This window comes from Carcharodon carcharias, chromosome 4 (genome assembly GCF_017639515.1).
Source record: "Carcharodon carcharias isolate sCarCar2 chromosome 4, sCarCar2.pri, whole genome shotgun sequence".
NCBI lineage: Eukaryota > Metazoa > Chordata > Chondrichthyes > Lamniformes > Lamnidae > Carcharodon > Carcharodon carcharias.
Window position 1 is genome coordinate 157,307,444 of NC_054470.1, and position 60,948 is coordinate 157,368,391.

Below are 60,948 nucleotides of genomic sequence, written 5' to 3' on the forward strand. Positions count from 1 at the left end.
GAAATAGTGCCTCAGAAATTCTGATACTCAGTTTGGGTTGGGGGGCGGGAGTGCAGGTGAAAGTGTGAGTCACAGCGGGCGACCCTGGAAAGAGTTTGAAGACTGTCAGGTGTGGAGGGGGGCTGGGCAGAAGGCCTGTCCCAGCACTCTGGTACTTTGTTGAAAATATCAAAAAATATTTTTAAAAATCACCCCCTCACAACCACACCCTCCCCCCAACAAACTCCCCATGTCTCATCCATGCCAACTCATGCCGCCTCATGTCACCAACCCCCCCCATGGTCCTTCATACCCTCCATGTCAACCTATGCCCTCCACCCACCCGCAATCAGGAAATGGAAGGGAGGGAGGAACTCAGGAAACTTATAATCACCAGGGAGGCGGTACTTAGCAAATTGTTGGATCTGCGGGCTGAGAAATCCCGGGTCTTGGTGGACTTCATCTTAGGGCCTTGAAAGAAGTGGCTAGTGACAGTGTTGATGCATAGGTATTCATTTTCCAAAATTCCCTAGATTCGGGGAAGGTTCCATTAGATTGGAAAATAGCAAAGATAACTCCTTTATTCAAAAAGGAAGGGAAACAGAAAGCAGGAAACTACAGCCCAGTGAGCTTAACATCTGCCATAGGGAATATGTTAGAAGCTAATATTAAAGATGTTATAGCAGGGAACTTAAAAATGTTTAAGTCAACCAGGCAGAGTCAACATGATTTTGTGAAACAGAAATCATGTTTAACTAATTCATTAGAGTTCTTTGAAGGAGTCACTTCTTTAAAAATTCATTCATGGGACGTGGGCTTTGCTGGCTGGGCTAGCATTTATAGTTGCCCTTGAGAAGGTGGTGACCTGACTTCTTGAACCACTGCAGTCCATGTGGTGTAGGTACACCCACAGTGCTGTTAGGAAGGGAGTTCCAGTACCTTCACTCATTGCCAGTTCAAGGGACATCACCATTCACTCTCTCACACACACCTTCATTGTCCTCATCCCATCCATGAGACCACTCACCACCCACACAGGCCTGGTATACTTATCACCTGGCCTAGCAGGCATCCTGCTTACACTGTCTCCATCTCTATTCATGCAGGACAAGTTGGTACACAACAAGAGGAAGAGGTCACAGACCGGTGGAGGAATGCCTGAAATCAAGGTCCTCACGGACTTTGAAAACAGAGCCATCCAGCTGACCGGCGAGGATCTGGATGGGTCCTGTGCTGACGGTGAAGTCAACACTGCTCTACCAAATGAGGCTGCAGCAGTGCAACAGCCATCAGACAACCATGCTGTCAGTGATGTGTCCTCTTTCACAGGCCACTGCCATGCACTGATTATCTCTCCTTGATTTCGCAGGTACATCTGGTAAACAGGCAATGGAGTCCACAACCCAGGGTCTCCAATCAAGCCCCGAAGAAAACTCTGAACAGGAATCTGGAGGCACCCTCCATGAAGTCTCATCACAGTGCTCACCCACACCCTTCACCAGCACAGAGACACACACCTTGGTGGATCCTAGTCTTGGGGCTGCAACCTGGTGAGCACATTGCACTGTCTGATCCACAGCAGGCAGTGGCAGGGACTTCCCAGGTTTCCAGCACTTGGAGGGCTGCTGGAGGCCAGGAATTTGCTGAGTCTGAGTCAGGTGATGAGCCTCTGGACTCAGTCATGTCACAGTTGCTGGAGCTGCAAAGGCAAGCTCAGGAACATCAGGAAAGGATGTCCGCTGCGCTCCTCAGATTGCAAGGCACGATGGAGGAGTCCATCTGCCATCATGCTCAGGTGACAGTACCGGCATGCCAACGCATCGAGGCCAGCACTGGTAGGATGGTGGCCGCCATGAAGACCTTGGTCCAGGACATCACTCCTGCACTGCTGCGCAGGCTTAATTCCATTGCTGATGCCATATTTGGCTTCTAAATGTGTGTACACCAGAGGGGTGTGGGGCATCTCGATCTCACTCCAGCTACCCCTTCTCCTCAAGGAATCAGCCTTTGGCATCCATAAGGAGGAGGATCAGCAGGCCTACACCACCACGACCAACGCCACACCGCACCCCCCCCCCCCCCCCCCCCCCCCCCCCCGGTCATCTATCCAGATGCCTCAGGAGTGTCCAGCCCATCTGAATCACCTTTTCCTGTGGCCTCAGCCGCTCCAGCTCCACAGGCTGAGGAAGTTGCCACCGCCACAGAGCAGGATCCTGAAAGCAGGCCGGGGCCATCCAGGTCTCAGCCCTCCAGAGGACTCCCACCAAGGTCATCACATACACAGGTGTAGCAGTCAGCAGGCTGCCTCTGCTGTGAATGTCCGGGTGGCACCAAGGCAGGGTTAGGAAAGTGAAGAAGATGTACTTGCAGAGCCTGGGCTGTGTTACAAATGTAAATCACATGTACATTCTGTTCAGTTTTGTTAATAAACTCCGAAGAATGTCTCCCTGCCTATGGTTCCTTGTTCTGATGAGCAGTGTTCGTGTCACTCAGATGTGAAACCTTTCTGCACAAGATAAAGGCAGGTGTCTCAGTCCAGGGCTTCTTCCCTGTGCTCAGTGCAGTCTTCAGACCAAAGTGATGGTCCGACCTCACTCCCTGGACACAATACCGATGCCTGAACCTTGGCGGTGCGGGTCATTGCTGCCAGAATGTCCTGGGCAGGCATCGTAGAGTTCCATCATTCTCTCTTTGTGCTTTCAGCACTTTTAATATGGGGCTGGCCCCCATCTCTTCAGCATCTGTGACCAGTGATACTGTGCTCCTGAAGTGCTCAGGTGTTAAAGGCTGACAAAGAATCAAATGCTCCTGAAGTTTCATGGCTGCGTTTCTATGACATTACCCTGATCACAGAGTGCACGTGAGCTGCCCTTAGCCAGACAGCAGTCAGACATTCTCAGACGTTATATGAAGATCAATGGAGTGTCCTCACTGCAGGTCGTCATCATGCTCCTGCAATCGAGTGACTATTAGGGCCTCCACTGCATCTCCATGACAGGAATGTTATCAAAGGGGCTATGCAATAAGCCACACTGGAGTCAAACATTCACAGATGCAATGTGAGGATCTATGGTGTCGTCTCACTGCAAGTCGTTATCATCCTCCACAAGTCTAGCAGCTATGAGAGCCTCCCAAGCACGCCAGCCTCATCTAGCCAGTGCAAGGGCCTCAACGCCATCATTGTCACCTTCAAGGACCTCCTCACCCTCATCCCCGTCGACATCCTGCTCATCGGAGGGGACCTCCAACTTCTGCATCTCCTCCTCAGCCAGCTCCTCTTCCCCTTTGAGTGCAAGGCTGTAAAGGGCACAGCAGATGACGATGTGTGACACCCTGTGCGGGCTATATTGCAGGGCTGCACCAGACCAGTCCAGTCACTGAAAGCAAGCATGCAGGTGCAGCAAACGGTTAAGAAGGCAAATGATATGTTGGCCTTCATTGTGAAAGGACTTGAGTACAGGAGCAAGAATGTCTTACTGCAGCTGTACAGGGCCTTGGTGAGGCCACTATTGTGTGCAGCTTTAGTCTCCTTACCTAAGAAAAGATATACTTACCATACAGAGAGTGCAGCCAAGGTTTACCAGGCTGATTCCTGGGATGGCAGGATTGTCATATGAGGAGAGATTGGGTCGACTTGGCCTGTATTCACTGGAGTTTAGAACAATGAGAGGGGATTTCGTTGAAACGTGTAAAATTCTGAGAGGGCTGGATGGACTGGAAGCAGTGATGATGTTTCCTCTGGCTGAGGGGCCTAGAACAAGGGGTCACACTCTCAGGATAGGGGGTAGACCATTCAGGACTGAGATGAGGAGAAACTTCTTCACTCAGTGGGTGGTGAACCTATGGAATTCTCTACCACAGAAGATTGTGGAGGCCAAGTCACTGAATATACATCGGAAAGAAACGGATAGAATTCTAGACTCTAAAGGCATCAAGGGCTATGAGGAGAGAGCTGGAGTACGGTGTTGAGATAGAGGATCAGTCATGATCATATTGAATAGCAGAGCAGGCTCAAAGGACCAAGTGACCTACTCCTGCTCCTATTTTCTATGTTTCTATGGGCACATAACCACTTGGAACAAAACCAAAGTTGCCCAACCTCTTCTTATGCAAGACTGTTACAGATGTCACACAAGAGACTTTCATTTCATTAGACTGAGCTGGATTACTGTCCCATCTAGTCCTAGCACTACTCTCAGTAACAAAAGTAATTATTAGAAACAAATAAAAAAATTTAAAGGACAATAGGCAGCCCCATAGGTGTCATGTTCACAATGTGTATATATAATTTTTCCCTTAATATTTACAGTCCACTCACACATTTACTTTGTAAATATGGCAACCGCTGCAATGCATCTGATCTTCTATTACTAGTTTTTATGTACATTTGTAATGTGCACAAAGTGGACATGATAGCCCTTTACCCAGTCAGTTTTCATCTGCAAACTATGTGCAAAATATAAAATGCTTGAGTTGCCCATATTTGTAGTCCATTCAAAGATTGCTCAACATGTTCAAATCCATTCATTTTTCAAATCATTTGAAAGACTAGATGACACCGCCAAGTTTGAAAAGAGCAAAAAGGAGAGGAGGTAATGATTTGATTTACCCATTGTGAAGCGCTGACGTATTGAGGGGAGTAAGCAGTTCTGCCATTTTGAGGCCACCAGAAAAAAAATGGGTTGGAGTAAGAGTGAGGATGTAAGAAAGTCGAAGATTCTCTCCCTTTGAAATCTCTTGACTACGGCACAAAACTTCAGAGGAAGAATAGAATTTTAAATTTATTAAAACTAACATTTTTCATTTATTATTGGAAGGAATGATGAAGTATGGCTTTTGTAAATAGGTTGAGGAAGTATAATTAAATTTTAATGTAAATATAAATGCAATGCTATGCAGAACAAAAGAAGGGGGGAAACATATAAACATGCTTGTTATTTGTCAATAAAAGAAATTGGGTGTGATTATTGACCATTGACTGAAAGCATCCAGTCAGTGTAGAGCTGACATTGGAAAGGATAATCATGTAGTTACTTGTTAGGATCCATGCAGTGGTAATGTTGTAGAATATATCTTTGTTAATAAGTGGTCTGCAAGCACATCTGTATCACATTTTCTGCATGTTACAATAAAAGCTCAAGTTCTCAACACACTGCAACAATGTTTAGCTTCAAGCATCTTAACACTTATAGGCCAGAAAATTGGGCTTTGTGGCATGGGTAATTATGATGGTACAGCAGCTAGTTCAGGACAAAATGGCAGAGGCCCTGCCCCGGTCACTGCTGGTGTGGCCCACACCAATCACCATTTTTGAAAGGGAATAGCACAGGCGTCTCACCCCTTCCACCATGCAATCTACAAGAAGAGCCATGCTATAACTAGGAAAGTCATGGAGGAGACCACTGGCCTCTTGAAGCAATGGTCCAACTGCCTGGATTGCATGAGGAGGAGCCCTCCAGTATTCACTGGAGCAAGTCACCTAATTTGTGGTGGTCTGCTGCAGGCTCCACTACCTAGCCATCATAAGGGCATAGCCCTTCCCACAGGGCTTTGATGACCATCTCAGGAGGATGAGGAAGAGAAAGAGAGGAGGCAGCTGGCATATCATCACTCCAGATGGGCTCTGGTGAGTGGCTCATTAGATTTGTTCCCCTGTAGAAAATCTTTAGATCATCATTGCTCCACACATCCTCACCTTACCATCCCTGTTACAAACTATCACCATGTGCTCTTGGCAAAAATCCAGAAATAGAAAACACCACAGAACAGTCATTCCATTCATGTAACAACACTTCCAATAATTCATACAAAACCCAACGATTCACTATTGGGCTTTCGCAGTGCTTGTCTCCTGTTTGTGCCATTACCTTTTCCAGTGCTGCTACAGAGTGCTATCCCAGGGGTTGTAGTGTGGCTGGTGGAAGGCTGCTGACTTATGCTGCGGCAGACTGCACATGACCTTGCAGGGTAACCCTTGATCAGCTCTGGGTTTTGAAGGACACTGGTGATATGGCAGTGGTGAAAGCACAAATGTTGTAATTCTGAGAAAGGGCAGCAGGTTTGTGCACCATGTAGCCCTGGGGCATCACTTTATCAATGTTAGTAATGAATTGGAGTGCGAATTGCTGATCTACTGTGACACTGTGGAAGCTCCCTTGGCCACTAGTGTCTTCATTCATGATGGTAGCAGTTTGGGCTTGCATGACAATAAGTAACTCCTCAGATACTGAAGCAGCTCATGCCAATATGTAGCAAGACCTGGACAACATTCAAGCTTGGGCTGACAAGTGGCAAGTAACATTCGCACCACACAAGTGTCAGGCAATGACCATCTCCAATAAGAGAGAACCCAACCATCTCCTCTTGACATTCAATGGCATTACCATCACTGAATCCCCACTATCAACATCCTGGGGTTACCATTGACCAGAAACTGAATTGGATCAGCCATATAAGTACTATGGCTACAAAGGCAGGTCAGTGTCTTAAAATTCTGAGGCGTGTAACTCACCTCCTGACTCCACAAAGACTGTCCACCATCTTCAAGGCACAAGTCACGTGGTGGAATACTTTCCGCTTGCCTGAGTGAGTGCAGCTCCATCAACACTCAAGAAACCTGACACCATCCAAGACAAAGAAGCCTGTTTGATTGGCAACCTGGAGGGCAGGACTTTTATGATCCCAGCAAAATTCAGCCCCATATCCCATTAACAGTACCAGTAATGTCACAATAGCATTCCTACAGCCATTCAGGACTATGATATGTTCCTGCCTTACGCACCTTCTGAAATCATACTTCATCCTCATCTTGCAGTCTATTATGAGGTACAAATTGGAGATGGTGCAATCATTCACCTCTTGCTTTCACCATCGTCCCCCCCGCTGCCGTCAACTTCCCTACCGCAACCCTTCCCTTGTGCATTACTGTTTTCAGAAACCCAAGAACGGTCCCTTAGCCAGCTAGTGGTGCCTGAGGCTGAAGGTCCAGTGCAAGAACAGACCACCGAGGAAGAAACACTGTCACCAGCTCAGAGACTTGCACTATGCTCATTTTAGAGGGTTGTATAGAGGCAGGATCTGCATGTGGTGAGTCACTGGGTAAGAGTGGGCAGCCACCAAGCCAGGGAGAAACAATAGTGCATGTGCCAGGGTTCTGCTGCAAAAGACTCAAGCAGGGTTCAAAGGACATCAACAGGGTCAGAAGCCGCCCAACATCTCAGTGCTACAATGGATGCTCAGACGCAGATCATGAGATCTCTTTCTTTTAATTATTTCACGGGATGCCAATTTTTATTGCCCTTCCTTAATTGCCCTTGAGAAGGTGGTGGTGAGCCACCTTCTTGAACCGCTGCAGTCCATGTGGTGTAAGTACACCCACAGTGCTGTTAGGGAGGAATTCCAGGACTTTGACCCCGCGACAGTGAAGGAACGGTGATATATTTCCAAGTCAGGATGGGTGAGTGACTTGGAGGGGAATTTCCAGGCGGTGGTATTCCCCTCTATCTTCTTCCCTTGTCCTTCTAGATGGTAGAGGTCCTGGGTTTGGAAGGTGCTGTCACAGGAACTTGGGCAAATTGCTGCTGTGAATCTTGTGTTTGGTACACATTGCTGCTACCGTGCATTGGTGGTGGAGGGAGTGAAAGTTTAAGGTGGGGTGCCAATCAAACAGGCTGCTTTGTCTTGGACAGTTTGAAGCTTCTTGAGTGTTGTGGGAACTGCACTCATCCAGGCAAGTGGAGAGTATTCCATCACACTCCTGATTTATGCCTTGTAGATTTTAGACAGGCTTTGTGGAGCCAGGAGGTGAGTTACATGCCTCAGAATTTTAAGATACTGACCTGTCTTTGTAGCCATAGCGTTTATATGGCTGATCCAGTTCTGTTAGGTTAATGGTAACCCCCAGGATGTTGATAGTGAGGGATTCAGTATGGTAATGCCCTTGAATTAAGGGGCAGATGTTTGGATTCTCTCTTGTTGGAGATGGTCATTGCTGGTACTTGTGTGGCGCAAATGTTACTTGCCACTTGTCATTCCAAGCCTGGATATTGTCCAGGTCTTACTAACATTGATCAGGCAATGCCCCAGGGCTACATGGTGCACAAACCTGCTGCCCTTTCGCAAAATGACAATTAAGGATGACAACACCCCCACCACCCGTCCCCAAGATCTACTTCAGCTCAGCAGCCTTGGCAACGCTACATCTAGAGGTGGCCATTGCTGGAAATCTATGACGGTAGAGAGCACTTCAATGGCTGGGTACCCTCAAAGAGGGGTAAGTAGAATTGGGCAATGCCAGGACCAGGCAGGCAGGCCCCGGCAATTGGGAGGTGGACGGGGGTCGCAGTGCACTGGCAGCATAATTGCCTCCAGGGGCTCCCTCAATGTTCCAGTGAGTGCCCAAAAACAAGTCCCCCCTTCCCTCATCCTGGACCCATTGGGTGACTGCCATCTCAAACATTAAATGCTGGTATCTGTCCCGGTTTGGATTGACTAGCCTCTGCTCGTTGTTTTTCACTCCCTTTGTTTTGCTGCAACCACATTTTGTTTAATATCTTCGTTCCTTTCCCACACTTTTTCCTAGAGTCTCTGGTTCCTATGATTTCCAAAGTCACTCAGATGCATAGGTTCCATCCCCCGCTCAGATAATTCCAGCATCAAATCAGACATTTAAAGCTTTCCCAAACTGTTATCAGATTTTGTCACTCAGCTATTGACCATTCTACTGAGCATCCTGTTTCTGTGTTTCCATTCGCTTCAGTCCGACCATTAAAACATGATCTGGGTTTTGAAAAAGCTGAGGGGAATGGACATTGTAGATGTAAGTGAATTAGCAGAGAAGAATTGAGGGTATTGGCCATAAAATTACCAAAATCCAAGCAAAAATACAGATAAAAAATTGAAAGTAGTTGTCATATGGCCAACATGTGGAATAAAAAACCAGCTAAAGCCATTAATGCTACATCAGTTAGAAACTTTGAGAAAAAGACTGAATGAATATCTGGTTAAGGATGGATTTAATATTATAAGCATAAGTGTCAATAGGGATCATCACACACCATGTGTAACATAATGACTTCTGAACTCATGTTACAACAGATGTCATACAAAGAGAGGAAACCATTCAAGGATAAATAATCTAATGTGCACGGTTAGGTAAGTATTCTGGAATTTTATTCAATTTACATTTGCTGGCAGGGTGAAACTTTGCAGAGCTGTTCCCCACAAGATTAAGTGGGGTTGGTACAGTCTGTGACACAAGGCATTAAAGAAAGTCTACTAAAGAAATAAGTTCTAACAAGAGGCCAATCAACCTGAAACATGGCCTTGATAGTTAGTGGAGTGGAATTTCCAAGTAGGGGAGGCAGTCTTCTGGTTGGAAAACCTGGAATTCCAAATGTTCCCAAACACCATGAAGTTTTAAATCCATGGTGTGTGCACTGTATGGTTTGGGGGGTGTCAGTGGGTGTTTGTGGGGTGTCAGAGGCAGATGGGGGTAGAGATACCATTACCGAGAAGAGATCAGTAGGGCTGTCAGAGAGAGATTGGAGGGAAAGTTGGGGGAAGTGAGGGGAAAGGCAGTGACTGTGGGCGGGGAGGGGGAGGTTGGGGAGTCCATGATTAAGATGGGGAGCCAGTGATTGCAGGGGTGTTAATGAGTTGGTGATCGTCAGCAGGGTCAATGATCACAATGGTGGTGAGGTGATTGGGGGAGTCAGTTATCTTGGAGTTGGTAATCACAGGCCTTGGCTGAGGGAAACCTGGTCGACCAGCATTAAAGTTGGAACAGAGAATAAGGCCGGAATTTTCCGGCCCCTCCATCCAGTGGGATCTTCCGGTCATGCTGAATGGCTTGCCACATCCGCCAGGGTGGGGCCAGAAAATTCCAGCCTAAATCTGAAGATATTTAAATGAGCACCCAGCCCCCTGAGAACAGGTTGGCTATCTATTTCTTGCTCCCATACTCCCTACCCCCACTTCCATTAAAACCGGAAGTCAGTGGGTTTGAGGAGGCTTGGGTTCCAGCTGAGATTTATTATTAGCTTTTAGCTTCCCACCTTACCCAAACCAACCTATTTTTTGGAGGTTAATATCCTCCTGTTAACTCGCTGTTTCTCTCTCCACAGATACTGCCTGGCCTGCCGAGTATTTCCAGCATTTTCACTTTTGATTTTAAATTTCCAGCATCTGCAGTGTTGTGCTTTTGTAAAGGAATAAGACTGATGGCTTGAGTGGCTTTTCTCTTTCTATATGTTCTTGTTTGTTGCGTTCACGCATATTGCTGACTAACCCACATGGCTGGATAATGTTACTTTACCTGCCTCAGGTGCCTTGCCTAGATGCTGTTTCTTTCATGCAGGAGTATAAATATCCAAGACTTTTTTCCAGAGTTTCCTCAGGTTCACTTCCAATCTGCCATCTTAACTTCACCAGAAGTGGAGTGCAGATTCCATTTAGGTGCATAAGGAGGGTTTACAGTGAAGTTATGGGACCGGTACCAAGGAAATTCCAGGTATATTTTTTGTTTGCATTTGTCCAGAAGACAAAAATTCCACGATTAGCCACTTCACCTAACGAACATTAAATTTGAGTTTTAAAGTCTGCCTTTCTGTAGGTCAAAAACCCAACCCATTTCTGCCCTACATCAAAAGCAGCAGGCGAAATAAAACAGCCACCTAGGAGGACCACACCCAAATGTGCTTTGCCTGTGATAATTGGGGTAGTCATCAGTACCTGGCACAAGACAAGGATAAATTTCTCCCCCACTGTCTTCATAAAAAAGTATTTATCAGTCCTTTTGAGTTCATCAAGGAAGAAAAGCCAAAATAGTTATGTATTGTTCCCCAAGTGGAGGAGGATGTGTTTCAATGCGATTGAAATTATGTCATATATTTGTAAGCAAATAAAGTTTATCAAACACTTCACAATGGTGATGCTGTCCTTTATTATTTTAATTGGAAAGCTGTAAGAGAAAATGCTTAGATCAAGTTCTGATAATAGGCAGGAAATAAAGGCAGATTTATTGCCACAGCTTCATGTTGTTATGCCCCATACCACTTCTCCACCAGAGCAAAAATGAGCTTAAATGGTTTTTAACCAGGAAGCCTTGGTAATCCACTGTGACGGTTCTGCATTATGCGCTTTATTTTCTATCTCAATATGACTCGTGTCATTGCAGTAATGCAAACACCTACCGACATATCACTTGGTTATGAAACTAAATCTTGAGTTGAATTTTAACTTGTCTTATGTACTTTTACGTAATTATGTAGGCAATGATTATGTAAATTTCTCTTGGTGCATATTATTATTTACCCTGTTTAGAAATAAGGGACTGGGACAGTTGGTGGATCAAATTGCCTCAACATTCCTAGAGCAGGCAATGGAGGGCTAATCAGCCAGGATTCCCACCACTGGAATATGGGCATGAGGCTAAGTCCAGTTATGATACCTTTGCAGTGGGATAGCCTATGAAAATTCCCTGTGTGTATTGAATATATGGTCACATGAGGGAAGTGCCTGAGGACTGCTGGCATCTATGGAGCATGCCCAGCAACAGCCAATATCAACATCATTAGGGGAGAATGGCAAAATTGGCATAAAATATTTAAAGATATCTTATTTCATCCATATACTTTTTAAAAGATAACAGGGCTCTTCCCTGAAAGCAAAGCTATTTCCCTTCCCCCACAGATTATCATCACTCCTGAGGTAAAGATTTTGGTTGCTAAGGCAACAACAGAGTAAAGGAAACTTTGTCCATCTTTGGTTCTGGAGCACGAGCAGTTACTTGCACCACTAGCGTAGGGAAGCTTGACAAAGATTTCTAATTATATAACACAATCAATACACCTTTTACATTTCAAATTCTCATAAAGCTGGAAAATAACTGTTTATTTTAAGTAAAATAATCAACAAAAGCGACAATATCTTCCCTTCCAGATAAGTCGCTGAACCATAGGACTGTCTAAATAACTCAATTCAGACCACATAGAAGAAATGGCAACACAATTTAATGTCTTGAGTTCACATTGTGAAAAAAACTTACATTTACCAAAATGTTACATTCCTGCAGTTAAAAAAAAGGAAATGCTTACAGTAAATCTTACACTGACAATTTTGCATCACACACATGTACTCTTGTTGGTGCAGACATTATTCATTTCTAATCACTCTCATTCAGACAGGTGTCAGCTCTCATGAAAAGGCCTTTATACAATTACATTGGAAATAGAAGAGTGCGCTTTGTTATGTGTTGCTATGGTGATGAGTGGACAAAATAGGAAGAACCTCCTTGTCTTACGCCAACTTAGTGTGTGCACTCTGCTGTGAATTGCATTCTGTTCAAACTGTGCGGTGTTTTTGCAGATCTGCAATAGTCAAACAGCAAGCAAAATTTCCACATCAATTCAAAAAGCGGGAGCCCAGAAAATTCCCTGCAGGGCCAGAGGCCCACCCTGCTTTCAGTTACCTTCTCTTCGCTATTATTCAAGGGCCTATAGTCTTCAAGAAATGTTACTAAAAATGGCTGCTATTCCTGCCTCAGTGGTTGAAAAGATGCATAATGTATTTCTTCCAACTGCACCATTAGTCAGATTTGGAAAAATGTTGCTTTTGCATATTTATAAGGAAATAGGAGTTTGAAAATACCCAGGTTTTTAGACAAATAATGTACACCTAAACATTAGACACCCACCACTATATTACCATTCCACTTCACAACAAAACATCCATATTACTCCATTACTTAATCGTTATATTAATTTTATTGTCCCCCCCCCCACCCCCCACCCCCCCGCCACCCACCCACGCCATCTAATTTTCTCCAGTCCTCTCCTAAAAGCCTTGACTCATGTTGATACATATTCACTGGATACACCTAGTCCCTGGCCAAAAATGACTATTCTTCATGTGTGAACTTCAATCATGCAGTGCATGCATCATTACTGACCCTATTCTGGTCATCACCCAATGAACACATTAAAACTTTGCAACAGGGGTCTCTGCCCAATGATCGCAGGAATCATGAGTGCTTGTCCACTCCCTAGCCCAAGATAGTTGAAAGCTATTCTAAAACTTATTTTAGCAGCCTTTACATTATCTCCTCCCCTCCCCCCATTACCCCCCTACCCTCTTGATACCCCTCCACCACTAGCCTGAAGATAAACTAACTCCACACAGACCAGGAATTTAATCTAAACTCTTTTTGGTTTGGCTCAATTCCAAAATGGGCAATGCATTTACCAACTGATAGGAACACCCACTTGTTTAATTGATCTCCAATGTAGAGACAAGGTAGTGGAGCACTGAAGCTCCATTTTAGAGCTAGATTAAGTAGCAATGCATGTATTGAGTTTGAGAACTTCTGTGTTCATGTGTGCTGACCATTTCTATAATTATTTCATCACAATAACTTTGTTCAAAAAAAGTTACTCAAACAACACCATAATAACCAAATAGATAGAATCACTTATAAACAAAGACATTGCTGAATGTTTCGATCTGATTTTCAGATACTAAGCTTAAATTGTGCAAGTTACCAAAAAAGAATGGGGTAGAAATTCTGCTTGCTGAAGTTCACATGTGAAGGGTTAACAGGTTCATACTGCATTTTGTGCCATTCTACTGTTAGGCAGGCATTGACCTGTTTATTTTAAATGGATTAACATCTGCCTAAAAGTAGTGCACAATGGAATGTAGCATAGTGTGTTAATCCTTCAAAAGTAAACTACGCCAATCAGAAATCCTTAACTACATTCTACAAAATTCCGATTTTCCAACTTGAATCTTGCTCCTCTTTATCATCTATCCTGTACGTACGAGGAAAGATTGACCCTTGGATCATAACAAAAACTGTCTGCAGCTGTGACCATCTTCACTCATAGTGATTCGAGATAATTGTGTGTAATAAGGGACCGTGTGAAGAAAGACCGGGGCTGGGTTGAGTTGACTAGAAGGCTGTACACAAGTATACATGTACATGCTCAAAGATTAATTAGCATACACTAAATAGTGTTTATATCAGAGTGCTGGAAGCACTGGGAAGTTTAATGATATATGGGCATATGTTAAAACGTACAACATGCAACCTAGTCAGTTACAGGCCTGAGAACGTGACCTCACTGCCTTCGTCCAGTGTCTGTGTAATTTAAGTACTGGCTTCTGTACCCATCTCATTTCCGATTGGAAATTTCCCCTCCCCTTCACTGTAGCTTTGCACTTGCTAGCTCAATGTGACAGAGAATGGATATGGTATGCACGCAAGTGGGCAGCCCTCCCCAACTCCTTACTCTTGCTAAACAAGTGTGCAAGTAACTCTCTTTACTCTCTTTAACAAAGAATATGCATATATGAATACTTGTCATTTCAACGTGCAAGTAACCTCACTGAACAATAAATATCCTACAATCATATCAAAAAAAGAGCAAACATAAATAACAAATTCATATAAAAGCAGTATCTCCGACTCTCAGGTCATTTTTTTCTCCTCTCTTTTTTAATAAAGTTGACCTTTAAGGATTCAGTTGTTTCTTTGCAGCTGACTCCCCTCTCCACAGCCTGGAGGATTTTGCCTGCCTGACAGCATGGGCTCCTGAAGCAGGGTAATTGCTGCCCCAGGCTCTGCCGGCAACAATGTCCAGAGCCCTGGCCCCATTAGTGAAGAGTTAGGGAGGCACAGCTGTATCTGTATTCAGCCTGGTGTCCACATCCTTCACGATCTGCCCGCTTCCTCGCAGCTGGCGCCAGTATTTCAAATGTCATGCTACGAGGTGACAGCCATTTAAAATTTCATACACAAATGTTGGGAGTAAATGAAAACTGAGAACAATGTGGCAGCACGGTGATAAGTCTTAATTTTTGGAGGAGCTGATTAATATTACTGTTGGTTCACAATTTATCACTACTGCCAATCATCATTCAGAAATTGCTTCATAATCACAAGATATGCAATATGCATATATGGAAACAAAATGTTTTCTTCATGTCAGTATTAGGTGCTGGGTTGCTGAAACCATGTCATTTTACGTCAATCGGGTAAGGAGGACTTATTTTTCCTTCATTTAAGTTGTGTTTCTTCATAGTAGACAAAATCTTCACATTGGGAGTCCTGGAATTGTTCAAAAAGAGAAACAGGGTCGTGTTATAAATACTGTTCACATTTGACTTCAACAGTTCATCCATTCCAATAAATTAACAGTTTCATAGCCAAGTGCACTAGCGGCGGAGTAATGACTGTAATTTTGCTATACTAAATCCTTTATTCTTTAGCATAGTCATTCTCAATTTATACTGCGGTTTTTGTGTTAGATGTGAACAGGCTCATATTGTTCATGCCTGCTCTGTAAGGTCAGATCATAACCCAGGATCAATGAAGGTGTATCCCATACCAGTGCTTTTATGTCACAAGTGCAAACTTGCCACAAAAGCACAATCTTCATGGGTCCAATATCATTCCTGCGCATTAAATTGTAAAACATTGAACAAACTGACTAACAGTGAATTCATGTTCTAGGCAAGCTTTATTGACAAGCCATGTGAGGTCGCATTGAATTAATGGTCTAGGCTTAAAAAAAAGATTAAATCATTTATTGCACATTACTAGTAGCTTATTCATATGCCCTGAAGCATAATTCTGCATTATCTAAAAGAAATCTTATAAGGCCAGATAGCATGAGCAATAAATTAAATAAGCACCGCTTTCACCCTAGAAAGTTCATCTTTGTTGAAGCAAACATCTCCAAGTGCATCAAGTTTAGTTTCTGTTGATCAATAGTATTAAGACACCCATATGGCTGCAAGGATTCGTTGCAAAAATATCCGCTGTGGTTGGGTTCAGCCATTAGCTCAGTCCCTCACACTGGCAATAAACATGATTTGTTATCATTGGCAAGTGTTGGCTATTAGATCTAAAAGTTCTACGTAAAGAATCTCAATTAGCTAGGGATTTCCCCAAACCCCACACCATCTACTCAATTCACAGTGAGGACAAAGCTACACTGGCTGAATATTTTTAAACATCTTAAATTGGTAAGCCTTCATTATTTTAGTAGGCTGAAAATATACGATTTGGATAGATGCAATATTAAACCATTTGTGATAATGTTCCCAAATATACAATATTTTAAATGAAAAGGCTTATTACAAAAATGAACAAAAATAGTCGCAGCGACAATGCAATATAAAGCACTAACATTTCTATTAAAAGAGGAAATTATACAGCAAATGAACCTGGATTTTTAAAGCAAGAAATAATGAAAATGCATGGAAAACTCTTACAGTCAAATGCCAAAGGCTGAAATGAAAGTGTTTAAACAACAAAAGGTGAGCCAATAATAGGAGAAATGATTATTAAGACTGCACAAGCCTTTGAGGCCCCTGACGAACCCATCTCACCTGTCGTGTGGTGTAAAATTCATCAATGTAATGAGTTTTTATAAAATAGAACTAAAATAATAACTTCAAAAGTAAATCAGTATTTTTCACTAAGCCATCAAAAAACAAAGGAAAAAAATAAGAAGTTTAGAAAAGACTACATCACACACAAAAGTATCAAAACAGCACTGTGTTGATTACAGGGAACATTCTGGTTTGAACTATGAGATAAAATAGCTTTTCTCCATTAGAAGTCAGTATTACATTACATATACATTTTTGTTTAAAATGTTTGCTGTTCCAATGCTGATCTATAACCAATGTGATCCCTAATGTTTTAAGAAGGGTGAATAGAGGCCACTAGCCCTGTGAGGGTCATGCAAGTGAAAGCAAGAAGCCAACTGTGATTTCCATCAGCTTTTGGTTGCTGTTGTGAAAATCTCCATTAGCAATTTTCTTCTCTATCCCCTTGCACTTCCTTCTAGCACCAAGGACAATAGACAGTTAATTTGACTTCAAAATTAGTCTGTCACTGATCCCCTCTGCCTCAGCCTGTCATTAAAAACCTGTCAGCATGGCATTTTTAGAAACGATTGTCTCATAAAATCAGGTACGGGGGATTAATATTACATTAACCTTCTAGGACACTGGCTACACATACCAATAAAAAGGATCCTGCAAAGTTAACGCAGGGAATTTTATGCTTTTTATTGCTTCATCTTTGTTTCTCTTCATAACTTATTGGCTGCTAGCCAGCTTTATGACAGGCCATTATGTTGAAACTAACTAAATCACTGCAGAATGGCAGGTTCTAAGATTAAATTAAAGCATTTGTTTATATTGTATATAGATAATCCAGCTTTTTAGGATTAGTTAATCTTTCAATGATGATATCTCCAGTACAAATGCATCAGTTTGTCATTTTCAAATAATATTGCTCCTGTCATAGAATTTGCAAACTGGCAAGCCTTGCATTCAAACACAAAGACTCATCAGCTAGACACAAACTAATCAATGTCTGCACAAATTAGTACCAAAAATGAAATATTGACAGTTCCACTTTCAAAGATACTATAGCCTCTATTTTAATTCGGGATGAGAGTGGGCGGGCACAAGCTGAGGTGATTGACAACCTATTCTAATCTCAGTAGCATTAGGTCTAGGTGATTGAAACTAGCAACTGGCCACGCAGTGGGAGTGGAATGTTAGGCAGACCCACAGCTGAGGACTGAAAAAAGGTTCCAGGGTATTCAGGTAAGTCAAGGGGAAATGGCTTCACTGTCAGGGGTGGGAGTGGAAAGCTACCAGGCAGGGTAGACTTAAGCTTCCCTTTAGGCAATGTGGGCCTGAATACTCCTGCTCCTCCTGGCAGGAAATCCAAAAAATGAAAATGACCTGCCTCTCTGAGGCCGAGCCCCGCCTATTCTTCCCACTAGGTCGGATGGCAGGAGAGCTACAAAGGCTTCCCCACATGAGCCTCTGGCTAAACTAGTAAATTGGGCCCTGAGGATGTGATCAGAGTCTGATCTGCATATTTAGAGAAAGACCCCATTACCTTTCATTATCCCACATGGCTTTCTTGGACAGTGTGGGTTCATTTCTCCCTTGGCACCACAGCTTCAACATGAAAAAGTCAAGCAGATCTCCCACTGGAGCGCGTTTCATTTTAAATTTTCAACCATTTTCAATTATGATGGTTTATTTCACAAAATCAGCTTTTGTCAATGAATTCAAGAACTCCTTACCTATGAAACACTGAAGGATTGTACTTCTATGCAGGAAGGTGCTTCCACGTACTAACGAATGCTGTGGGAATTAATGAATAAGGTACGGTAGTGATGCTATTCCACGTGTCCAAAGTGGGATCATAGCAGTCTAGTGTTTTACACCTCTGAGTGCCAAAATAGCCTCCAACTACATAGAGTTTATTTCCAGAGGCTACAGCATGGCAGCTCATTCGTTTCGCAGTTACATCCCCAACCTTAGTCCATTGATAGGTCTCACTGTTAAACCTATATGCAGAACATGCCGAGAATTCAGTATCCCCACCCATGATAAAAATTTGGTTGCCCAGCACAGCTGCAGCTGTGTACCTCCAAGGCTGAGGGCAGGTAGCAGGCACAGTCCACCTATTTTCACACGGGTCATAACACTGTACTTTAGGGAGCTTATCATGGCTCACACTAGTACCACCAAAGGCAAACAACCTTAGCTTGGCACTGACCACAGCTGCATTGCTGACACCTTCCCGTAGAGGGGCCACCATTGTCCACTTATTGGTCACTGGGTCATACTGTTCCACTTGTTTTAGAGAAACAGAGGGTGATGCTGGTTGCCGTCCTGTGGCTGCAGTGTGCCCACCGACCACGTACAAAGAATGTTTCAGCTCAGCAGATCCATGGCCAAACCGCGCAACAAGCATTGGTGCAGATTTTGACCATTCTTCGTGAAGTGTATCATACACCCAAACATCTTTGGAGACCCCATTTTCTGACCCTCGTCCTCCAGTCACATATACTTTGCAGCCAATTGCACATGCACTAAACTCTTTGCGTGGGCTGGGAATATCTGCTTTTGGAATGATCTCCTTTGCTTTATGGTCTATTAGGTAAACTTTGTCACACATGAAAGTCTGTCCTCCAAGCAAGAGCAAGGCATGGCCAGTTTTACGAGGTCTGGCACAAAGACTTGTCACCACTCCATCATTTTGTAAAATTTTTAATTTGCAGTGTATTGCTTCTTCGATTAACTCTTTACTCTTCATTTGCCTGGTTATAAGCTCTTCCATGGCCACATTTTCCATTAAATAAACAGCTGGTAGTAGGGCCAATCGAACTGTTTGCAATAGTTCTGGCAAACAACAGTGGCGCCTATTCACATCATACTTTACCCACTTTATGGTGGTCTCATACACAAGCTTCTCATCCTCTGTCTCCAGCTCTTCACTGGAAAGAAGCTGCACCAATGTGTCCTTCGGCAGCTGCATAAAGTCTTCGCTTTTGCTGATAGTTGGGAAGTTGCTGAGGCACATTCTCCAGGACAACTCATAAAGCTTAGTGCAATGGTGGGCATCAGAGAGCAGTAGCATTCCAAGACAGTTGGTTGGATGTAGATTTTTCTCTAGGAATTCTGCACAAGCATCCCGTATGTCCTGGAATTGCAGCATATCCCCAGCCTCCAGAAGGGACTCTGCATTTTCTTCATTAATAAGAACACGAGATGAGTAAGCATAGTCTAAGAGAAGCTCCAGAACTTCCGGGTGTATGGAATTATGGAAATTTACTTCATTGTCTTTGCTCTCACGTAATCCTCCACTAAACATAGCTTCAAAATATCGGCTGCAGGCAGCAAGCACAGCTCTGTGGCAAGGAAAGGTCTTTTCTCCTGCATGAAGGAGGACATCTGTGAACAGTCTCTGCTGTCGTAGAAGATTCAGGTGTGTGAGAACACTGTCGGCGTATGTAGTTTTGTGGAAGAGGTAAATATTCATTGAGCCATTGCTGGCTCTTGATTTCCGATTCTCATGCATGCTGACTGACATTCTCATCAAACACTGCAGAGGAAAAAAATGCATAAATCCAGTTAATTCATTTTTCTTTAACACAAGTCTCATAAGTTGATTTTTCTGTTAGTAATTGAAACATATTATGCAAAAAGAACGCTTAGCAACATTTACTGCAGATTTCCCAAACTGCCACCCAATACCATCCTCCCTTTTCAGCCCAAAGGCAGGCATTGCTTTACTGTACTAAAAAAGTCAAATTCCAATTCCATTATTTTGGATTCTAGATAACCAGTGTGGTGGAAGACTGCATTCTACAATTCTAACTAAATGCCTAGTTTTAATATTCATAGGGATTGTTATTCATAACAATCAAGGACATTGGCTTAGGGTGAATGAATAAACCCAGTTTCATTTTTATTACATTCCAGGGTTTTATTACTGTCTTAGGGATTGCATTGCAATGTTTGTACATTGTGCAGGAAAAACCTGTCCAGCCAGTTTTTCCGCTCGCTTCAGGAGTGCGCCATCTAGTGGTTCCTTGCAATAATGAAGAAAGACAGGTGAAGTCTGTGTTTGCTGTCTAAAGCTACACTGCTAAAGCTATAATTATATAGTGCTCACTGTTGTCACTAGGATTCCAATATAAAATGGCAGTGAATGTGTAATTTGTGTGTTATGTCTATTTGAACTGTACACACGGCAAAACAATTATAGTGTTGCCCTTCCACACACTGGTTATGTCTGTTGAGATCATATTATTAACAACAGTGTGCAACATTGTTGATGCCTGTCACTCTCTGTACTGGTGGGAGTAATTAGAGGTGATGAATTGACAGTGTTTGCACAAGAGTATTGCACATTATAGTGTATTAAAGCGGCATCTTATCCCTATAACATATTGATACCAATTAAGCTAGTGGAAACACTAGTGAAATTAACATGCATACCATGCTGATGTACATAAAGACTATCCCAGCATCAAATACTCCCAAATATTAAACACTGTCTTCAAAACAAGTAGTGTTAATAACTCTCATATGAGTGCCAACTTTACTTGGTTAGTATGAAGCTCATCTCTGAGCCAAAAGGTGTGGGTTCAAGCCTTATTCCAGCATCAAAATAGAATTATAATAAATATATTAGCACATTCCTTAGCTAATATCACCACTGTCAACACCCCTTTGTCCTTTTGTCTATGACATCTTTGGCAATCTCTTCTTTGCCTCCACCTATCACTAGCCCTTGATCCAACTCCACCTGTCCCACCCCCCTCAAACAGCTTATATTTCACCTCATTTCTATTTTCCTTAGTTCTGATGAAGAGTCATACAGACTTGAAACGTTAACTGTATTCCTCTCCGCAGATGCTGTCAGACCTGCTGAGTTTTTCCAGCTATTTTTGTTTTTGTTTCTGAACAGAATTAGGTTGACACTCCAGTAAGGTGCTAAGGAATTGCTATCATTTAGATAGGCTAAAACTTTACCTGGTGCTTTAGGTGAATGTAAAAATCCCAAGACATTATCTGGAGAAGTTATCCTGATATTCTGACCAACACTTTTTTCCTCAATCAATGCCACCAATAATAAATTAACTAATCATTCATCTAACTATATACATAGGTTGGTGCAGTGTATAAAGTAACTACTGCATTTGCCAATATAGCAGCTTTCAAATTGTGTTTCTATTTCAGTTTCACTCCAGAACTTAAATTGATTACATTTTTTAAAAAATGTGATTTAAAACAGTACCCATATTATTAGGGCCAACATAAAGGCACGATTTTACCACTGCCAATTATTATAATATTTCAAGCCAGCATCAGCAATGGTGCCATTAGATGCAATTCAAGCCATTTGAATTATTTTGCATCACACCTTTGTATGACATGCAAAATAAAATGTGAAAGGGCAGATGTAGTGAAACTGGTGTCCATGGTTCAATTAAAAAAATGAGGCAAATAGATTTATTTTGTATAATTTCATGTACTAAGACGCAAATTTATACAAAATCAAAAAGTCAGTTTAGGCACATCCATATGGCCTAATAAAAACAATACAAATTTTGTCAAGTCAAGGTATCTGTTATTAGTCTTTTAGTGTTACCTCTTAGGCTGTTTACTAACCGCAATGAAAGTGAAACTGTTAAAAACAACTAATTGACCTCTAATAACACTAATATAAATTGAATTATTTTGCAACATCTCGCTATTTATTAAACACCCTGACTTTTTTTGGAATTGCTTATTAAATATTCCATGATGCCTCTAAAGTAAACTGACCCGCCATTCTAAGAACACTTTCCCATCTAAAAGCAGTTAGAACCAGTAACTCTTGCAGTCCATTAACATCGGCCATATCCGGTAACTAATTTACATACTGGCGTTGCACTTTGATAGATACTCAAGTGATCTAATGCTCTAACTTGCTGACTATCTTGGGAGGTAACAGTTCGTTGCTTACATTAAGTATTCTTCATGAAAAAGTCTTTGCCATGTTTTCCCCCATTTCGTCATGAGGTAAATTATATTGCATGGCATCATTGTCTCGTTTGCAATCTGCTTTTTAAAAACTCACTCCTCTTTCCCACACAAAAAGTGTAGGGAGCCAGTATCCTTTTAAGTACCAATGCAAAGCAGCAAAAGGCAGGTGTGCAGATGGTTAGCAGCCCCAGTTACCTGTCTCTTTCACCACGGTCCTGCTCTGCACCCCGAAACAAAAAAAAGTGAAACGCAGTGACATTAGGCCGCTTTCCTTCTGATGGTGCTTTCCTTCCCTAACGTTTCCTTTGAACTGAATAAACACAATCGTCGCTGTTACTGTACCTTAGAGCGCTAGCAGCTGTAGCTGAATGCAGTCATTAAGCAGGGTCCCTCACCCGTGCGATTTACTGGGGGTGCCTTCATGTGTAAAAGACCAAGTGCACTTGTAATTTGCAGTCTTTGGCACAAGTCAAAGAAATGCCTGGAACCCATTGTCAGTTGTGAGCCATTCTCTTCATTCTACGGAAGTGGGCGATTCCTCAAACCCAACACAAAACTTGGCTGCTCACCAGATAAAACCCCAGAAGAAGTGATAACTTACACGTGTGAAGCGGCGACTTTCAGCTTTGATTGAATTGTATGAATTTCAACCGCTCCGAGGGCTGAAAAGAATTCCTCATTTCTCTATTGGGGGAAAAAAGCTGCCTGGGCTTTGTGGGAGCTTCAATAATTGTTGCTGGATTTTTTTTAAATGATTTTAACAAAATGCATCCATCACTCCCGCCAAAGTAAACAAGGTATCTGGCAGATCGATTAAACGGTCAGTGCCTAATCTGTGCTCTCTATGACGGACAGTAAAGACTCCACACGGCCGATTAACATTGTTCAAATAAAGTTATTGCGAATACAACCGTGCCCATACTCTCTAGAAAATTATCTACACCAGGGGACAGGGGAGCTGCAGGTTTTCATTTTATTACAGAGATCAAGTTCAACCTTGATACAACAAGATAACATGTAATCGTATCACAAGCTACTGTACCATTCACTTAAATCCTTCAATTACACCCACTGTCTTCCTGTCTTTGGGCAACTCCGTTCCTGTGGGTTCCTTCGCTGCAGAAACTGGGGCTCTGCGATTAGTTTACCCGCTAACGGTTTCTTAATGGTCCGATTGGGGACCATGAGGGGCGCTTGGATCTTACTCTCAAGCTTCCTTCAAACTGCGAGATGGAGTGATGCACAGAACCTTCATCAGACTGGAGCATAGAAAGAAAACGGGTCTCGGACACACAAAAGCGAGTCTCGAGTCCGAAATTGACATTAACATGTAAATTACCGTCTGATGTACCAAATGTTACAGCCACAAAAGCCAAGAGTTTGTTGAATAGATTTTCAGTAATGTATTTTCAAATGCAATTTAAGCCCCCAGCCTCCCCACCCCTCCCCCCGCCCCTCGTTTTACTTACATGCAAACTAGTCGATTCACCAAGGGTCAAATGACAAAGTTTGTTTAAGTTTTACAACGTGCATCCGCTTGCCGGTACCTCGGCTCTGCGATGGAAGATGGTAGAGAGCAGGTTTGGAACAGCAGCTGCTGGCTGCTCGGTCAGAGCAAACAGCGGTTCTTTTCAAACACGCTAGTTCTCACTGAAAGTCTAGGGAGCAAATAGGCAGCCGCACATAGATCGGGTCACAACGGAGGCTAAACAGGCAGAGGGAGAGAGAGAGGGAGCCTGCACAGTAAACAGCCAAGAAGACGGAGCTTTTGCACAGTAGCTCCTAACTGCTGCCTGGTCTAGTCAAAGCCACTCAGCACAGCCACCAACCAGTACAAAGTGGAAACCGCACAACCAGTCCCAAACTGTTACCCCAGTCTCATACTGTTATCCCGTCCCACACTGTTAACCAGGCCCACACTTACCTCACTCCCTGTCAGTCCAGTCCCACACTATTACCCCAGTCCTACACTTACCTCATTCCCTGTCAGTCCAGTCCCACACTGTTAACCCAGTCCCACACTTACCCCTGTCCCACACTGTTACCCCAGTCCCACACTGTTATCCCGTCCCACACTTACCCCACTCTCACATTGTTACCCCAGTCCCACACTGTTACCCCAGTCCCACACTGTTATCCCGTCCCACAGTGTTACCCCAGTCCCACACTGTTACCCCAGTCCCACACTGTTATCCCGTCTCACACTTACCCCACTCCCTTACTGTATCCTCAGTCCCACACTGTTATCCCGTCCCACAGTGTTACCCCAGTCCCACACTGTTACCCCAGTCCCACACTGTTGCCCTGTCCCACACTGTTACCCCATCCCACACTTACCTCACTCCCTGTCAGTCCAGTCCCAGTTACCCCGTCCCACACTGTCACCCCAGTCCCACAATTATCCCACTCCCTTACTGTCACCCAGTCCCACACTGACACCCCAGTCCCACACTATTACCCCATCTCAAGCTTATCCCACTCCCTTACTGTCACCCCAGTCCCACACTGTTACCACAGTCCCACACGGTTACCCCAGTCCCACAGTTCCCCCATTCCACACTGTTACCCCATCCCACACTTACCTCACTCCCTTACTGTTACCCCAGTCCCACACTGTAACCCCAGTCCCACAGTTACCCCATCCCACACTGTTACCCCACTCTCTTACTGTTACCCCAGTCCCACACTGTTACCCCAGCTCCACATATTGACCCTAGTCTCTTAATGTCACCCCAGTCCCACATTGTTACCCCAGCTCCACATATTTATCCCAATCCCACAGCTACCCCAAATCCACATATTTACCCCAGTCTCACACTGTTACCCCAATCCTACACTGTTACCCCAGTCCCACATCATTACCCCAGTAGCTCACTGTTATTCCAGATTCTCACTGTTACCCCTGCCCCACACTGTGGCCCATCCTCACGCTGTTACCCCAGTCCCACACATTAATGATGCCCCCATGTTACCCCAGCCCCACACTGTGACCCAGCCTCACACTGTCCCACGCCGCTTCACTAGTCTCACACTGTGACCCAGCATCACACTGTCCTACACTGCTCCAGTTAGTCTAAGTGTGACCGAGCTTCACACTGTCCCACGCTGCTCCAGTTAGTCTCACACTGTGACCCAGCCTCACACTGTCCCACACTGCTCCAGTTAGTCTCACACTCTGACCCAGCCTCACACTGTCCCACACCGCTCCAGTTAGTCTCACACTGTGACCCAGCCTCACACTGCTCCAGTTAGTCTAATTGTGACCCAGCCTCACACTGTCCCACACCGCTCCAGTTAGTCTCACATTGTGACCCAGCCTCACACTGTCCCACACTGCTCCAGTTAGTCTCACACTGTGACCCAGCCTCACACTGTCCCACACTGCTCCAGTTAGTCTCACACTCTGACCCAGCCTCACACTGTCCCACACCGCTCCAGTTAGTCTCACACTGTGACCCAGCCTCACACTGCTCCAGTTAGTCTAATTGTGACCCAGCCTCACACTGTCCCACACCGCTCCAGTTAGTCTCACATTGTGACCCAGCCTCACACTGCTCCAGTTAGTCTCACACTCTGACCCAGTCTCACACTGTCCTACACTGCTGCAGTTAGTCTCACACTCTGATTCAGTCTCACACTGTCCTACACTGCTCCAGTTAGTCTAACTGTGACCCATCCTCACACTGTCCCACACCGCTCCAGTTAGGCTCACACTCTGACCCAGTCTCACACTGTCCCACACCGCTCCAGTTAGTCTCACACTCTGATTCAGTCTCACACTGTCCTACACTGCTCCATTTAGTCTAACTGTGACCCAGCCTCACACTGTCCCACACCGCTCCAGTTAGTCTCACACTGTGACCCAGCTTCACACTGCTCCAGTTAGTCTCACACTGTGACCCAGCCTCACACTGTCCCAAACTGCTCCAGTTAGTCTCACACTGTGACCCAGCCTCACACTGTCCACACCGCTGACACTGTGACACCAGCATTGTATTCCCGGCTCTCAGTCAAGCTTCCTTTTTTTATTGCGACTGTGTCACAGTCAGGTTGCCTGATGCCGGACGTGGGTGAAGGAAGAAACATGAACTTACCGAAACTTGTTAGCAAATGATCCGGCGTTGAAAATCATAGTCCTCGGCTTGTGCAGGACGTGTTCGCCCTGGTGTTTGGGTTTGCTGTGTTCTGGAGCTGGGAACAACGCTGCGAGTTGGCTGCTGTTCAACAGGGAAATAATCTGCTCGGGTATCGGCCGGTGCAAATTGACTGTCAAAAGAGGGCGAGCTGCCAGAGTGAGTGGCTGTCACCCTCTGCAGTCAGTGTAGACACTGCGCAGTATGTTGCAAAGCACGGGCACCCAGGTGACGGGGAGCAAGCAATACAATGCGCACTGTTCAGCTAGCACACCGTGACTGTGACTGACACTGCCGAGGCTGGGAACGCGCTACAACCCGCACATAGTCAGTGTTGCCTATTTGACACTGAATTGTGAGAGAGATCACATTGCGAGTGCAGCCGACTTGCAGAAGCTGGGGAGTGCTTTGTAGCCTTCCCAAGCAGGTTGCAGCAGTCAGCTGTTCAGCGCTGCTTGTGCCCTGTTTCACTGCGCTCTGACTGTCTTTAAAGTGAACCAATTCGTGGTGGGCTGATATCACCAGCAGCGAATTCCCAGCCCAAAGCCAGTGCAGGAAACGTCCTGAGGACCAGAGCTACTTATTAGGGAGCTGATCTGGAGGCAGTATTTTGATAGGCTGTTATCTTCACAAAATGTTATCTATTTTCTTCCTTTCGCAGAAGAAACAGTCTGACAGGAAAGCATGTGCTATCTAAATGCATTCACCCACTAGGGAGCAATGCTGACAGATTATTTCCCCTAGTTTTAACCATTTTGTCTTAAGTATAGCCTTTACGATTAAAGTTCACACTCTATACTCACACACTCACTCACACTCACTCACACAGATCATGTGCATTAACATTTTATTATTTTTTAACATCACTATCATTAGCAATGGGACATTTTCCACAGTTAGTGTAGGTAATGCCATCTCCATCTTGGTCAGTATGAATACCCCTGTTTTTCAATTGTTGTTACATAGGTAAGCATGGACTATATAGTATAAACACTGCTGCATCCATATCAGTCACTGTAAACAATACCATTTCAACATTGGCCCTGTGTGGATAGTGTTATGTTCATGTTAGTTAATGTAAACAATGATAGATTCTGTGTAAGTGAATGTGGTTTTTATTTTTTATCTTTCATGGGATGTGGACAAGGCCAGCATTTCTTGCTCATTCCTAATTGCCCTTGAACTGAGTGACTTGCTAAGGCCATTTCAGAGGGCAGTTGAGGCAACTACATTGCTATGGGTCTGGAGTCACATGTAGGACAGACGAGGTAAGGATGGCAGATTTCCTTCCCTAAAGGATATTAGTGAACCAGATTAGTTCTTATAACAATCAGTGATCGTTTCATGATCATTACTGAGACTAGCTTTCAATTCCAGTTTTAAAAAAAGTCTAAATTCATGGTGGGATTTGAATCCAGGACCCTAGAGCATTAGCCTAGGTCTCAAAAATCATTAGCCTAGTGGCATTACCACTATGGCACCATGTCCCCTAGCTTGCCCTAGCTTTGTGAATATAACTTGCAAATGTACATATCAGTCAAAGAGTGCAGTGTTCATACTCTGTATAAATAACACAGTTTATATCAGGGAAATGTTGGCCACAAAACTAAATAACCAGGGATCGTGGTGCACGATTAACCAGATGCAGGGAGCACACTAATTTGGCCTACTCATTCAAATGATTGTAGCATTCGGCCAGCACAAAGGCATTGTTGAGTGGCTGCATGAATGATCAGGGGCGCAAAATTCTGAGAAGCTAGCACAAGTTCAAGCTAGTCTACAATACTTCAAGGCAACTTGCAATTCTTAAAGGGGGAGTGCATTTTAGCTGGAGTAGGTGCTTGAGGTCATTGTGAATTTGACCTGTGAGGGTTCCAACAAATGATATAACACAGTAAAGAGTAGGGTCCAAGATTTTCCAATGCTGCACTGGAGGCTGTGGGGTAGGAAGTGAAGAGCAGCAGAGATCCCTTCTAGCCACAAGTTCCCCCAAACAGTCAGTGTGACCAGATACCTGTAGAGGTCAATGCCATGAGTCTATACCCAAGTACCTATTTTCAGTGCCACCAGGAGTTCAATAACTTCACACGAGTGATCAAGGTTCCCGAATGTATCTTCAAATGCCATTACCCACCAACTTCCCCAGATGCCTCTGCTCAATGCACTACACTCCAACACTCACCTACCAACAATCTGTATCATTCACAATTCATACCAAACTCTTGTAGTATCACTTTACTATCACATACTTAGCACTGCTTGATGAAAGCCTCATACTCACATTTTACAGTTTGTACACACTGCCAGATATTCAACCACAACAGCCACATCATCTAAATACATTGCACTATGTTCACTAACACACTTCCTGCTCTCTTGCAGGAAAAGGTGGCACATAATTTTTTTTTTATTCATTCATAGGTTGTGGGCATCGCTGGCTAGACCAACATTTATTGCCCATCCCTAATTGCCCTTGAGAAGGTGGTGGTGAGCTGCCTTCTTGAACTGTTGCAGTCCATACACCCACAGTGTTGTTAGGGAGGGAGTTCCAGGATTTTGACCCAGCAACAGTGAAGGAGCAGCGATATATTTCCATGTCAGGATGGTGAGTGGCTTGGAGGGGAACTTCCAGGTGATGGTGTTCCCATGTGTCTGCTGCACTTGTCCTTCTAGACGGTAGTGGTCTTGGGTTTGGAAGGTGCTGTCGAACGAGCCTTAGTGAGTTCCTACAGTACATACTATAAATAGTATACACACTGCTGCCACTGTGTGCCACTGATGGAGGGAGTGAATGTTTGTTGCTGAGGTACCAATCAAGCAGGCTGCTTTGTCCTGGATGGTGTCAAGTTTCTCGAAATTGTTGGAGCTGCATTCACCCAGGCAAGTGTAGATTATTCCATCACACTCCTGATTTGTGCCTTGTAGATGGTGGACAGGCTTTGGGGAGTCAGGAGGGGAGTTACTGTCTGCAAGATTCCTAGTCTTTGACCTGCCCTTGTAGCCACAGTATTTATGTGGTTTGCCCAGTTCAGTTTCTGGTCAATGGTGACCCCCAGGATGTTGTTAGATGGGGATTCAGCAATGGTAATGTCATTAAATGTCAAGGGGAGATGGTTAGATTCTCTCTTGTTGGAGATGGTTATTGCTTGGCACTTGTGTGGCATGAATGTTACTTATCACTTGTCAGCCCAAGCCTGGATACTATCCAAGTCCTGCTGCATTTGGACATGAACTGCTTCAATATCTGTGGAGTCAAGAAAGGTGCTGAACATTGTGCAATCATCAGCGAACATCCCCACTTCTGACCTTATGATGGAAGGAAGATCATTGATGAAGCAGCTGAAGATGGCTGGACCTAGGACATTACCCTGAGCAACTCCTGCAGTGATGTCCTGGAACTGAGATGATTAACTGCCAACAACCACAACCATCTTCCTTTGTGCTAAGTATGACTCTAACCAGCAGAGATCTTTCCCCCAATTCCAACTGACTCAGCTTTGCTAGGGCCCTTTGATGCCACACTTGGTCAAATGCGGCCTTGATGTCAAGGCCAATCACTCTCGCCTCGCCTCTGGAGTTCAGCTCTTTTGTCCAAATTTGAACCAAAGCTGTAATGAAGTTAATGAGTGACCCTGACGGAACCCAAACTAAGCGTCCGGGAGCAGGTTATTGCTAAGCAAGTGTCGCACTGTTGTTGAAGCATTCCATCCCTTTACTGATGATAGAGAGTAGACTGATGGGGCAGCAATTGCCCATGTTGGATTTGTCCTGCTGTTTGTGTACAGGGCATATCTGTACTTGAACAGCTTGGCTAGGGGGCGGCAAGTTCTGGAGCACAAGTCTTCAGTGCTCTTGCTGGAATATTATCAGGGCCATAACCTTTGTAGTTTCCAGTACCTTCAGCCATTTTTTGATATCACGTGGAGTAAATTGAATTGGCTGAAGACTGGCACCAGTAATGCTGGGGACCTCAGAAGGAAGTCAAGATGGATCATCCACTTGGCACTTCTGGCTGAAGATTGTTGCAAATGCTCCAGCCTTACCTTTTGCACTGATGTGCTGTGCTCCCCCATCATTGAGGATGGGGATATTTGTGGAGCAGCCTCCTCCAATGAGTTGTTTAATTGTCCACCACCATTCACGACTGGATGTGGCAAGATTGCGGAACCCAATCTGATCTGTTGGTTGTGAAATTGCTTAGCTCTGTCTATTGCTTGCTGCTTATGCTGTTTGACATGCAAGTAGTCCTGTGTTGTAGCTTCACCAGTTAGACACCTCATTTTTAGGTATGTCTGGTGCTGCTCCTGGCATGCCCTCCTGCACTTTTTTTTATTCAACTAGGGTTGATCCCCTGGCTTGTAGTAATGGTAGAATGAGGGATATGCCAGCCCACAAGGGCACAGATTGCGGTTGAATACAATTCTGCCGCTGCTGATGGCTCAGAGCACCTCATGGATGCCCAGTCTTGAGTTGCTAGGTCTGTTCAAAATCTATCCCATTTAGCACAGTGGTAGTGCCACACAACATGAAGGAGGGTATCCTCAATGTGAAGGTGGGACTTAGTCTCCACAATGACTGTGCGGTGGTCACTCCTACCAATACTGTCATGGACAGATGCATCTGCAGCATGATGATAAGGTCAAGTATGTTTTTCCCTCTTGTTGGTTCCCTCACCGCAGACCCAGTCTAGCAGTTATGTCCTTTAGCACTTGGCCATCTTGGTCTGTAGTGGTGCTACCAAGACACTCTTAGTGATGGACATTGTAGTCCAGCAACCAGAGTACATTCTGCCACCCTCAGTGCTTCCTCCAAGTGGTGTTCAACATGAAGGAGTACTGATTCATCGGCTGATGGAGGGCGGTGGGGGGTGGCAGCAGGGGGTGGCACTACGTGATAAACAACAGGCAATTTCCTTGCCCATGTTTGACCTGATGCCATGACTTCATGGGGTCTAGAGTGGATGTTGAGACTCCCAATGCAACTCCCTCCCAACTGAATACCACTGTGCCACCATGTATACTGGATCTGTCCTGCCCGTGGAACAGGACAAAGCCAGGGATCGTGATGGCTGGGACATTGTCTGAAAGGTATGATTCCATGAGTTTGACTATGTCAGGCTGTTGCTTGACTAGTCTGTGAGAGAGCTCTCCCAATTTTGGCACAAGCATCCAGATGTTAGTAAGGAGGACTTTGCAGGGTCGACAGGACTGAGTTTGCTGTTGTCGTTTCTGGTGCCTAGGTCGATGCCAGGTGGTCCATCCATCCGGTGAGTAGCTTGCTAGGCCATTTCAGAGGACAGTTAAGAGGCAACCACATTGCTGTGGATCTGGAATCACATATAGGACAGGCCAGGTAAGGACGCAGATTTCCTTCCCTAAAAGACATTATTGAACCAAATGGATTTTTAACAACAATTGTTTCATAGTTTACTGGTTTCTGGATTACTAGTCCAGTGACAATACCATTACCCACTGCCTGGAGGAAGCAGCACCTAACCGGCAAGGGACAGGCAAAGCTGCGTATCCTCATCTGTCCTCACACTAATGGAAAAGACAGTGCTCAAAATCATTGAATGGCCATGTCTGAGACAGTGGCCAACAGTGCAGATGAAACCAGTGAAGATGACGATAAGTTCATATCTAGTCTTCTTTCTCATATCTTACTTTCCTCTCATCCCACAATCTCTTCTGAAGCTGCAGATGTCTAAATATGCACCTCTTGCTTCCCACACTCCTCTCACCCCACCCTTGTGCTTTACCCTTTCAGATATTGTGATGACCCATGTGCTTTGGGAAAAATATGTATTTTCCTTTTGTGCAGTGTCCCATTTAAGAACAGGGTTAACTGGGGATTATTCTGAAAGAGAGTTAGTTGGTTTCCTGATTGCGCAATCATTAGATTCCAAGAAATTCTCATGTGACCTGGTGCATTCTCCATGGCAACACCCCTACTAATCAGAGTCCACTTGCCAACCAATCAGCACTCTCTTCTCATACGGTATAAATATGTTGTTTCCCCTGACATTGGTATTTTCTTGTGAATTGTCCTGATGAAAAGCTTCAACAAAAAAAACCTCTTTTTTCACCAATACTCAGGTTTTCTTTCTGTTGGCATCATGGGGATTTTTTCTTTTTAAAAAAGTTATTGGTCTCCACGGGGTTCTGTAACAATACCCAAGGGCTGCAACCTGGCCACATAGTGATGGAAGACAGTGATGAAAAGGAAACACCATCACTTGCTCTCACACCCACAGCCACCAGCTTACATACTGACACTGCACATAATTTAGAGGATAACTTAGAGGCAGGATCTGTAAATGGTGACACATCAGGCACAAATGGCCTGCAGCCAGAGAAGGGGACAAGGATAGACAGCTCACTGGAGAGTGATGTTGCCCATGAGCTCTGTTGCAGAGGACTCAGCTAAGCACTTCGATGGGGAAGCCACAAAAGAAAGTTGATGGGTATGCACAATGAAATGCTTGGTGCATTGGCAGGCCTGCCAGAAAGCATGCTTGTGGTCAATATTAAGGAGCATGGTGGAGTCCAGCAGCAACTTAGCACAGGACTTTGCAAAGAGCTTGCAGCCCATCCTTTCCAGTGTGGAATTGATGGTCAACTCCATGAGAATATTCACAAATCCAATCATGATGCAGCATCTGATGGCTGATGTTTCTGCTTCCTTTGTCGCACAAACAGAAGTCACCCAACCTTTGGGTGCTACCATACAAGCTCAAATTGCTGCCACACAGACTCAAACTGCTGCCACCATAGCTGTGGTTATAAGTTTCAAAAGGGCTTTCTGGGTATCACAGTAGCCCAGCAATCTGTCCTCCAACAGATTATTAAGATTGCTGAGGCATCAACCTTGGGGAATAGTATAAACAACATAGAACATGAACCTGCTGTCCTATCTCAGGATGGCAGCATTCATCCACACACCACTGCCACTTCACCAGTGCCCTTCCTGACAGACAGCCAGTCGAAACTGCTGCTGCCCTTACCGAGGTGGTGCTGTCCAAAGCCACTGCTTCTAGGTCTATAGCCGCTTGAGGTTGCCTTGCAAGGCCATCTGAAGTCTTCCCCACAGAAAGTCAGTAGCCTTCCACCAGCCATGCTGAAGCCACTGGATAGCATTCTGTAGGAACACCAGGACAGGCAAAGGCAAATGAAACACAGGCCCTAAAGGAATGCACTAATTGATTAGTTTGTACGTTTGTATGCAAAATGGCATGGTTTGAGTTATAAGGTTGGAATGTTAATTTTTTGGTTGCTTTTATTTTTGAATTATGGCCAATGAATACTTTGATGGAATGTAACAGAAGGAAGGTAAAATGTGGAAATTTAGATAAAGTAGGTAAATGGGGAATTGGGGTTGCGGTTACTGGTATCACAACTGAATGAGTTGATCATGGATAACCTGATCAGATTGTCTCTTCCCTTCCTCCTCCTCCTCCTCACCTTCCTGTTCCTCCTCAACTGGTCACTGTATAACTGGTGGCAAAGGCTCTGCCCTTGTGATGGCAATGTTGTGCAGCATGCAGCAGACCGCAAATCTTGATATACACTCTCATGTGTATTGCAGGGCTCTTCTAGAGCAGTCCAGGCAGCAAAAACATTACTTAAACACCTTGATGGTCTGTTCTACTACATTTCCTGTGACAGCATGACTTTTTTTGCATGAATGTTGCCTACACATGAATGGGTTGGCCATTAGAGTGAGCAGCCACGTTGTCAATGGTTATCCCCTGTCATTCATTAGCGACCATTTAATTTGTTGTAATGGTTCAAATGCACATGACACAGCAGATTCAAAGAATGAAGGCATCACTACTACTACCAGGATATTGAGCATTGACCTGCATGACACCAGCAGGATCAGTTGAGGAAGTGGAAGCCCTTCCAGTTGTAGTATATCTCAGAGTGGATATTTGGTGCCCACAGAGCAATGTTTGTGCAGTCAATGTCACTCTGCACCATGGAGATCCCTGCAACCTTCATGAATCATGTGCCTACTCTGCCTGCTTCTCTCTAGTAAGGGGGAATGAAATGTATTCAGCTCTCTTGGAATACAGAGCCTTAGAAATCTCACTTACCGATGGCAAACTGTATAATGTCTCAAATGTTATCTATTACAGCCTGTAAGGACTATGTAGGTTATGGCCATGGTCATTTCACAGTCATTGGCAATTCTATCTTCACTCTGCTCTGAGGCTACAGCTATGGCTGCTGAAGGTGACACATTTCTTTGCAGAGGTTCAGGCAGGAGAATCATTCCCTAAACACACCTTCCTGTTGAAAGTTCCTCCCTCCTTCATCTCTCAGCAGCTTGTCCTACTGTCACCTCTGCTCATTCGTATATCATAGAAAAGATAGATCATATAACATTGGAACCAAGTGGTAGCTAGAAACTTTCAAGACATTAATTATTTCCTAATAAAACATTCAAAAACATTTTAGTACATTCTGGAACTTAAGTAAGTAACTCGGGAGATAACATATTTTACCTTTTACCATAACTGTAATGAACAATGCATGCAGTTAGTTACAATATTATGCAAAATGAGTTTTCTGTTATGATGTACAAGGGATCCCTTCTTAAAATTGGAGCCTTTTGCTTCTGTAACTGATTAAGCCAGACTACACATACTAGTCTAGCAGTTATCATCATATAATTACACCAATATTTATAGTAATAAAATGCCACCATATTTACTATGCATTTAACAAAATAGAATTGATGTAGGGAAATGTCAGTTTACTGCTTATCTGGAATATTCTCAGAAAAAGAAAAATCACATGCTTTACTTAAAAATGAAAGAACAAGCTGATAGTTACATCAAAGAGATAAGAACAAAATTGAAAGAGGTAAGATAGAAACAAATCATTTGGAAAGATGGTGAGATGGACACAGCCACAAAGACAGGAAGCAAAGGTAAAAAGAAATAAACTATGAATTAAATTAAGAGATAAACAAAGATTTCACAGAACAATGAAAGATATGAATCTTTGCACAAAAATACTGCATCTGCTAGGTTTGGAAATGTATGGATAAAACTATGCAACATAACACAGGATGAGGGCCTGGGAGGGTGGTGGAGGCGGGTTGCCTCACATCCTTTAAAAAGTACCTGGATGAGCACTTGGCACATCATAACATTCAAGGCTATGGGCCAAGTGCTGGTAAATGGGATTAGGTAGGTAGGTCAAGTGTCCCTCACGTGTCAGTGCAGACTCGATGGGCCGAAGGGCCTCTTCTGCACTGTGTGATTCTGTGATAATGTGTGTTGTAATTTGACCCAATAAATAGACTAAAGATTGATTAAGCCACCTAAATGGGCTACAACAAAACGAACTTGCTCAGTACATAATTATGTCACCACCAATTTATAAAAGTTTAATATCCAGATGCATATTTATGTTTAATTGCCTCTGATTGCATGTTTTATAAGTAGTATCTCTTCAACAGAATAATGTGATTTTATTTTATTTTTAACATTGTTAGGGTGATTCTAGGTCAACTCCTTGCTTTCGTTAGGATTTATGATAAGGTTAATGTTACAGTTAATAATGCGCTTTGGACAAATTATTAGATGTAGTGCTAGAATCCTGCAACTTTTGCATTACTGACATCCTTGTCGGTTTGTTAAGATTGATGTAGCTGTTTTGCACAGCCTGAAGAGAATGTAGCATAGTATTATGAACAATAATCCATAACTCTCAAATGCTTTATATTGTGCTTACTTTGCATACTCTGTAAATCAATGAACAAATTTATCCTTCATTTGAAAATTTGTTTTACAACTGCACAAACAGCAATGTGGAGCATAAAGCTAAGTTTGAAAATTAAATGCATCAGAATACTTTTTCAGTTTTTGCAGTAAAACCATTCCCTATGGTGTTTAATCTCCCATTGATTAGTTAATGCCATACAGTTTATGAATGCTAAAATAACCTCCAGCTGATATAATGTATAAATGCTAAAGCAGCCTTTAGAAATGCAAATAATGACCTTTCTTTAGCCTCCTTAAGGATAGGAAAATGTCAACAGGCCTGATCCAGATTCGTATATTTCCATTATTTTCTTCTCATTTTTATCTGGAATGCACTTTCTGGGAGTGTGATGGAGGCAGATTCAATTGAGGGTTCTAAAAGAGAATTGGATAATTATCCAAAGGGAAAAAACATTTGCAGGGCTACAGGAAAAGGCAGGGATGTGGAACTAGATGAGTTTCTCTTGTAGACAGCTAGCATGGACACAATGGGCCAAAGGCCTCCCTCTGTGCTATAACCATTCTTTGATTCTATGATTTTTCACCTAACTGGTCTATTAATTTCATACTGCTTCATTCAACTGGGCAGGCAAAATGGTCTGAGTGAAAGTGTAATCCATTAACTATATTAATATAGTATCATGGTCTCCATGAAAGAAATCTAATTCATTTAGAAGGGGAGCCATACATATTATTGCAGCATAGTTTTGCTGCTTCCCCAAGCTGGTCTTCTAGTTTCTGTTCGGGATTCCTCCAGTTACTTGGCAGAAACTGAAGCAACACTGACAACACATTTTGAATGTCAGGTCATTTTGGAGCTAGAACTCTGCTGAACATTTGATAGATAGCCTATTGCTAAACAGCTCAAGTTCCGAGGCAATCAAACTAAGACAATATTTTCAATAGGAAATATCATGTGACAGTGTACATCGGTCTATAATTGCTGTTAATGTTACTGAAAGGACCATTTCTGGCTTCCGTTTGCTTCAAAAATTTTAATTTGCTTTACACGTACTTGCTTAGACCTTTCAACTACCATTTTAGATGCAAAATAAAAGAAGTGTGTCAACTATACCAAATAAAGAATTTACAATTATCACCCTTCCACCAGTTGCTTCTTCTAATTTACAACCAATGCATAGACATCTCCGACCTTAGTTAACTTTCAGGTAATATGATCCTTTAGGTCCAAAGAGTCCTCACTTATAATCACCCACAAGAGTTAAGAATGTTCCAGAGACTTATTTTGGCTGTTGATAACCAATGCAATTTCAATGTAGGTTCTCTCAATGGGCACAGTCAATGAATCAAAGCTTTGTTGTCCCCAGTGCCAGCTCGACCCCAATAGAATACAATGAATACTACTTCCCCAGTAAATAATATGATAACAACATCCGTGCTGTGACTTGAGGCTTATTACAGGTTTAGTTGACAGTCGTATTGATGAAAATAATCAGAGTGCTTTGAGATCAAGAAGATATACATTTCTAAATGAGAGTTCGGTTTTAACATATTTCATTCTGAGTGTATAAATAATAATCTAAGACATCAGTGGACTAACATGCTGTGCTACAGAGCAGCAAGATATGGACTTAACCACATGCTTGGGTTTCTGATTTCAGTAATTTTGGAAAGTTATTGAAGCATTATTCTAGAGATAGTAAAAATTAAAAAGCTGTAGCAGAAGTCAGCATTGTAAACAGTGAGTCTGATTTTTGACTTTGCTTTTGGGTTGTAATCTGGTGGAGCACTTTACCTCCACCTTTTTTGGTACCTGCCTAAGTTTAATTCCAATGAAATTGATGGAGTGAGTTCTACAAAAGGCAGGCAGTCTGCTCCCTTACATTGCTACTCAGCCAACGAAGAAGAAAAAAATACCTCGGCAATTTTTAAATTAAACAGCCTTTTGAAATAGGATGAAGGTGCACTTGTAATGGCCACAAAATCATCACATTTGTCTTGACTAAGTGTGCTGCACACTACCAACATTTACATTCAGCATTAGTCTTTCAAGAACATCGTGAAAGACTCTGGTTTGCCAAGTGAATTGGCTTAGATTATTGTTTTATTAACTAGGTACAAAAATTATAAATAAACCATACTTCTGGTACCTCTGTTTTTAGGTTGGCATTGTTATAGTCCAATGTCTGAGCTGATGACTCAACAATCAAATTCATAAATGCCTTCTAAGAAAAATATAACCAAACACATTTCTTCTTTTGGAGATTGCTTAAAAGAACATTTCATCTCCTGAAGATGTATTTTAGGTGTCTTGACTGATTTGATGATATGGTACAGTTTATTCCTCAGAATATTGGCCAAAGAATTCTGAAAGTCCTTGTAAGCCACAATATTGCCACTCCCTATATGATTTTGTACACATTCCAGAGGATAGTTTAAATACTCATTGTCAATAAGCAGCTGAATTCTCTTTGCCTGCTATAGCATGTGTAGCACCAGCTGGGCAAGGATCATTAAGTCAGAACGAATCAAGCAACATTTTTGCGTAATATTTTGCGTCCATCAAAGTAAAGACTGTCAGTTCTGCAGAATAAAACCTTTTCTGCATTTTATATCCCGGGTGGATACCAAATACTGCCAGCACAGGTTAATTAATGCATTAATAACTATTTACACTACTTCAACAATATGCTTTGCTTCCTTCAACCTCAGCACTTCAACATTTCCTACATGAAGCACATTTTGATCTCTTTGTGATAATGACAATTTAATACCAACTTTGTGTTGTTTTGACACGTCTGCTAAGATTGGGATTGAGGTCACCTGAATGCATTTAATTTAGGATGTTTAAAGACATCAGGGAGAAAATACTTCGATCTGGATTTGAATCTGTGTGTCATTAAGCCCTTATCTATCAGTATTTTAATTAACAGGGTATAATAAATTTCAGATACAAGCTTTGATTTTGTAGATAAAGAATAAAGAAAAACAATGAACTTGCATTTATATAGTGCCTTTCATATTCTCAAACCCAAAGTGCTTCATAGCCAATGGAAAAATTCTGAAATGCAGTCACTCGTGTACTGTAGGCAAACGTTAATGTTACTTTTGTGATTGCCAAGTAAGAGAATAAATTTATATGATACACTTGTGCTTTATTCTCATTTCACCTTATCTCTGGAGCCCCAAGTAAATTTCCCTGAATCCATAGGAGAATTAGTAATTGCTGAACATTTCTCATTTTTATTTTGTTTGCAAGCAAGCATCAAATAACCTCTTACAGCTAATATAATACTGACTGAGGAATATGAAAGCAGTTTAGAAAAGGAAACTGTTGTGGCACATAAATTGATTCTTTTATATTGTTCTTCACATAATTTTTAAAAAAAACCATAGGAGAATGTTATAGATTGAATGTTATGAGAAAGTAATGACTTCCTTTTTGATTCTCTTCTAGCTTCAAGAACTAGCAGATGGGCAGGATCATCATAATCCATCTCCTTTCTTTGTAGATTATAATCCTGGAATTCAGTCTGAAAATACTTGGCATTGGAACCTGACCAGAAAGGAACAGCAGTCTCCCTGTATCCAGACATATCTGATAGATTTCCCATCGTTAAACAGTCCTTCAGCCTGCCCTGCACAAGGTCAATCAGCAGACAAATTTATTGTTCAAACACTATGCAATTTGATTTTCTGATTGTAGTTGTATGACTTGGTTATCAATAGGCCATTATTCAAAATGGATATTGATAGGCTTTGTCTCTTTAATCCTCTGACAAATGCTGAAAACATACCTTCCACGGTTCAGATCAAATGTTCAACCATGTCATCTAACTGATGATACAGAGGAGTTATTTTAATCAATAACCAGAGCAAATTACATTTAAATCACTTTTCTAAAATAGAAAATCATCCCCACATGATTCACATTGGCATATGGAAAATTTCCCTTGTGGTGGTTTGATCAACCAATAGTTGGAATAATTTCCCAAATGCCTGTGTAAAGAAACAGAATTCCCAATTTGCAGCAAAACTTTGAACCATAGAACCACAGATGTTTACAGCATGGAAGGAGGCTATTTTAGTTTATTGTGTCCATGTCAGTTCTTTGCTAGATCAATCTAAAACAAATGACCTGCGCTCTCTATAGAGATTTGATTTGTTATTAAGCATTCCCTTAAACGACACACTGGTCATCTTTTCCACAACTCCAGGTTTGAACCAGTCTAATCAAGGTTCCCTCCTTATCATAATACTGAAATAGTCCTAATCAAAGTGACATTCTCCTGAACCATTCTGCAGCCTTTGACATGGTTGGCCACACCATCCTCCTTTAATGCATCTCCTCTGTGATCTCACTGTATAGGACAATCTTCACTTGCTCCCAATCCTAACTATTCAATTGTAGCAGAAGAGTTCAGCAGCAGGAACAGCAACAATAACAACCAAAAGTATTTATATAATGGATTTAAGTAAGAAAGAAATCCAAGATACTTCACAAGAGCATTATAAAGCAAAGTTTAACACCGAGCCACATGAGGAGATATTAGGGCAGAAACTTGAAAGCTTGGTCAAAGAGATAGATTTTAAGAAGCGTCTTAAGGAGGAAAGAGGTAGAGAGGTGGGAGACCTTAGAGAGGGAATTCCAGAGCTTAAGCCTGGACAGATGAATCCCTGGCCACAAATGGTGGAGTAATTAAAATCGGGGATGCTCAAGCAGCCAAAAATAGATTAGCATACAAAAACAGAAAATGTTGGAAAATCCCAGCAGGTATGACTTGAAATGTTAACTCTGTTTCTCTCTCCACAGCTGCTGCTAGACCTGCTGAGTTTTTCCAGCATTTTCTGTTTTTGTTTCAGATTTCCAGCATCCGCAGTATTTTGCTTTTATAACAGATAAGCACAGATATCTTGGAGGGCTGTGGTTTGGAGATTACAGAGACATGTATGGATGAGGCCACTTGAAAACAAGAATGAACATTTTAAAACTGAGGTGGGTCTCCACGCCTGGTGGAGGACAACGTAACACCCATTGTTGGCTAAATGCCAGCGGTGGCGGGAAGAGGCCCTAAATTGGCCAAATAAGTGGCCCAATTGGGCTCTTGGCGTGGGGGTCGTCTGCTATCTTTTTTTCTGCTGGCAAGGTGTCATGGCAGTGGGAACATAATGGGCACTCCACCTGCTGCCTTCCCACATCACCTTGTCAGCCTTGCGCCTCCCAGCCCATCCCCAAATAGTAAAATCCATCTCTATGTCTCCAGATAATGTCTCCAAGGGGCAGCATGCCTATGAGAAATAGGAGGGAGCCAGGGATAGATCCTTGGGAGACACCAGAGGTAAAGGGTGTGGGAGCAGGAAGAGAAGCCATTGCAAGTGGTGCTCTGGCCATGATTAGATAGATAAAAATCCTCTGCAATGGTTTCTCTTCCTGCCTCCTCACACCGTTACCTTTGGTATCTCACATAGATTTATTCTTGGCCCTTTCTATTCCTCATCTACATACTGTCCCATGGCAAAATAAGCCAAAGATACGATGTCAGATTCCATATGTAAGCTGACAACATGTATGTAAGAAAAACAAAAACAAAAATTGCTGGAAAAACTCAGCAGGTCTGACAGCATCTGTGGAGAGAAAGACAGAGCTAACGTTTCGAATCCGTATGACTCTTCTTCAGAACTAAAGAGAAGTAGAAACGTGGAAAACTGCAGATCCTGGGATTATAATGTAAGATAGAATTACAGGGGAGGATGAGGATCAGAATGAAGCACGGTGATGTTGAGGCACATACCCAACTTCACCACGCATCATTTTACATGTCAATGAGCAGGGCCCACCCCCGCTCGCCAACCCGAAGCTTCTGGCCATAGCTTTGTTGGGTTATATGTTTCAGTTTTTACTCTAATGATGATATTTTAATTACTTACATCTTCCCCTGTAATTCTATCTTACATTATAAACCCTAGATCTGCAGTTTTCCAGCTTGCAAAGTAAGTTTTCGTACTGACACAATGGTGGTATGAAGAGATGAAGTATGTTTCTAAATTCAGCGGTGTAAAACTTATTCATTACATAGCTTATGCGGTATAGTTTTGTGCACCTTATAAAGTCACCAATTTTGCTGGACACAGGCAACTCTCAATTTTCTCTGAGAAAGATTCCTTTTCACTCACTGCATCGAGGATGACTGGGCAACTTTCAGGGATATAGTGTATTCCCCTGTCTTGGCCCTACCTCTCATAACATTAAGATTGGTCTGACGAAAACAAATAGGTAATCCAGAAACCACTGGAGGAGGAATATCGCTTGTACAGGGTTTTCCCTCAATGACAAGTCATCAGTACCCAAGCATATCACCTACTGAAACATCCACGGGATTGTCCAATGCAAGCTCAGAGAGATACAAGATACTTGGCTGAATCAGTACTTCAGTCGTATGCAAACCACAAAGACTGGTAGAGATTCTATGATGCTCTGAAATCTGCCCAAATTTCCCAGTCTACTGGTTCATTATCAATCGTCGGTCCTGACGGGTCAACATTTCTCACAGTGAAAGACCAGATTCTAGAAAGATTGGCAGATCCCTTTAACCACATCCTCAATTGATCTTCATCCATCAATGAAGAAGCAATCAACAGGTTGCCATCACTGCTTTTTTGATGACCCTCCCACATTATTGGAAATGACCAACGCAATGAAACTCCTGTCTAGCGGCAAAGCTCCAGGAACTGATGCAATCCCAGCTGAGGTCCACAAAGCTGGAGGTCAATGCCTGGTCAAGAAACTGACTGATACTTTACGTCTATATGGCAGCAAGGAGCCATCTTGCAAGAATACAAAGGTGCCTCCATTGTCCACCTGTACAATGGGGGGAGGCAGTGGGGCATAGTGGTATTGTCACTGGACTAGTATTCCAGAGACCCAGGGTAATCCTCTGGGGACCTGGGTTCGAATCCCACCACAGCAGATAGTGAAATTTCAATCAATAAAAATCTGGAATTAAAACCGTCAGCAATTGTCATAAAAACCCGGTTCATTAATGTCCTTTAGGGTAGGAAATCTGCCATCCTTACCTGGTCTGGCCTACATGTGACTCCAGACCCACAGCAATGTGGTTGACTCTTAAATACCCTCTGAAAAAGGGCAATTAGGGATGGGCAATAAATGCTGGCCTAGCCAGCAACGTCCACAATGAATAATAAAAAAAAACAAGCAGAAAGGAACTTGCCAATCTTGCAACAATCATTAAGGAAGCTTACTCCTTTCCATTGCCGAAAAATTCTTCACCAGAATCCTTCTAAACCACTTAGTACACTTTTTCAACCAGGATCTGCTGCCAGAGAGTCAGTGCAGTTTCTTTGGCAGACTTCAAACATCAGTCTCGGAATGATAAGGAGTAAGTCTGCTTCCCAAACTGAATATCTATAGAGCAATAGCCCTGTCCACTCTGCTCCACATATGTGAGACTTGGACTGTATACCAGCATCATGCCAAGAAGCTCAACCACTTTCATTTTAGCTGCCTTCAGAAGCTTCTAAAGATAAAATGGAAGGATAAAATATCAGATACTGAAGTGCTCACCCAAGCTGGCCTGCCAAGCATCCATATTGAGACAGTCACAACTGAGTTCGGCTCATCATGTATTCAGAATACCTGACACTTGTTTACCAAAACAAATCTTCTATGGACAGCTTGAGTCTGGGGTGTGTTCTCAATGCAGTCAAAGGAAGAGCTGCATGGACACTCGGAAGACTTCACTTAGGAGTTTTGATATTGATTTCAAATCCTGGGAGAATCTCACCCAGGATCACTGCGCCTGGTGCACCCAAACAAAAACTGGTACGGCTTTCTTCACTCAAGTGCATATCAGAAGAGAGAAAAAGCAAAGGGAGAAAACCCCAAGCCAGCAACTCATCCAAAATTCAATGGTCTATGGTACTCTGTTCCACTTGTAGCAGAATCTTCCAGGCACAAATCATCTCAGCAGTCACCCATGTGCCTATCGGAACCCTACCAAACATACCAGATGATGAACTTGGTCATTTTCACCTCGTAGGATGAACAAGAAAGTCACCCATAAATGTAGTTTGAGACAATGTAATTTACAGATTTAGATAATGTAAATGCTAAACCCATTAAATATCCTCAAACTTTGTTGAGTTGTTATTCAGTCTTCATTTGCACCTCTCTCTATGACAATAACAACTAATTAGCACCATTCAACACTGTCTGAGAGAAACAAAGCAACATAGGATGCCTGCTTATGTATTAGGTTTGGCATATGTTGTCCCTTACATTGTTGTTACATTAAGTTCCATTTTCAATGATTACATTTTCATCTTGATTTACAGTTTGGCTGTGTGCAAAGACAGCACAGGGATTAGCTTTAGCACCTACTAAGGCAAATCATTGAATGCATAGGTGCCTCTGCATTTCTAGATACACCATCAACCTGAACAGAGCCCTTCTAATAGTATTGGTATTCCGTTCTGTAAGACTTAATTGTCTGTCAACAATATTGATAAAAATGTAAATTGGTAAGCCCTTACAAAGGTTTATAGAAAAGCAAAATACTGCACATGCTGGAAATATGAAATAAAAACAAAAAATGCTGAAAATACTCAGGTCAGGCAGCATCTGTGGAGAGAAACAGAGTTAACATTTCAGGTCGATGATGCCGTGTCACATGTCAGACTGAAAGAACAACACTTCCAATCACAAATTTAACTGCAATAACAACCCAATTTAATCTGCCATGCTGGCCAACCCCCTAACATGTGTTATCTGACCTTCAACACCAACCCCCCTTCCCCCTCCCAGGTCAGGTATGTAGTACAGAGTGTACGTCAAAGTATCTTATCTGATTACTGTATTGTATCTAATACTCCAATCCACACACACAATCAGCTATCATCATGCCACATTCACCTTCATCAGAGCATTCATGGCTTCTGATGAAAGGTCATCAACCTGAAATGTTAACTGTTTTCTCTCTCTCCACAAATGCTGCCTGACCTGCTGAGCATTTCCAGCATTCTGTTTTTATTATCCTTAAAAGGCTTTTTTGACTCTAAATCTTGGTGACTAATGCAAAGGTATTTTTAAGTTTCTTATTTATTATGCAATCTTTCCTCTATATTGCTTGCTAGGTTTGATTTTTAATGTGTAGTGAATTAGCCAATCTCAGCTGAGGCAGAATTGCATAAGTTGAGGGATTTACAAACATTAAGGGAGGATTGTATAAGACTTTAGAAAGGCATATACAAATTAGCAGAGTCAAATGACTGCATTATAAATTTTGGGAAGAAAAATAAAGGGTGAAATTTTACAGTCCCCACCAGTGGGTTTGAAAGTGCGAGGGCTTGTAAAATGCAGCATGTGGCATGCCCACCACCTCCCAGTTCGCCCCCAACCTGTCTCCCAATTTACTGGGGTGGCAGGGTGGTGGTTGGGGGGGGGGGTGGTGGTGTGGATGCATTGAGCACGCCCTGGGGCCTAATGAAGCCTTTGCCTCATTCTGCTTCTGCCATTATTGTACTCACGGCAAGGGGGAGGCTCACACCAAACGGATAGCCAGCAGCTTTAGTTGTGCGGGCTGGTGTTAAGTAAGGGGCTCTGTGCTTATCAGAGGCCACCTGGCAAGGTCATACCCGCCTTTTAACCCTTCCCCCTGGCCTCATACCAGACACCCAGCCCCCTCACACCCCTCACTGGGGCCTACCAGCCAGGCCCCACCAATACCCCAGACTTACTTTCAGTCCAGCCTCCGTAACCTCCATTTCTTTGGAGGCTGGTTGTAGTCCCAGCAGTGGCCACTGCTTGAACATTGAACTACTGCTGCGACTACAGAGTTGCTGTTCATCCGACTGGCCAGCAGCTCTCTAAGGTAGGACTTCCTCCCCAGATAGGGGCAGAAGTTTCACCCTTAGCCAATCAATGTCGAGTTGAAAGTTAAATGGCTGCAGGGCAGCTAGTATCCCTGCCGACTCCTCGGGTGGTGGGACAGGAAACCCTGCCATCCAAAAACTCCTGCCCATGAAATTAGGTTATTCACTCAATGAAATGATGCTGAAGTATGTGGGAGAAAACAGAGAGAGTGGCATTGGAATATCTGGGTTGGCTTATCCACCATTACTTTTTTTATTTGTTGATGGGATATGCGCGTCACTGTCTAGGCCAGCATTTATTACCCATCCCTAATTGCCCTCGGGAAGGTGGTGGTGAGCCGCCTTCTTGAACCGCTGCAGACCATGTGGTGTAGGTACACCCACAGTGCTGTTAGGGAGGGAGTCCCAGGATTTTGACCCAGCGACAGTGAGGGAACGGCGATATATTTCCAAGTCAGGATGGTGAGTCGCTTGGAGGGGAACTTGCCACCACTTGGTGATGTTCCCATGCATCTGATGTCCTTGAGCTTCTAGGTGGTAGATGTTGCAGGTTTGGAAGGTGCTGCCGAAGGAGCCTTGGGGTGAACTATTGCCTAAAATCGGTGCTGGCTGCTCCTCCCCACCTGCCACATACAAATGGCTGCAGGAGTCTGTGACCCCAGTGCATTTCCCTCCCGTTCACCTGTGTTACCACCACTTCTGGGTTCATTTAGCTCCCACTTACCTTGCTTTGTAGGCACCAATTTCTGCCAAGGCCTACAAGACAGCCAATGTGCTGGTCATTGGCATTCCAGTTGAGGTCACCTTACCGCTAAATTGCCTCTTCTGCTATTGAAACATCATCCTGATTCAGCACCACAAGTCCTTGCAGCTGGGCAATGATGGGCTCTCTTTTCATGTTAGGAATACCACCAGAACCCCATCATGTATACCAGAGTATCTCATCCCAGAAAGCTGGGTTGGATTGCAATGGTGTCTCATCCCACCGGAATATTTTGAGCATGATTTGTTGAAATTGCAAGTGCAGGGAGAAAAGTAAAAAAAAAATAGCTTATTGGGTTTTATAAATAGTGGTGTTAAGTACACAAGCAAAGAGGTTAGGATAAGTTTGTACATGGCGATGGCTGGGTCTCAATTCTAGTAAGATGTACAGTTTTAGGTAAGACATTAGACAGCATAAATTCACCAGGATGATACCAGGGATAAGAAACTATGATTATGAGCAGAGATTTGTGACACAGGAAATATTTACACTGGAACAGAAAATGCAATTTAATAGAAGCATCAAAATTCTTCAGGATGTTTAATAAGGTGGGAAGATCTATTTTCTTGGACTGCTGGAGTGATGAGGGGTTATTAATTCAAATTGTCACTAAGAGAGTAAGGAGAAAGGTTGGGAGAATTGTATTCATTCAGACCAGGCAGTAGTGAAGGGAGAAACCATTGCAATTTCTTATGGAAAAGCGGATAAACATTTGCTCCTGCCAGCTTATACTCCTGATTTCCTAACTTTTCTTCCTGATGCCTATGGAGCCGATTTTATAAATGGTTCCCTCTCCTATCCTCTACCTTTCAAAACCAAACCTCACCACCCCTTGCAACACCACTCCCAACCATCTCTAAAGATATACCCTTGACTCCTTTATTTTCATTAATTAGTGTCATCTTCAAGCTCCTTTTCTTTCCAGTCCTTGAACATGTTGCTCTTTCCCCATTGATCTTTGTCAGTTCTATCACAACTCTAGGATCACCCTGATGAGCAAACCCCTGAACTTTTGCCACTCTCAACTGTCTCCTTAAAACTCTCTCCCCTGCCCCCTCCACCCTTCGCTGTAGCAAATGCAAGTACATCCATTCCTTGCACCCTCCGTCTCCAATTCTTTTTCTTTTCAAAATTCTTGAACAAGTTGTTGCCTCTCAAATCCTTGCCCATCTCTTCAACAATTCCGTTTGAAGCTTTCCAATTGGTTTGTGTCCCTCCCAGGTCACCAAAATGGCCCTAAGTTAGGTCTGATATTCTTTACAATAGTGACTATTGTAAATTATAAGTCTTCACTCTCCTTCATCTCTTTGCAGTGATCGCACAACTGTCCTCCAATGTCTCTCCTTCAATGTCCAGCTGCCTTTTCTTGGATTCATGCCTATTAATCAATCATAGCTCACGCAATAGCTTCTCTTCCCAGCCTTGCAGCATTGCCTCTGGAATTCTCCAAAGATTTAACCTTAGTACCGATTTTCCTCATCTTCATATTGCCCCTTTGTGATATCATCCACAGACATCTTCCACATAGAAAGAAAGAACTTACATTCATATGGTATGTTTTATGTTTTCAAAATGTCACAAAGTACTTTACAGCCAAATACTTTTCAAGTGTAGTCACTGTTGTTTTGTAGGCAAATGCAGCAGCCAATCTGTACATAGCAAAGTCTCAAACAATTATGAGAGGAATTACCAGTTAACTTGAAATTTTGTGTTGGTTAAAGGACAAATGTTAGTCAGAATTGGGAGAACTTTTGCTTTTCAAATAATGCCATAGAATCTTTTATACCCACTTGAACAGGCAGACAGGACCTTGAATTAATACCTCATTCAAAAGACACCACTCCCAACAATGCAGTGCTCCCTCAGCATTGCATTGCATTTAGTCTATTTATGTGCTCAAGTCCTGGAGTGGGGCTTCCACAACATTCTGATTTAAGAGATGTGAGTGCTACCACTGACATACATGCTAAGGTAAGCTCTACATCTCCATTGCATTTGTGCTGTGCAACTGCTTGTCCAAAATCCAGTGTTGAATAAGCCTTCAACTCCAACTAAACATTGGGCAGATCAAAGCCATCATCTTTGAGCCCCAAGACAAATTCTGTACCATCTCCACCTTCTCTGGCTATTAACTCAGGTTGAACCAGGCTGTTTGCAATCTCAGGGTTCTGATTGGCTAAGCTGAGTTTCTAACTTCATTTCCTGACCATCGTAAAGAACAACTAGTCCCACCTTCCTCTATCCTTACCTTAGACCATATGACACTGAAATCCTTCCCGGTGTCATTTCTAGTACTGCAATAATTTCCTGGCCAGCCTCCCATCTGCATAAAGTTCAGCTCATCTGGAACTTGGCTCTTTGTATCCTATCCCACACCTACTAAACCCAAGCTTTCTGCTTTTCATTTGGTCCTTGTCCCCCAACCCCTTGACTCCAATATTTCATTCTTGTGTTTACGTTGCTGCATGACTCATCCTCCATATCTCTGTCCCCTCTAGCCCAACAACCTGTTCTGTTCTCCTGACTCCCAACCTATTGTGCATCTTCCTCCCTTCACACTACACCTGAAGCCATGTTTTCAGCCTCCTAGATCCAGTTTTCTGAAATTACTTTCCTAGGGCCCCCCATCATCCTATCTCCATCCTTAAACCCCACCTCTTAACCACCCCTCCTAATCTCTCCTCTTTTGATTTGACATGTTTACTTGCACCTCCGCGAAGCATCTAGGGTCATTTTTAGCATTAAAAGTACTATATAAATGTAAGTCAGTTGTTGTTGTAGTGGTAGTAGCAGAGGAAAATGCAAAGTGTTGAAATTAGTTTTGGAAATGCTGCAGAGAAGAGCTGGTGCAGACAGAGTGGACTCCTCCTGTGCTGTTAATTTCCATAGCTCTGTAGATTTGACACAGCTGATCACAGCATTCTTGGACAAAGAAGGGAGATAATCAGTCAGGGTTCCTGCTTCTGTTGGCTATCCAGTGGTTCCTGCTAGGAACTGCGTGCATGTCAGATGAGGCAAGGTCTAACTTTTCTGAATGCCCCACAGCTGTATCAACAACTAGCACTCACAATCCAGGCTTATAGGGCAGCATGGTCATTTGGACAAAGTACCAGGTCACTAGATCTTAAAGTCAGTTTGAAAGCGCCTTTAGTAAAAGGAGATAATTTAAAAATATTCTTAAAGCAATTAAATTTAAAATGCATAAATGAGAAAAGATTGCTTTAGGAGTTTGTTGTTAAATGAAATTTCTTGTAGAAATCAGACACATTCTCTTTTGTGTCAATATTTATATTACCAGCCAAAATGTAATGCATGAGTGCCCTCTGCTGACAGAATGTAGAATGCATAAATAAGAAAAGATGAATTTGACATCGGGGGTAGGCCCTGCACGCACAGGGGTAAAATAATGCACAGTGACGTCAAGCGAGCGTCCCGACGTGACCATGCACCATCGCGATATTTCATTGGGCGGGTGCGTGTTGCTCTCCAATGTGCGCCTGCCATTAATTAATGGGCCACTTAAGATCCTTGAGGCGCCAATCAACTGCAATTTTCAGCACCTGTGCAATCTTCGGGTCAGCGCATGGGTGCAGTGGGCAGGCAGAAAGGACACATTTGTATAAACCTCATCCAGGGGCAGGATAAGAGGGCTCAGTGGGGTCGCGAATGTGCTCTGTCAAATACTGATGTTTCAAAGTTACTGATACTTGGCTGTGTGATCTGCAATACTTCAAAATGCATACAGCTGCCTGGTCTGGACTCACAATCTTCAGGTCAGCACTCTGCAGTGAGGAATCTTTTTTGGGCCTGCATGTTTCAAGAGGCCTTCCTTTAGCCTGGGAATGGGAGCTGAACTCTCCACTGGAAGCACCTCCTCTGAGGGGGAAGGGTGGGCTAGCAGTGGGAGGAGGCCAGGAGTGCACATTCAGCACTGCCAAGATGTAGTCCAAGGCGGAAGGGGCCGCAGAAGACGCCACTATCCTGCTGCCAGGGTATACAGGCAGTGAAGCAGCTACCTCAATATGTCTGAGGTGCAGTGCCAAAGGAGGCTCTGTCTCTCAAGGGAGACAGTTAACTATATCTGTCAGATGATGGTCCTGAGATCTCTGCGAACTGTGTGGGTGGACACCCCATGCCAGTGGCTCTAAAGGTCACAACTGCCCTCAACTTCTATGCCTCTGGCTCCTTCCAGGGGTCGGTGGGTGATCTTTGCGGTGTCTCCCAATCAGCTGTCCACACTTGTGTCAAGCAGGTTACAGATACTCTGTTCAGGTGTGTATTGACCTTCATCCTCTACCATTGGGACCAGACAAGCCAGACAGAGCGAGCCAGAGGCTTTGTGGCCATTGCTGGCTTCCCCCGTGATCAGAGTGCTATAGGCTGCACACATGTGGCCATCAAGGCGCCAGTAGGTGAGCCCATTGCCTTTGTCAACAGGAAGGGTTTCCACTCCATGAACGTGCAGATAGTGAGTGATCACAGGATGCAGATTCTACAAGTCGGTGCAGGGTATCCAGGCAGCTCCCACGACACCTACATCCTCAGACACTCCCAGGTGCCGGGGCTCTTCAGTGCTCCAGCCCTGCTGGAGGGATGGCTGCTGGGTGACAAGGGGTATCCCCTCAGAAGATGGCTCATGAAGTCTCTCTGACATCCAAGAACAGAAGCTGAGCAGCACCTCCACAAGGGCTGCAGTAGAGAGAGCCATTGGTCTTCTCAAGATGCGCTTCCGATGTCTGGACCGCTCAGGGGCCGCACTCCAGTACCCCCCAGATCGTGTGTCACTGATAGTGGTTGCATGCTGTACTCTCCACAATCTGGCGCTGGAAAGGGGGGACACTGTGGACGATGAAGACGGAGACGTATTGGTTATGCATGCACATGATGAGTCCAGCAATGAGTCCGAGGATGAGCACGCACAGGGAAATGCTGAGGGGGTACACGCTGACCCGGGCATACTCCAGGGAGGCAGGGACACCCGGGAGGCTTTAATCCAATGAACCTTCAGCTAGTACACCACATATGAACCTCCAGGACAAGCCTTGGCTGTATGCTCCATATTCGAGACCTAAGTGAAAAATCTGCCTGGTTAGGAACATTAACTAAGGTCCTTGGCAATAAAGCTGAATGTCCCACAAAGCACACATTACATTATTGGAAACCATGCACATGCAGAAGAAAAGAGGCACCCTCAGCCATGGTGACATGTCTCAATTTATTACTGCAACCAAAGAAACTTAATGAAACAAAATGAGAAAGGTGTTAAAAATCACACCAACTCATTATGGGCCAACACAAAAGCACCAGTGATAAACCCATGGTGTCTAAGGTGCCTTATGTTTATGTTTTCGGGTGCTACATCTTGGTGCTGACCCCTCGCTGGGAGTCGAATCTGAGACAGCCTGCTGACTCTGCTGTCCTGTTGCCCTCGATGACCTTGGCAGTTGTCCTCTGGCCCGCGGAGCCTGTGCTGGTCCCACCTGAGAGGGAGCTGCCCGTTCCTTAGCTGGCACCTCCCCAGACATCACAGCCTGACCAGATGCAACGGTCACTGGCAGAGGGGTAGAGGAGCTGTCGCCCTCATCCGGAGCGCCCTAAGAGGAGCCCGCAGAGACGACAGGCAGCTACTGCACCGACGTGAGGTCACTTCAGACCTCCCTGCTCACCGTGGATGGATGGGCACCAAGCTGGGGAAATTCGTGCCCAGACCATCTCCTGCACTGGCACTGACCAGCTGAGGTCAAAGCCAATGTGAGGTCTTGCTGGTCCGAGCGCATCTCCAGGAAGCCCTGATGGGTCTCCTGGAGGAGCCCCTCCATGAGAGTCGCCACTCTCTCCATGGAGGGTGCATGGCACTCAGACATCAGGCTCATTGCTTCAGCGATAGTCCGCGTAGACTCCTCCACCATGGACACCAAGCCAAGCATAGCCTCATGTATCTCCCCCAGATGCTCCCGCACACCCGGCTCCAATTCCTGCATTTGATGCGTTGGGGACGACTCCAGAGGCACATCATCAGGCACCGACTGAGCATGTGCCTGGTCCCCTGTAGTCCTCTGACTGCTGGTGCCATGGGCACTCTCTGTCTCTGCCAGCTCATCCAGCAACCGTGAAGTGCCCTCACCGCTGTGCCCCGGTTCACTAGCTGATGTTCTAATTCCCACTGAGGTGCTAGTATCTGCGCTGGTGCCTGCCTGGCAGAGATGGTGTGACACTGGTAAGACTTCAGGCCCCTCAGGTGTGAGAGGGGGCCTCTGCTGCTCCTCCTCCTATCCCTGCTCCGTTGACGCTGAAAGGAAGAACAAGGACAGTGGATCAGTTAACCTGGAGACAATGTCAATGTGTATCCCTGTCCCTCGGATCATTATGCGCACATCCTTCCATAAGCAATGGTCAAGCCATGTTGCAAATTTCAATCACAGAACATTCATCACTGCCATGGCTGTTGGGAGAACAATGGTGACCTCACTACTGGGCAAACATACCTGCCCGTGGCACCCCAGCCTCACCGACACTGGTGGACCTGGGCGCATGGCACCTCTCCAAATCTAGGGCCTTCTGCTGGAAGCAGCTGAGAATCGCCAACTGTGCCAGCCCACTGCCAGTCCTCACCCGCTTGGCGGCATTATGTGCATTCTTCTCCTGAAAAGGAGAGAAGAGCATTGATTAGTGCTACTTGTACCTGGACTCTCTTCATGGACAGCCCACCCCAACCAGAGTGGTACATTGCAAGGCTCCAGTGTCTTCTCATCCCCCTGCTGTCGATCAATCACACAAAGATGCTAGGCCTGTTCCCACCCCTCCATATCCTTGGCCAAATACTGTGTACATCACATCAGGCAACATACGGTCTAACCTTCCATTGCAAGGAGGCACAAGCACATGGAGCGCAGAAGACAGCACATCACCCTGAAGCTCCCCTCCCAGCATGTCATCACCCTTAGTTTGACATGTCCTTGAGTTCCAGCACTGCGCCTAGGTGCAGCTCCTCCACATTGCCCCCAAAACAGTCATGTGGGTCTCAGTGTAACACATGCTGCGGGGGCAGAACCCATCTCTTCACCACCCTTTCAGGGTGACCTCGGCGTGGGCAATATCTGCTGGCCCACCCAGTGAAGGACACATGCCATCAATCATTCACTACACTCAGACTTGGATGGGGGGGTGGCCCCAGGGGGGAAAGCCCTGTTGGTGAGCAGGCCAGGCAGGAGGGTAGGGCAGGGGGGCACTGTGCCCCTCATTTTACCGATGATTACCTTGTTGCCCACCTCGAGGAGGTGGCAGCAAAGCAGGAAGTCCTGGTACCCCAGGACGTGAGGGGGAGGAGGCCCTCCCACATGACCATTTAAAATAGGCTGTCATCACCATTGGACCCGGTGGTCATTGCAGACCTGCCGTCACCCGTCCACACCTGCTGTCCTCGGGAACCATGATTAAGTGACGAATGCCAACATGATACTCACCTTTCCTGAGCACAATAGGTCGTTGAAGCGCTTGCAACAATGGACCCAGGTGCACCGGACCACGTCACGGGAGCTCACCACTTCCGCCACCTCCTCCCAGGCACTTTTGGTCATGTGGGGAGGTCTCCTCCTCCTGTCCTGGGTGACCAGGACCTCTCGTCGTGCTGCCACCTCCTCGAGGAGGGCAACAAGGCAATCATCGGAAAAACGAGGGGCACTGTGTCCCCCCTGTCCTACCCTCTTGCCTGGCCTACTCACCAGCAGCGCTCTGGGAAGCCCTTCCACTGGCCATGATTCGCAGCCTTGGAAAGGCTGTAGCAACTTTATAAAACAGGCCGCAGGGTCGCCATTGGACCCGATGGTCATTGCAGTCCCGCCGCCACCCGCCCACTCCCGCTGTCCTCGGGAGCTGCAATTCACGCTGGGCGGGCCTTAATTGGCCCACCTGCGTAAAATGGTGGCACAGACCCGATCGTGGGCGGTGATCGGGTCCGCACCCGCCCGCACCTGCTCCACCCCTCCGCCAGCCAGAAAATTCAGCCCCAGGATAACCCAAAGTGTTCCCTTCTGAAGTGTACTCAGTCAGGTAATGTAGGAGTATAGTAGAATGTCAACATTAAAAAACTTAGACACTCATTTTTAACAAACTTTTTATCTTAATATTATAGTTAGTCCGTATTATATTTTGAAACTTTAAAACTTGCTAAAACACTGCGCAAAGTATGTCCTATTAGTACCCTATTCATCAGCAAGAAGTTTTCTCTAACTAACCCATTGAAATTGGAATTCTTAACTCAAAATATTTTATGATCTATCTTTTAACCATGTAATATATAATATTTGAAGAGAGAAATGTTTGAGGAGATCAGAGAGAAAAAAATATTTGCCTCTGGATGAGAGTGGAAGTAAATAAATAAATATTGACCAAACCTTCCAAATTAATTTCATTATTTGTGAACCCAAAAGAATAGTTCTAGACAGAATATTTCAAGGGAGAAAATATAACAACGGATGGAATCCTACAGGAATTTAGCATCAGGATTAAGATTAATTTTCTACTGTGTAAAGCAAGCAGCTGAATTCAGAACAAAATGATGTAGAAAGAGGATTCATTTGCCAACTGAAATTTCAGCTGAAGCTTAATTTTGAAACATCTTCTCACAGCAATAATTTGGGAGAGGAAAAGAAGTCAGGCTGATAAGGAGAACAATTCCTGTAAGCAGCCAGCAGAAGTAAAAATTTGGATTTTGAGGGCGGAATTTTCCATGCCCACCAATGTTGGGTGTGTTTGGTGGCATGAGTGGACAATATGGCGAGAAGGCTAAAAATCAGTTTCATGATGTCATGAAACCAGTTTGCAATCGTCCACTCTGCCCATCAATAGCGGACCGCATTTCCCGGCCTCAAATGTCGGGAACCTCATTTTAATACATCCGCATATCATTACAAGCAATTTCCCCTCGTTGGATTATCCGAGCAATCACGCCGATGTGTTTCACAATTGTACAAAAGTGACGTGCACCTGGTGAGCTTCACTTCGCTTGGAAATTCAAGGTCTGTTTGCCTACCTTGCTTCGGGCAGCAGTCACAGGCATCAGCACCAGGCTTCACAGGCAGCACAACATCACTTTTAGGGGGGTTCATGGAAAGGTATCTACCTACCAGACCAGCCATAAGGCAGGGGTGGCTTTTCAATGACTGCAGCACTATGGCTCGCTTGGGATATGGGGAGAAGTGGCATCAGGCAAAAGAAGAGGCTGCAGGACAAGGGCTGTACTGTGGAAGGGGCTGGTGTCCCAGAGTGCGTGTGGGGCCACAAGTTGATCAGTGTAAGTGGCCTCAAGATGGTGAGGGCTGAGGAGGTAGCCCCCAGAGGAGATGAGGGCAGATGGAGGTATGTGGGTGTGTGTGAGAGAGTGAGTGGTGATGTCCCTTGAGCTGGCAGTGAATGAGATGCCAGCGAATGTGTGATGGGATTGTGTGTGAGTTTAAAGTGATAAGATGGTTGCCTTACCCTGATGGCACAGATGAGATCATTCATCCTCTTTCTGCACTGGATGGCCAACAACTTCTGTGCAGCATTGGTACTGATCACCACTGCCATTGCCTACCAAGCTGGAGTGGTGAGATTGGTTGACCTCTTACGAACAGAACGGGGGTAGGGAACATTACTTTGGGCCTCCGCACATCACTGAAATGGGGGGCTGCAGTCTTCCTGCCATTTGGTGCAGCAGTACTGGGCTGGAAGTGCTGAGAGGTGTGCGCACAGTTGCACATTAAATATAGCACCTGGCATGAGGAAGCAGTGACGTGACGGCGTGGCAGGCAATTGAGAGCCTGCCTGCCATCGAAATGGCATGCTTTCCAGGAATTCATGATTAATGAGGCGGGATTGGGACAATACGGTGTGAAAAGCCACCATTGCGGCTAGCGGGCAAAACGATCTTTTTCCTGCCTACTACTGCACTTGGTGCAAATCTGGGACAATTCTGCCCTAAATTTCTGGAAGAAGCTCAAAACAAAAACTGGATTATGAAATTCTGATGTGCTCGTAAAATGGGCTCATTCTGTCGTTTTGGCTACTGTCTCTTAATTAGAATGTCTTTCTGCATAGGTTTAAATAGATATTTCACTTTGAAGGTACAATGATTCCAGGAAACCTTTAGGTCTGAAGGTTTCTTTTTCTATTTGGAAACAATTTTTTTTACTCAACAAAGTAATAACCTTAAAAAAGGGATTCTGATATAAAAATATCTCTTGAATAATGAAAAGATTTTGGGGGTGGGGGAGGAAAAAAACTGAAGCAGAGAACATTATCATTTAAAGTGGTTACTATTTATATAATTAAACTGAAGGATTGTGTTTCATAAACTGAATGGCAGATTTACTTATACATTTTGAAATTTGCAATTGGGTATTTTTCTGCAGGTTATAAATGTAATGTGAAATAAAAAACAAAAACAGAATTACCTGGAAAATCTCAGCAGGTCTGGCAGCATCGGCGGAGAAGAAAAGAGTTGACGTTTCGAGTCCTCTTGAGGACTCGAAACGTCAACTCTTTTCTTCTCCGCCGATGCTGCCAGACCTGCTGAGTTTTTCCAGGTAATTATGTTTTTGTTTTGGATTTCCAGCATCCGCAGTTTTTTGTTTTTATTAATGTGAAATAAATCTCCATAGAGTACAAGGAACAATGAGCTACTGAGCAATTGGTGGTTCTCTGATGATTTTGGAAACTATCCTGGTTGCAGTAGACTCATTGTAAATTAGAAAATGCTGGAAATGCTCAGCAAGTCAGACAGCGTCAGAAGGCAAGCTTAATATTTCAAGTTGATGACCTTATGTCATAACAACTTTCTGTTTTTATTTCAAATGATGACCTTACGTCAAAACCACTTTTTGTTTTTATTTCAAATTTCCAGCATGTGTTTTTTTTGTTTCATTGTAAATTAGAGTTAGTGAAGTAGCTTAGCTATTTTTTTAAAAAGTGGAGGAGGGAACTGCATATTACAGAAAAATCATTGGAGGATTTTTGCTATCTGTACAAAAGATGATACATCCTATTAAAATAAAGTGGAAAAATATATTGCTGGAAAAATATGACCACAGACTTAGAATAAAATATTATTAAGGAATTGGCAAAATGACCCAAGTGAAAAGCCCTGGATCCAATTATCTGGTTAGAAATGAATTTGGAATGAAGCCTTTACCAACCATGGTCCCATTAAATGCTTTTGGGATTATCTGCCAGGGCTTTCATGAGACAAAACATTGCACAAGACGCAATCTGGCTGCGTGGCCCACTGAATCCAAAATCCAACGGCCTTAATTTAAATCAACATCCCAGCCAGACTAAAGACTGCTTTCAATTATTATACTGCCTATTATGTGGATAGATGGAAGTTCCACTTTAGCTCAGAGTATGCCAGAAGACCCAAACTTTTATCCCTGATGGTTGAGAAATTTGTGGACCATCTGAGAAAAGTAAATTATACTGAAAACATTTTAGCAAATTATTCTGTTTCACATAACATTTTAGCTCCGCCTTTTCTGATAGACTGAAGGTGACTCGACCTGACTCTGCCCTTGTGTTGTGGCTTTGCCACTAGGCCAAACTAGCAGAATGAACAAGTTTTTTAGTTATTCGTTTACGGGATGTGGGTGTCACTGGCTGGGCCAGTATTTATTGCCCATCCTTAATTGCCCTTAAAATGGTGGTGAACTGCATTCTTGAACTGCTGCAGTCCCTGTGGTGTAGGTAAGTCAGAGCCAGAAAGGGCCAAAAGGGCGCTTTTTTTCTGGACTTCCCTTGGGGACTAGGAGTGGGAGCTTAAGTCTTCATTGCTTCTTCCCAAACTCCTCACAGCCACTTACCCAAGTGCCAGGGATCGGTACTCCGGACCCCAGTGGCAGTGGCCTCCTGCCATCTGCAATTTCGCTCCTGCCTGCCAGTCAGCTGTCACTTCTCATTGATTATGGACAGGGGACTGTAAGGGTCTATGTAGATGAGGCCCAAGCATTCAAGTTTCCTGAGCCTCAAAGTGCCAAGTTTGAAACTGATTTGCTGCCTGCTTTGGCCCATACCTGTACAACTGCCACCTCAAGTTAAAATTGAAGCTCTTAAATTTGCTTTGGCCAATGTACAGTTAGCTGATTTGGCAAGCATTTCAAAATTGTTGATTAAAATGCTTCATGGTTTTCCCATGGGGCAAGAGCCAGTTTAATGGAAGATAAACTTCATTTAATTATCCAAGTCAAAAGATTTTTTTCCATTGCTGCTCTCCAGATCATGGCATTCTAGCAGTTAATGAGATCTGCATTTGGACAGAAATAGAGGAAAAACTGGCCTCTACTTTCTATTGTCCAGAAGCCTCTTTGAACATAACCATTAAAAGACAGCATGTGCTGGGTCAAATTTCCATTTTGTTGTTTTTAAAAATCATTCCAACAGGATTAAGATGATCACAAGAATTTGTGCCATGCCCCTAGCCAAGTTGTTTCTGCACAGCTACAACGCTGGCATCTACCCGGCAATGTGGAGAATTGTCCATGTATGTCCTGTACAGAAAATGCAGGACAAATCAAACCTGGCCAGTTACCGCCCCATCAGTCTAACCTCAATCATCAGTAAAGTGATGGAAGGGCTCATCAACAGTGCTGTCAAGTGGCACTTTCTTAGATATAACTTGCTTACTGACGCTCAGTTTGGGTTCCCGCCAGGAACACTCAGTTCCTGACCTCATAACAACGTTGTTTCAAATTTGGACAAAAGAGTTGAACTCCAGAGGTGGGGTGAGAGTGAGATTGCGCTTGACATCAAGGCAGCATTGATCGAGTATGGCATTAAGGAGCCCTAGTAAAACTGGAGCCAGTGGGAATCAGGGGGAAAACTCTCTGCTGGTTGGAGTTATACCTAGCACGAAGGAAGATGGCTGTTGGAGGTTAATCATCTCAGTTCCAGGACATCACTGCAGGAGTTCCTCAGGCTAGTGTCCGAGGCCCAACCATCTTCAGCTGCTTCATCAAAAACCTTCCTTCCATCATAAGGTCAGAAGTGGGGATGTTCACTGATGATTGCACAATATTTAGCACCATTCTGGACTCCTCAGATACTGAAGTAGTCCATGTCCAAATGCAGCAAGACCTGGACAATATCCAGGCTTGGGCTGACTAGTGGCAAGTAACATACGTGTCACACGAGTGCCAGGCAATGAATGTCTCCAACAAGGGAGAATCTAACCATCGCCCCTTGGTATTCAATGGCATTACTATCGCTGAATCCCCCACTATCAACATACTGGGAGTTACCATTGACCAGAAGCTGAACTGGACTAGCCATATAAATACTGTGGCTACAAGAGCAGGTCAGAGGCTAGGAATCCTGTGGTGACTAACTCATCTCTTGACTATCCAAAGCCTGTCCACCACCTACAAGGCACAAGTCAGGGGTGTGATGAAATATTCTCCGCTTGCCTGATTGAGTGCAGTTCCAACAACACTGAAGAAGCTTGACACTATCCAAGGACAAAGCAGCCTGCTTGATTGGTACCCCATCCACAAAAATTCACTCCGTCCACCACCGATGCACTGTAGCAGCAGTGTGTACTATCTACAAGATGCACTGCAGGAACTCACCAAGACTCCTTAGACAGCATCTTCCAAACCCATGACCACTACCATCTAGAAAGACAAGGGCAGCAGGTAGATGGGAACATCACCATCTAGAAGTTCCCCTCTAAGCCACACACCATCTTGACTTGGAAATATATTGCCATTCCTTCACTGTCGCTGGGTCAAAATCCTGGAACTCCCTCCCTAACAGCACTGTGGGTGTACCTACACCACATAGACTGCAGCGGTTCAAGAAGGCAGCTCACCACTACCTTCTCAAGGGCAATTAGGGATGGGCAATAAATGCTGGCCTTGCCAGCAATGCTCACATTCCATGAACGAAGAAAAAAAGATAAGAATGCGGGCTATCTCAAATTCAGAAGTGTAGGGGAATTGAAGGAAGCCACTCAGAAATTAAATCATGGGATAGATGAAATGTCAGTGGATAGGATAATGGCAGAGGACCGTTAATACAGACAATTTTAAAGTACCACAAATAGGAGGGATAAATAGTAAACATGCTTG

At 43.9% G+C, this 60,948-nt stretch overlaps 1 protein-coding gene across 6 annotated transcripts; it reads right to left on the reverse strand.

Annotated features, from left to right (window-relative positions):
• Positions 1-13,123: 13,123 nt before the first annotated feature.
• On the reverse strand, positions 13,124-36,526 carry enc1 (ectodermal-neural cortex 1). Of its 6 annotated transcripts, none has more exons than XM_041185471.1 (3): positions 36,480-36,526; positions 18,096-19,903; positions 13,124-15,085 (listed from the first exon to the last, which is right to left on the reverse strand). In XM_041185471.1, the coding sequence occupies exon 2, from the start codon at positions 19,895-19,897 to the stop codon at positions 18,122-18,124; it is 1,776 nt and encodes a 591-aa protein (XP_041041405.1). In that variant the 5' UTR covers positions 19,898-19,903; positions 36,480-36,526; the 3' UTR covers positions 13,124-15,085; positions 18,096-18,121. The 6 variants fall into 6 exon arrangements, with proteins under 6 accessions (XP_041041405.1, XP_041041399.1, XP_041041404.1 ...); XM_041185465.1 differs by lacking the exon at positions 36,480-36,526 and adding an exon at positions 26,430-26,894; XM_041185470.1 differs by lacking the exon at positions 36,480-36,526 and adding an exon at positions 24,260-24,273.
• Between the last annotated feature and the right edge of the window lie 24,422 nt (positions 36,527-60,948).

Excerpts from the sequence above, each read along its gene's own strand:
- enc1 (XM_041185471.1), bottom strand. The coding sequence starts at position 19,897 with ATGAGAATGTCAGTCAGCATGCATGAGAATCGGAAATCAAGAGCCAGC.